The 72,089-nt window shown below is 38.2% G+C and overlaps 3 protein-coding genes across 3 annotated transcripts; 1 reads left to right on the top strand and 2 right to left on the bottom strand.

Moving 5' to 3' along the window:
• Nucleotides 1-17,124: 17,124 nt before the first annotated feature.
• On the bottom strand, nt 17,125-18,536 carry LOC111891111 (fe(2+) transport protein 1). Its single transcript, XM_023887195.3, has 3 exons — nt 17,883-18,536; nt 17,637-17,786; nt 17,125-17,557 (listed from the first exon to the last, which is right to left on the bottom strand). The coding sequence occupies exons 1-3, from the start codon at nt 18,471-18,473 to the stop codon at nt 17,252-17,254; spliced, it is 1,047 nt and encodes a 348-aa protein (XP_023742963.1). The 5' UTR covers nt 18,474-18,536; the 3' UTR covers nt 17,125-17,251.
• An 18,485-nt stretch (nt 18,537-37,021) lies between these two features.
• Nucleotides 37,022-39,060, top strand: LOC111891126 (uncharacterized). Its single transcript, XM_042900182.1, has 4 exons — nt 37,022-37,170; nt 37,263-37,705; nt 37,787-38,390; nt 38,475-39,060. Exons 1-4 carry the CDS (start codon nt 37,093-37,095, stop codon nt 38,928-38,930), a joined length of 1,581 nt encoding a protein of 526 aa, XP_042756116.1. The 5' UTR covers nt 37,022-37,092; the 3' UTR covers nt 38,931-39,060.
• A 118-nt stretch (nt 39,061-39,178) lies between these two features.
• On the bottom strand, nt 39,179-42,915 carry LOC111891110 (SNF1-related protein kinase regulatory subunit gamma-1-like). The gene is made up of 6 exons (XM_023887193.2): nt 42,514-42,915; nt 42,019-42,228; nt 40,824-41,266; nt 40,492-40,758; nt 40,233-40,405; nt 39,179-39,681 (listed from the first exon to the last, which is right to left on the bottom strand). Exons 2-6 carry the CDS (start codon nt 42,194-42,196, stop codon nt 39,381-39,383), a joined length of 1,362 nt encoding a protein of 453 aa, XP_023742961.1. The 5' UTR covers nt 42,197-42,228; nt 42,514-42,915; the 3' UTR covers nt 39,179-39,380.
• Nucleotides 42,916-72,089: the final 29,174 nt, after the last annotated feature.

Genomic DNA, 72,089 nt, shown 5'->3' with positions numbered 1-72,089 from the left:
ATACAAAACTCATATAATTTAGAAGGTATATCAAATAAAATAATTGTTTTATTTACTCATATGATCCCCTATATAATCATTAACGAGATTTTGTCTAAAATTTAGCAATTTCAAAATTCAAATGTTTAAACAAACACTCAAATTTCAAAAATCGAACCAAAATCATTTCTACCTTATTGTGTTTCCGCTATTAACGAATGTAAGTTTATTCTTTTGAACGGCTTAACTTTTCGCTTATATCTTCAGTTACAACATTTCTGGAACAAAGAAAAACAGGTAAATTTTCTTCAACATAATCTATTTTCTGTTAAAAAAAAACTAAGATTAACCATCAGTTGATCATCTCTTACCTTGAATCTTGCTTTCTTCAAACCCCAATGTTGCGTTCAACCAGTCTCTGAGTTCGAGTTCGACAGCGGGATTACTCAACGTAAGCTTTTCTTCACTTCACATTTCTAATCGGTGGTATATTAGTATCTTCCTTTATCGATATACATGGATAAACGTTCACAACCTTTAAGAAATCGAACGGTGGCTGTGGAAATGTGTATGTAATCAAAATTCTAGGGCTAGGTTTTTTGTTTGATCGTGTGTGTTACGGACAAAAGGGAAAGGGGAAAGTTTGGGGAATAGTGATAACTTTTAGGTGAGTTTTATTATAAATCAAAAATTATGAATAATCTTTAAAATGGTTAAAATTAAATTTATTTAATTTCTCATGTATTTTATTTACTTTATGCATAAATACGGTTTTAAATGTCAACCCGAATATCTTAAACATTTGAATACATTAGCTGTAGTGGAATTTTCAATATATATATATATATATATATATATATATATATATATATATATATATATGGGTAGTGGAATTTCCATTGTATTATCAAAATCGAGCATGAACAATGATAAAAATACGTTATCACTTTATCTAACATAAAAAAAACCATTTTTATGATCGATAAATATATTATGTTTCTCCAATTGTATTGGCATATAACATAAGTTTCGCAGTATGATTTATAACTATCTTTGTTTGTTATTATTATGCTAATGATAGGCTTTATAGAATGTTGGTTTCTTTCTCAAGTATACTTGAACACTTGTATATTGTTTTATCTAAAATTCAAATTAAAAAATCATTCAAAACTATTAATTTTAGATTCTGATAGAAAACAAACAAATAAACTATCCAATGTTATGTTAAATTAATTTTTACAAATATATAAAACCGCGTATACTTTTATTATGTATATCAATTTATCTTTCGGTTTTATTTAAATTTTATTACATTATACAAAATGATAATTTTCTAACATATCTACAAATACAAATTGCTAATTGGATATTTAAACATTTTTGAATTCTTAGTTTCAACCGAACATTATATTATTATGAAATTACTGACAAAACATCACTCAATAATTATGTTATTAATTAATTGAAATTATTTTTAAAATTTTCAATAATTAATTTATAAATAAATTAAAATTAATTTTAAAATTTTCACCCGTGGTGTCCACGGGTTATAACCTAGTATATATATATATATATATATATATATATATATATATATATATATATATATCGACTTAGGTTATTGTATTCAAAGTAATTATTGTGTTATTGTATGCATAAATATGGGCCAATCATTTTACTTATTTTAAAAGGTGATTAATACATATTATTGAATTAAAAATAATCGAAAAATACCGTTTAATTTAACTAGAATGATATTTTAGTCAATTAATATAGATTTAATAAATGAAATTTGCATATTTTAAGGGATCATTGATTCTATTAATTTTAAAAATCCGATTTTACAAATTATAAGATTTTTAATTCGGATATTCTGGCAGAATATGTTTGAGTATGTTCAAAAATAAAAATATTCTAGAACCATAAAATAATAAAAATATTCTTGAACATATTTCTTGTAGAATAACAAATTCTCGAACCAACAATTGAAGAATTAAAACAAAAATTATATTAATTCTTATAAAATACATATAACAATTGCTAAGGATTACATTTATTGTTAAAAAATAAAACTAAAAAACTTTCAATTCAGGAAAAAAAACATTAAAATCTAACAAATACACTAATTTATTCTAAAAGAATAATGTTGCTAAGAGGCGTCGTTCAAATTTCATGGTCCGTTCTTCAAGCATCAACTTCTGCGGAAACAAATCCAATGAATAAATTAGTGAGAAAATATCCATATTTCATTCCAGCATAATTGGAATTCGTGATTCCATTCTGATTGAATTGGAATTCATTTACCAATAATTATATTAATTCGGGGAATTCTAACAGAATATGTTCATGATTATCATAAAAAAACGTTCTTTTCTGATAGAATACTATAAACAAAGAAATACCATTCAGTTGAAGCATTTTAGCAAGCGCTTGGTGTGCATCAAAACAACTTACAATTTTCCTGTAAAAATTAGACAATCAGAACAAATTCCCAATAAACCTAAACACATCGAGTCTATCAGAAAACCATTGTACCTTACATTCGTTTCTATCAAGTTATCGTTAATCTATGCCTTGGAGCTTGTAAATGTAAGCAATTTTGCAAATGTTTCATTCAATGTCATCATTCAATACTGTATTTTTGAATCATCCAACAGAAGATTCCTAATTTCGTACATTTTTATTGGGGATTTTGTTTGGGATGGATCAATAAGAAATCAGAAAATAAGAAAATCAGTTTTCAACAGTGCATTTGAAGAGTGAAGAGTCAACTAGTGGCTTGTTATTTCACTCTAGATCAACAGGAACCTATGATCGGTTTCAAGAAACAAGAAGAGAAAGAAGGGTGTGATCGGTTAAAGAAGAGAAAAGATCCAATTTTGAGTTTAATATTGATACCTGCGATTTATTCTTGTGTGTGTGGCGTCGATAAAAGTTGGAGACAGAACAAGAGCCATATCGGTTTTTGGGGACATGATTGTTAAAACAAGAACATGAAGAACCGAAGAAGGTACACAAGGAGAGCTGCCGTTTTTTTCTTATTTCCTTGGCTCATGTCGATCAATTTTGCAAGAAGTGAAGGAAGGCATGCCTATTCTCGTTGATTTTGACCTGCACCTGCAAATATGCGATGGGCCAAACGGTGGTTGTTGCCTTGCTGGTCGCTGCTTGCTATTGATTATGGAGGTAATGAGTCAATGACGACTGGAAGAGTCAATGACGACTGGAAGAGAAGGGGCGTGATTTTAGTGTCGACAAGATCTGTCGGTGACAAGCAATTGATACACCTTCCCGCTTCTTGCTTCAGCACTTGGCGGACTTAGGTAGATGGTGGTTTTAAAAAGTCGATGGATAGAGAAACCCTAGGTAGCTGAAGTCAGTGGTTACCATAATTATAAGATATTATTTTTGGAAACTAATTATCAAATTACCTATTTACCCTTATTTATTTATTTATTTATTTTATTGGCCCATATTTATGCATACAATAACATAATAATTAGTTTAAATATTTTAACCTATCTCTCTCTCTCTCTCTCTCTCTCTCTCTCTCTATATATATATATATATATATATATATATATATATATATATATATATATATATATATATATATATATAAAAGCTTGTGACATCATGTGGTTGTACATATAGAAATACGGAATGTTTTTTTATAAGGTACGACTTTGAGATGTTAGTTGGTCAACTTCCTGCTGCATTGTTCATGGCACTCTAATGATACTTTTGTTAATATAATTGTTTAGTTTTAGGTTATATAGAGTATATTGCGGTATTCAATTAATTACATTAATTAAAATCACATGTAATAAAAGGGTTGTACGGTGTTGGAAGAGCGATGAAGAAATCGGGGTCTAGAGACATGATGATGAGGTCAAGGCGAAGTTACAACGGCGGATGTGTTTTTACGTTTAGGTACAAACGAACCACACAAATAAAAGGATTAAGTTAACAAAACATACCAGAAATGATTGAGTTAACCAAACGAACTAACAAATTTAAATAAATGTACTTTTTATGTAATAAATTAGGTGTAATCTTGGGTATTGTTACAAGAATGCAGTTATACGGTTATAATAATTATAGGTAAAAATTATAAATATGATGCAATTTTCGTTTTTACTCATGTTTTTTATATTAACAAAGTACATTGATATTTTGATATCTAATATATAGTCCAAACTTCTTTAAATTTTGTTTTTAGTTTTATACTGACCAATAAATATTATAAGATTAATATAATTGAAATACTATTTAATATTTATTTTCTAGTATCCGATAATATTTTTAGGATAAAAAAGAAATAAAATGTTTTGAATGAGTGATTAATAAATAATATCGATAAAATAGATTTTGTATTACACTATTTGTATTACACCAAATCATCCAAAGTTTTAGATATGAACTTTTAAATGTTAAACATTGAAAATAAGAATGAAGTGACAAAAATTTACAACTATTCATAAATCTCATCAAGAGTTTTAAAATAAGTCCATTAGTAAATATGATATCTGATTTTCAAATAAATATTTTAGAAGTCCTACATTTGAATTTATGTTGGTACGCCGATAACCCCTTTAAATACTAGTGAAGTTTGGTGGCCAAAACATGAATTACCCAAGTACTTTAGAATGATGTCTATTGGGACCAAGATCCTTACTATATCCATGATCCTCAAATATCCAGGATCCTTGGCTATATTAGGATCCCGGTTAATTGCCATTATTATTTTTATCAATATTTATAACGATCATATTTCGTCTATAACTAACACGTGTGCAGAAGTAGTCAAGAGAAGACGAATTCTTAACGAAGAATCATCTCAACTATGCTAAAGACCTAGAATACTTGGTCAAATAACGTTCGTGAAACTGGTCATAGAAGATCCCGTGAATAGCGGACATCTTGTTGGCTAAGTTAGAATATAAATTGACACTTGTAATCTGCACACGACACACTGTTCTTTAGCTCATGCTTACTCTATGAAATCTTTACTCATTCTTACTAAGAACTCAATGTAATCTTTACTTTATATCAATAAAATCATCAATGCAGGTGATTATTATCACCTCCCACGGTTTTATGCCGGAGATCCTAACAAGGATCAAGGGCTTTCCTTGTAAACCATCGTGTCACTTTTCATTTACTACTTGCTATTACACAATCTGAATGAAACACCCCAAAATTACAATCCAAAATTTTCATTATAAAATCATAGTAATCCAATCATCACATAAAAACATAAGTGGTAATATCTCAAAACATTGTATCCAAATCATATATCAAAACATTAGAGTAAATCCTTCCAGGCTAAACGTTGTGGTATGTCCAATGCAGTCATCCCGAGCTCTTCCCTTTGCTACCAGAAGCACCTGAAACCAAAACTGAAAACTATAAGCACGAAGCTTAGTGAGTCTCCCAAACTACAACATACCATACATATAATATAACATATAACATGTAGTTAGGAGATACGGGTCTCGCCCACACTCAAAGAGATACGGCCCCCCTGCCTATACTCGGCTGACTATGAGATATGGGCCTCGCCCACACTCAACTACCTATGGGATATGAGCCTCGCCCATACTCAACTGGCTAGGAGGTACGGGCCTTGCCCACGCTCCTCTATCTGGAGGATATGGACCCCCGCCCACACCCTGCTATCTAAACATACATACAAGTATCATGCAAATAACAAGTATAACATAATCTACTGATTCATAATCATACTCAGATAATGTGAAGATACGGGCCCTGCCTACACTTAGCTACTAATCAACCCTAAATACCTTGGATTTATGTTTTCTCTATTATACATGCAAATAAGAATATCCAAGGTATTATCCTAACTAGCATACCAAAACATTGATACATAGTAATATTACAAGTTAGAATACATACCTCTTTGTTGTAACTTGTCTTCATGAAGCTTAAGTGTCTAGTGCCCCAAGTGCGACACTTCAAATGGTTCACACAACACCATGAACACTTGGACTAACCTTGAGAATAAGGATACTTTTGTTCTCTCTAGTGAAATTGGACTTGCCCTTTTGTGTACACACAGTAGTGCCAATTTCACCAACCAAGGACATCTTTATATAGTGTGGAGATTAGGGTTAAACCCTAATACCCATGACCTTTCATTTCATATGATACATGGGTTAAACACTCCATGGACTATCCATGAAAGCTTAGCCCAACCTAAATGAACTTGGCCCATCACACATATATATCTAAGAGTCCATATTTAATTAGTTCCTTTTTTGATCACTTGATTAATTATAAATTAATTCTTGATCAATACTAATTAAATAATATGATTATATATTAATATATTAGAACTTATAATATATTAATATAAATCACTAGTTTTTTCCTCATCTTGTCAATCTAATTGTCCCGATGTCATGCAACCCAAATGGACCATGCCGGGTCGGGTTAGGACTTACCAATTATAGTTATAGACTTAGACATTAATCCAACGGTCTCCCACTTGGATAAGTCTAAAACTATTATTGCAAGTATGACTTCATAACCCGACTAGCAATCGTAGCTCTCAAAAGCTTCTGTTGAACTCTAACCTTGCCGATGAACTCTAACCTTTGTCAATGACTTGTCCATTAGATAAGAGATCATATATTCCTCCATTCTAGATACCGAGACATGGATTATAAATCATTCTCTCTGTCCATTTGTTGTTTCCCGATTTCCGATTTATGATGACTGACTGATTGAAAAAATCAAATCAGTCCTGGCTTGGCCAAACATTCACATGTATCATCATTAAATCATTGAGGGGCCCACATATATCACTTTTATCCCGAAGGTAAAAGGAATGGATAAACTTCGACTCATATGGCTTGTTCTGCTACTTGTTGAATCATACACAAAGGCACATTTTATACCATCGAGTTACCAATGCGTTTTCGTGCGATCAATGTATAACCAACTCATAGTAACAACTCATATCTCTAGGTTTGAAGAATATAAGATATTATCGTCTCATGATCACTCGTGATAAAATCCATGAAGTGATTCTAATGAGAGTGGGTTAAATCCAATACTCAGAACTTATGAGCATTCATGAGTGTTGTAGCACCACTTTGTCCAACATCTTAGACCTCTACAAGCCAACCCATGACAATCGTGATTCATATCTACTTCCAACATATGACCGACTGTGGATGGTTTGAATAACGTAGTCAATCTGGAAGAACATCCTAGTTATTCTGGAAGTCAAATCATGCAAAGTGAAGCACAAGAATAATCGAATCCAATATGGTCTCAAAACTTATGAATATAAATAAAACACCTTTTATTTATCACCATATTGATTACCCATCATTCATTGCATACTGTTTCAAACTATCAACTTTATACTTGAATTAAAACAATAGTTGTCCCATGCTCCAAGCATGTACACTATGTTTTCTAAACACTAGTCATGCCATACACCAAGTATGAACACTATGTTTATCTATGTTCTTTACTTTGTGAAATGGATCGACTGAACATAATTCCAATGTTTCTCATTTCACACTCCCAATTTCTTACTGTAAATGCAAGAATTCCAAATTCATGCTATTTACCGAAATCTGTTATATTCTAAACTTATATGTATTGATGCTCGTGTAATCATTATGCACAAAGTCACAAAGACTTGACAACAAACATTACAGAGCATTCCAAAGGAGATCAACTCCTTGGAAACATCCTTCTTGCATTAAGCTTCCTAATCTTACATAGATTTATTGACCAACTTCCACCTTCCCATATTCCCATTTTGACTATCACTTCTGAACAAGAGTTGCCTTTTTTCAGAATATGTCAATATGGTCCTTCCAACAATTAACACTATACTTCCAACTGTCCCTGAGCAACTAATCTTTGGTAAACCTTAGATTGTCCTCAACAATTGCTTAATCCGTTTAGTCATATCCAATTCTAGACCTTTTCCCGTCTTAATGACCCGGACATTTGGAAAAATTTAGAAAGGATGAATATTATAGCACATGCAATCGATCCTATATCCGAAGCATATGGGACACGATTCATGATGTCTCACATAAAGACATGATACTAGACCAGTCCTTTGCTACAATATTTCTATTTGCCAAGTTCTCATAATTCAGATTATGAAAAGGGATGTCGTAATCATAATCGAATTTTAGAACGCAAATAATGTACCCATATATAGAATTTCCTTATGTTGAGCCATTCTAACACAAACATATATATATATATATATATATATATATATATATATATATATATATATATATATATATATATATCCTTGACTAAATTTGATTAAAACCTCAATCTAAGCTTTTAGACTTGAAATGAAGTATAATTTTCGCTCCCTTAATTATAGCAAAACAACTTTTCCCAATGGAACTTTTGTTTTTCTATAATTAACATTACTAACTTGCAACATTTATCATAATTATAATGCTCCCACTAACATGATGATTATTAGCATAACACTTATGCTCCCACTAGCTTTGACATGTACTCAAAATCATACACCTTTCCTTAGATAGCACACATGTGTGTCTAAACAATTTCAGAACTATGAAAAGGGATGCCGTAATCATAGTCTCAATTGTTTAGACCTTTTGCCACCTGCTTCAAATCTACTTGGTGGAAGTGTTTCCTCGCGTTTTCATGAACCGGAGAGAAACCTTATGCCCCTTATATTTTATGGTGTATGTGTTCTTATCCATGTGAATTGTCAAAACAATAGTCACAAGACAAGGATAATGACAAATCCAAACACAAATAGACTGAACTCAATCTTAATTTCTCGCCACCTAGCAGCTCAAGGGTTTGTCATTGCTTCCAAGTTGTTATGCAACTAATTGAGAACTCTAAGAACTCATATGAAAAGCCAACTTTAACTGGAATGGGCATAAAAATAGAAATATGTCAACACGATAGGTTATAAAGCTCTCATCGTGTGCTAGTGCCAAACTACAGGTTTTTATTCTTGATTAGACCTTGAAATTCTTTTCAGGATCTTTAGGACTCCCACTGTCCTCTTGACATATAAGACTATCTTGCCAAATATTCAAGAGATAATGCGGATTCTTTATCAAGACAAAACTTCACACAATTGGCCTAAGTTGGTTTTTGTTTTATCCAAAACATCACAACTTACCAATTTCAAATGTACAAGATTAGGACACTTTTACTCTTACATTTAACAAGTGTTTTAAACCTTTCTTTAAGATATGTCACTCAACTCACAGTTTTGGAGTATGACTCTAAGAATTGTTTTTGGAACGAGGTATGAATCATCTTCTTGATTTGATCACTTCAACAATTCATAGCTCCTCTTCTTAGCTATCAGAATGCACTTAGAGGATGAATTGTGATAAGGTCTCTTAATCATTAAGATAATCATATAACATGATACTAAAGTACTCTCCCATCTTTTCAGATTTGAGAAAATTTTATCCTTCTGCTTAATTTGATTCTTCTCATTCGTTCTGCCATACATCAAATTTTTTCCAATGTATCAGAATTACACTTAAACTTGTAAGTGTAACCATATTTACTAAACTTTAGTAAATCATGACAAATAGTCTTATGGATCTTTTGTGGTGCACTTGATCAGTGCACAAGAATGTGTACTCGATTCCTTAGTCCTTCACTTGACTCACATATACATGTGAACAAGGAACTAGTCTTAATTTTCCAAAGCTAAAAGTTCTCCTTCGTCATACTGTACAACTTGTATGATTTCCAACTTTCTATTCAATTGAAACCTTGGGTTATGAGAATCTTTCCTTATTTGGTAAATTTAGACACTACCACAAACGAAAGAATCAAATTCTCATTTCCATTGTTGCTAGAAACATATAAAGATCAATTTTCAATAAAAGTCATTGCAAGGAGATATAAACTAAAATAAAATCAAAATTTTATTTATTTGTAAAATGCGGAAAAAACTTTTCCTTACATTGAAACTTTAAATGAGAACTATGCTATTACATGTTTCCTAGCAATCTACCATAACTCCTAAGAGTAGCTCAAGAATCCCATCTTCAATCAAACGATAGAAATCCATCTTCACGATCAGATTCATCATACTCTTTCTTTAAGTTTCCCTCACTTTTCTTTTGATTCTTAAAACATCAACATGTGACCCAGTCACATCATGTAATAAGAATCTTATAATAGAAACTTAATCGAGTTAGATAGTGGACTTTACCTGAAGTAGAGTCAAACTTATTGACTTTACCAGCCTTATGATCTTTCAGGTAAATTTGGCAGCTTTGTAACCAATGCCCCTTCCTCTAGAAAGAGAAACATATGGACTCTTTGGAAATGGTACATGAGATTATCGCAGACTTGCCTTTCTCTTTACCATTTGGTCAACCGAGTTGACTATGGTCAATCCTTTTCCTTGGGAAGAGAAGGTTTTTCTAGATATCCAATGTTTCCATTGTCAATGTGCATTGGGAAGTTGATCTCCTAATTGAATTCGCTTTACTAAAGCTCCATATCATTCTTGATTCAGCAGTACCAAGCAAATAGATAAGATCATTAAGGGTCATGTCATAGTCTATTTCATAGTAGTCCTAAAGGAAATCACTATGTGACTTAGAAAGTGATTGAACATACAACTTTCTCAAGACTTTGACACCCAACTCTCCTGGCTTGTCAATATGTGACTTCATCTCCAAGATGTGATCACACCTAGACCTTGCCTTGCCAATAGGGCTTGAGTGACCTTGAACTTGTGGGTTTGGGAGAATAATTAGAGGAGGTGGAGGAAGTGAAGTTCCAAGAGATTTGGAAGGATCATAGATGTCTGAACCAGACATCTTTTTGGGAGATATTCAAGATAGTTGATCTAAAGTCCTTAATATAACACCCAATATGACATATTAAGGCTAGGACCCAACAAACTATTTTATAACTTGGAAGAGGGATGCAGCAATCCAAGCTATAAAATATTTGAAGGTAGGTGAATGATGATTAAACAATTTCCACCAAGATAAACGAAATGTATTATTAGGTTTTAATTGGTTTTGAAACTCCTAGATTATTTTGAGATTCATTGAACTTTTCAATGGCATGCTACAATCTCGAGTGTGCCCTTCAGGTTTTGTGACTGGGATGCCGAGGATCACAAAACAAGGTGTGAATTAACCATGCAAATTACTTGGTACCGTTAATATATATACCCCTCAATTGATGTGACGGTTAACCACATGCGCTCCACCGATACTATGATAAATATTAAGCTACTCTTTGCCTATCTTGTTAAATCAAACTAGTGTGTCGGTTAACCACACACGCTCCACTAACCGACTTAAGCAAAGTGCAAGGTGTAATTTCATGGGTTAGTACCAAATTCACATTTTCCTAAGTAACGAAGATTGGGCATTAATAAGAGTTTAGTTACTTACTATTTATCATTAATACTTTTAATGAAGGGAGAATTATAGTCCTTTTCCTACCCGTTCGGCTAACGACCCTCCACCGATCAAGGAAGCGGTGGGTGAGAGTGGACACCCATTAAACTACCATTTTATAGGTAGTAACCTTATACCCCCCTTATAGACCGGCTTCATGAATGAGTCCTACTAATGGTAAGATGACTTGCTCTTATACATATATAAATATTATTAACTTATAATATTATAAAGTATAAGGGTTGGATTTTAACTTTTAAAATTCTAAGGGCTTAACTTGGAATTAAAGTATTCATAAGTGAAAACTTTTCAAATTCCAAAACTTGAGGGAAAGTTTTGAAACTATTCAATTTCCATAACTTATGTGTTTAAAGTAGTTTTAATCAAAAAACTCTTCAAGTTCCATAACTTGAGGACAAGTTATGGAAGACTTTAAACTATTAAAAGAATATGACTTTGTCCATAACCTATGGAAATATTTATGATTTTTATGAATCTTAAATGTGACTTTTCATATAACTTGAGGAAAAGTTACAAAAACACATTTTAGAATCAACTCTTAGATTAATTTGGATTGAAAACAACAATTTCACATAACTTTTCTATTAATCTAAGCAACTCATAAGAACAAGATAATTCAATCGAACTTTTTCATGTAATTACCCTAATCCTTAAACTAATACAAAACATGAATCTGTTGACAATTATCTTTGAAATTTGATTAGAATGAACATTACCACATCAAAAATAGGTTTATAGGTTCAAGAACAGCTTAAGGTAATTATTCTAGTCCAATTCTAGCCTTAAAAGTCGAAATTATGCTGTCTGGGGGTCCTACTCGTCGAGTGTATGAACCTACTCGACGAGTAGGATGAGTTTCTTCATGGACTCGGCGAGTCCAGTGCCCAGACAGCCCGAGAATCAATTTTTTCAGCATTTTTCAGCACTTTGCATCAAGTAATAATTGAAAAAAAAAACAGTCTCTGATACCACTATTGGGTTTTGAGCATTCTAACACTCCTAAGTGTACATGCAACCCTAAATAACTTGGATCTATGTTTTCTCTATTATACATGCAAATAAGAATATCCAAGGTATTATCCTAACTAGCATACCAAAACATTGATACATAGTAATATTACAAGTTAGAATACATACCTCTTTGGTGTAACTTGTCTTCATGAAGCTTAAGTGCCTAGTGCCCCAAGTGCGACACCTCAAATGGTTCACACAACACCGTGAACACTTGGACTAACCTTGAGAATAAGGATACTTTTGTTCTCTCTGGTGAAATTGGATTTGCCCTTTTGTGTACACACACTAGTGCCAATTTCACCAACCGATGACATCTTTATATAGTGTGGCGATTAGGGTTAAATACTAATACCCATGACCTTTCATTTCATATGATTCATGGGTTAAACACCCCATGGACTATCCATGAAAGCTTAGCCCAACCTAAATGAACTTGGCTCATCACACATATATATATATATAAGAGTCCATATTTAATTAGTTCCTTTTTTGATCACTTAATTAATTATAAATTAATTCTTGATCAATACTAATTAAATAATATGATTATATATTAATATATTAGAACTTATAATATATTAATATAAATCTGTAACGCCCGTAGATCAGAGCTAGTCAATTTAGAGACGATAAGCATCAAAAATGAATTTTTGATGGAAGATTATCTAGAAGGATTAATATTAACTAAGCTGTACATATAAAGAACGCCGAAATCCGAGTTATAACGAAGAAGTTATGACCTATCGAAGTTTCGCGACAGAACCGGCATGACATAACGCGACGTAAATAGTGAATTTATGTTAGAGCGATGTTTAGCCTTAGGGATCTAAATGAAAGTTGCAGAATGCGTTAAACTGAGAGCGTGTGTAAAAACAACGCCCAAATCTGACTTCGTATGAAGAAGTTATGATTTTCTGAAGTTTTGAATTATCAGTATGCAGCCCGAATACTCGATTTGAGATCGAGTGGTTTTTAGCCGAAACAATCTAAACGAGAATCGAAGATCTCGTCATTAGTAGTGCAACGATAAAAAGACAGACGAAAAGGGACGTCGGATGAAGAAGTTATGAATTTATAACGGAGTTTTTTTGTCTTGGCCTACTAAAAATAAATAATAAAAATAAATTCAAAATTAGCCGATAGAGTCTAAACGAAAGTTGTAGAGCGTAGTCTCGCCTACGCGTGGATATAAAGAACGTCGAAAACAGAGTTCGTATGAGGAAGATATGAATTTTTGAAGTTTATTAAATAATTAAAATATATATTTAATCTTTAATTCGGTTGTATATTAGAAGGAGTCATTGATCTTATCCGAAGTACGCCCAGCGTACAGCAGTACGCCTAGCGTACCCCGGTGCATGAACCCCTCGGACTCGAGTGCCTCGCATACATAAGCGATGACGTTTTTTGGCACTACGCCCCGCGTAGCAAAGCATTACGCTCAGCGTAATGCGAGCGTTCAACCCTATAAATACCTTGTGAGGGCAGCCGGCTTTCTTGCTCATTTTCTCTTCTCTCTCTCTCTCTCTCCCATTTTACCTCGTTTTTCATGTAAGAAATATCCCGAAGCCCCGGTATCATTCCCGAGACCCGAAGCAAGGCCCGAAGCCCCGAAGATCTCGAGAAGTGAAATTCCCGAGCCAAAGCTCTGCCCACGAGAAGCCAATTTTTGTGAAGATCTTCAAGATCTACCGAAGAATACTACTTCTACAAGCCTTAGTGTTGTCCGATCATCTTCTGATCAAGTGAGTGTGTAGTTACTTTCTTCTAACACATAAATATGAAGTATTTGCTATGAAATACGTGCTATGTGTTTATATGTTGTTGTTTATTTGAGATGAGTGTGGAATGGATGTTTTATATAGTTTTTAAATGAGTTAAACTGTATATGTATTTTATATCTACAAATATGTTGGGTAGAACATGGGTAGATGGAATAGTTGGTGACTATGGAGTTAGCGTCTATTGTATAAACCTTGGTGACTATGGAGTTAGCGCCTAATGTATAAACCTTGGTGACTATGGAGTTAGCGCCTATTGAGTAAACCCTGGCGACGATGTGACTTCGTGCCTATACCTCAGGTCAATCTTTAAGAATGAAGGATAAATGATTCTTAGGGTAGATCCTTAAGATAAATGGAGATAATGGGGGATGGGTAATTGGGTTGATTGTTTGATAATTGAATATAATAAATGTATTATTGTGGGTTGAAAACCATATATGCTCACCAAGCTCCCAAGCCTGACCCATTCAGTTTTCTTTGCATTACAGGTAATGACACGAGGGTGTAAGTTGGTGGACTTGACGAGAGATTTTGGATTATAGATCAGTAGTTATAAATAACTATTGTAAGGTCTATTTTATATTGTTTATGCTTTTGGTCTATATCGGAACATGGCATCCCGAGATTTCGTTATATAATGAAAATACATTCTCTTTGAGAAACGTTTTGATAAATTCTTATCATATTTTATTTTGGGAACAAATTCCACAACTGTTTTTTTTAAACAATTATTCTGATTTATAAAACAAAGCATAAACAAATCGGTCTTTTCTGACCGTGAAACTGGGGCTAAATACAAACTAATACATAGGGGTTGTTTGGTAGGATCTGAACTTTTAAGATCTGAATTTCTAAAAGGGTCTGAATTTTTAAGATTTGAATTTTTAACATCCTGTTTGGTTGCAACAAATGAATTGTAATCTGAATGATAAAAATGACCATTTTACCCTTTCTATAGTATTGTGTTGTGCTAAATTATAAATGCATAATTGATAAAAGTTACAAATAATCATAAATAACCAAATTAAACATAAATTCTTCTAAATTCACTTCTTTCAATCCATAGAAACATAAACATCATACAACCCAATTAAACATAAATTCTTCCAAATTCACTTCTTTCAATCCATAGAAACATAAACATCATACAACCAAATTAAACTTAAATTCTTCCAAATTCACTTCTTTTAATCCATAGAAACATAAATATCATATTCTTTCAATCATGGAAACATAAGTATCATACAATAGCCAAATAACAGTAAAAAAATCACATGAACTAATGATTCAATAAACAGTAAAAGTTTAACTTCAACAGCTACTGATTTGAATGTGCTTCAAAATGTGTTGGTGCCTTTGATCTCAGCTTCTCTGCTTGGTTATACAAATTGTAATTGAAATAATTGCAAAGTAGTAGGTTCGGGAGCGTCTCCTGTGCATCATACATTTCAAAGTCATAAATCACACCACCAATAATGATCACAACAACAATTATAATAAACAAATCTGAGAGTCAATTTCACGATATGATTAAACAAACAATGGTAGAGATCAAAATTTGAGAGATTATTACGCTGTAAAATGGAAGGAGTCGTTGATGAAATCAATTTAGAAGGAGCTGTTGCAACCCAATTCAGGGCAAGAACCAACTTTTCATGATTTTTAAGGGAAATCTCGATGAGATTTCACGGAAGTGGATGGCGTCGTTGGCGGCGGGGCTGGCAGACTCGATGGCAGAGACGGAGGCGTCGACGATGGTAGAGGGTTGCAGGTCCGACCAACAGTGGAAGGGAGAAGGTCTGCAGAGCCGTCGCTGGTGATGGCATATGGTGGATGTCGGAGGAGGGTCTCACAGGAATAGAATGGAAGCATATTAGGGCAAAGGGGCAAGAACGACGTTTTGTTGGAGAGGGGAGGGAGGGAAATCGTGAGAAAGAGTAGGAGCAGAGCCATGGGTAAAAAAGGAAGAAGCGTCCCTTATTTCTTTTCAGACTCTCCTCCCTATCTGAAATAATAAGAGGCTTTTAAAAAATTAAGAGACAAAAAATAAGAGGCCATCAAACAAGTTATATCTGAATTTTTAAGAGGTTACCTCTTAATTTTTCAATTAAGAGGTAAACAAACAGGGCCATAGTGGACAATATACAAGGGCGGAGTTAGTAGGGGGGCTGCCGGATGCAGCGCCCCCTCCAACCATTTTAATTGAAGTGTAAATGTACCAATGTAATTATAAATTATATAACAAGTCCTTATAGGTTGTGAGAAAAGCCCATTAAGCCCCTTGTGTTTTAATAAGCTTAAAATAATATGACGTGAAAGATCATAAAAGCTTTGTGTTACGGTGCTTTCTTTTAAGTTTTTATTAATAAGATAAGATATATTTTAAATTTAATTGTATTCTTAACGGTTTTTGTAATATTTAATTATTATATTATTATGATTGGTAATTTGGATTTTTATAATCATAAGGCAATCATAATAAAAAAAACCATAAATTTAATGTCTTTTATAAAATTTTAGACTATATTTTTATTGGGATATAACACTATAGTTTAATATATTATAAGGATGTTAGACCATCAGCCCCGTTATTCTTAGATCCTGGCTTCGCCCCTGACAATATATACATGAGTCCGCTAACAAGCAGTCTTTATAGTCATTTTATTGAATAACTCTACTACATACCATTTAATATGTGTAAAATCTTGCATATATTGTGACAGACTAGATAAAGATAAATCCATCTGTTGCTATTCGTCAATTATTGACTTTCGAGGGAGATTTGTCGTCATTCCGTAATAGGGACAGATACTTTTGTTTTGTCATGAAAATCTTTTCTCTTATTATGATTGTATTTTTATATAAGAGAGGACTCAACAATATTTACTTGAATATATATTCTAGGTTGATCGTCAACAATTACAAAAGACATAATTAGGAGAATCAGGACATTGGCAAAGTGATCAGACTTATTTCTATTTCACAATCAGTTAAAATGATATATGGGCTTTAAGCCCATTTAGCCATAAGAGACATCCCTCCGGCGCCAAGCAAGACGGCGGCGAAAGATTTGATTTGAAGCTTAATGCTTCCTTGTAGCTTCGGACCCATGAAATCAGCGGCAAGAAGATCGACCAACGCCATGTAGATAAGTAGTCCAGCAGACGAAGCATTGAGTAATCCCACAGTTATCAGGGCGCTCGGGCTATTCTCTTTGTAAGTCTTTGCCAACCCGATCCCAAGAGCAATACCAAATGGAGTCGTTATCGAAAAGAAGAAAACCATTAATGCTTTCTTTAACGGCTTGTACTCCGCCTGTTATCATTTATGAAGTTATAGATATCTTGTTTAATAAAAGATACAAATTTTATTACATGATGAACAAATAATATACCTGAAGAATGCAACCACCAAGTCCCATGCCTTCAAACATTTGATGGAAACAAAGAGCTGCCACCAGTGGCTTAATTGTGCATACGTCATTTGAGGCCCCAACTCCAAGTCCAATCACTATCGAGTGAACAACTATTCCAAGTTCCAGTACCTAAAGTTACATAAAAAACGATGATTTCATTAGATTGTTAAAGAATATAATACAATAAGACAAGTATGGTATTCCCGGTTTTTATTTAAAACTCACCATGGCGACCACACGATAACGAAGAAGTTGTTCTCCTATTGGGCTCTTTGGGCCATGATGGTGTCCATGTAAATGCGTCACACCACCACCTGCCACGGCCATCTCGTGGTCTCCAGTGACCGACTCACCACCTTCAGCTGATATTGCGTTGTTCTTGGTGGTATACATGCTTGTAGCCATGGAATCGACCATGAGTGTGAAAATGGCAGATAACATAGCAAGAAAGCCTGTAAACGGAAACTTATGCCATGGGTTATTAGACAAGCAAGTAGACCTTAACATGTCAAAAGAATCCGGCAAGACATGCATAAATCCGGTGGCCAAAATGATGCCCGAAGCAAAAGCTTTAACAATAACAAAAAGGCTACGATCTGGGCTAAGGGCAGGGATGGAACGAGTGATCAGAGGTAGACATACTCCGATGATGCTAGTGACAAGGATTGCAGCGATGCCAATGATCTTCAAGGGCAAAGCCTTGGATTTATTATTACAAGGGTTATTGGTTTCCTCTTCACATTGTGACAAGGCTTTGGTGCATAGAAATACCATGAAGATGATGACAGTTGAGACCATTTTGGAAGTGGAAGCCATGGTTATTCAAGATATCTAGTCAACTGTTTGGGATAAGTATGAGTGAAGCTTATGACTTATGAGGTTGCTGTATATAGATATATATAGAAACATATAGTTCGGTGTCTACATAATATATACAAACATTTGTGACATCATGTGTTTGTATCGACCCTAACAGGGAATAATAGAGAATATTTTGATGAGATACGACTTTGGGGTGTTATTGGGTCAACTTATTGGTGCATTGTTCATGGCACTCTAGCTAATGTACTTTTGTCAAAATAAAAATTAATTTTAACTCAAGTAAAAAGTAATTTTAACTTAAGTTACGTTGTATGACAGAGAAATTAAATAACTTTTTATTTTATTTTATTTTTTTAATTATCTTCCGATCCATTTAAAATTATAACAAGTGTCCTCAAATGTAATTAATTTTATAATAGAAAGAAAAAGATAGAAGGATATTTGATTTATCTGTATGATAATATTAGGCGAATTGAGCATGTATGAAATTACCTGGTTAAAATAGAAAAAAAATGTAAATTAAAAATAACTAAATCATTCTTATTGACAATCAAATAATAACTTATAATATATATATATATATATATATATATATATATAATTAAAAAGAATTAAATCATTGTTATTTATAAATAAATAATAATTTTATAATAAATCTAAAAATGATTTTAAATATTATCATTACGTTGAACTATATCAGAAATATAAGATTGAAACTTGGAGTTATACATATACAAGGTTATTAGTTATAATAGAAAGAAATATAAGTTGTTAAAAATAACTAAATCATTATTGATATCTATTAAATAATAATTTCTTATTAAGCTAAAAAGTTTATTTTAAATATTATCATTAGATTGAACATATGATAAAAGATACATCTATTATAAGATTAACACTTAAAATTGAATAAGTTAGGTGGTTGTAAAAGTCAACCAATTCAACCAAATAAATGGCAAGTTACTCGGACTCAACCTCCAACCAAGACGAGTTTGGCCAGCTCGTCCAAAAGAATCAGATATTAATCAAATTCAGTCCAACTTTGTCAATCTTAGACATGTTCAATTCAAGATGCCCAGATGCATAATTTTGTTTTAATAAAAACCTTGTTTGAACCATTAAAATTTTGTTTAGAAACCATTTTCTAAAATCTAAAACTTAACCGAACATTTGCCAACAAAGACGATCTCATCAAAAGTATACATTTGACATCCTATAAACTATAAAGATAGGTGTAAAAAAGTTCTTTTTTAGAATATTTCACAACAATTCCTATTTATAAAGGATGAGACATTATTATCACCATAATGTGACGAAAACATTTTAAATAAACTCCTCTTTATTTGTTATTATTTTCATTTTGTTAAATAACATATTAAGTAGATAAAATAACTAAATTATGTTATCCAAAAATTTTATTGTTCAATAATTATATTCTTCAATAGTATCGTAACTTTTTATCCAAAAAAATAAACATTTATTGAATAAGTTTTTGTTAAATCCCAATATCATAAATCCATTAAAGCTACATAATATACAAAGTTCTCTTATATATATTTTCATGATACAAAATTTCATTATAAAATGAATTCAATTATAAAATATAATCGAATATATTTTATGATTATAAATCAAATGGATTTTCTAAACAATTATAATTTTATATTTAGGTAATGTTTTTTTTTTGTATTTATTTAATATTATTTAACAAATTTATAATATTATTAAAAAAAATTGAAAAGTCATGAGAGTTTAAAGTGAATGTGAGGAAAAGAAAAATGTTTCCTTTAGGTCAACCGATATACCATCGACGAACCCGGTCGTGGTCTACCTGACAATGGAAAACGGGCATGCACACCAGCCCGGTTGTTCATGGTCACCCGTTTTCATGGTGGGGAGGATGAAGGGCAACGCCCAATCGTATTCCTCTTCTCTCTTAGTCTTTTCATGTTTCTCTCTTCGATCTCAGTGAAGAGTATTCAAGTGGTGGTGGGGTGGTTTATGGTTGCTCAAATGACTGATTTGGAAGCTCTCCACCACCGTTGTCGTGGAGAGTATAGTAGATGGTCTTATAATATAGAATTATAAAGTATATATAAAGTATTTATTTAATGACTAAATAATTATATTAATTAAAATCAGATTTATTAATTAAAAGGATTGTATGGTGTTTGAAAATGGATGAAGAGATCGGGATGTACAATGATTTGGTGAAGATCGGTCTTTTTTGGGTATTTAGACAAAACGACGACATGTGGCTAACTCTTCTTGTCCTATACTAGTTTCTCTATTCCATGTGTGGCATCTGCTCGATTTCCACGTTGCTATCACATAACAACACCCACTAATTATTATTTTGTTCAGTATTGTAACAGCTGTTATGTATGGACTATGGAGACATCGCATTGAAAGGCTGACCTTGCTAACTTCAATGGTGTGGAGCAACACTCAAACACCACTACATACAAACGACTCGGTTGTTTCTCGTGGACTACTCGATGCGGCTCAACGAAATAAAATGGGAAACGGTCATGAGACCGTTTGTATTTACACAATTTTTTTCTCTTTATTTTATACATTTGAAAATCTATTCAATCAAAAATATAACAACACCAAAAACACCTTTCCATCAACACCCACACCCGAGCACAATTGTTTAATTCTAGAGTTATATTAACCTACTAAACATCAAAAGGTCGCCGAGAATACCATGCAAAGGAAGCGAAACATATGATGGAAGTTGAAGCAAAATTCTAAGAACACATAATATTACAAAAAGAGAAAAAAAAATGTTTTTTTGATGTGAACACTTGAAAATACTATGAGAACAAGAAAAGGTTGAGCGGGAGCAATAAGAGCGAGAATCACTCATAAATGACATGACAATTCTTAGGACAAACACCGTAGGTTTGGCACCCGAAGATCTTGAAGTATTGCAAGCATTGAAAGGGAAGACTCGCAAAAAAAATTAAGGGCAAAATTTAAATTGTTAGGATCAGTATGATATAAGTTTATCGTATTTTCTTTTTGTAATCTTGTAATGTTTTCAATTTTAGTTTAAATGTTATGTTTTTATTTAAACATAAAAGTAGAGAAGAACGATGGTGCACGACGAGTAGAGTGGTTGCTTCACTGGTAGCCCATGTCGTCGCACCACCACCACGAGCATCGCCGACATATGTTGCTGCTGCTTCTTGTTTCCCACTCCGTCTCCTCCCGAACCTAAATTCGTATATGGGGAGGCCTAAACGTAGAGGAAGGCATATGAGGAAACGAAAGCGAATCGAGTATAAAGCAAGAAACAAAGGTGATTGGAGGATTGAGACGGCAAACCGATGTTTAAGCCTGAGTCGATGAACAATACTCGACTGAGCCTTGTAATCTTCATAAACCGCTTTGTGCTTTAAGCCTTTAATCTATATATAAATTATATATCTTATTTAAATGATGGAGCATTTTATAAAATTATATTATATATTTTTGTAATTATTGAAAAAATTAAAAATGAGAGAAAAAATGACTTGGAAATTAAAATGGTTCCCTTGTGTGGTGTGTATTTCCATAAAAAGAATGGTGTTATGTGGAGAGTGATGTGACAAAATTTTGGTGTGGAGAGTGAATCATACTACCCACCTACCTTAGGATCAGTGGCGGCCTCAGAGGGTGTGCGAGTGGTGCGGTCGTACAGGGCCTTCGATTTTAAGGAGCCTCCGAATTTTGGAAAAATATATAGTAACGGTATTGGTATTTTCATAAAATACATTTTTATGTGTTTTTATTAAAGAAAATTAGTAGGTAACTATATAAATAATGTAACATTTGGTTGCAATCTTAAAGTAATTTTAATTGTGAAAAGAAATCAAAGAAAATAAAAAAAAAATCAAAATCTTATCAGAAAAGCTTCGATTTTTATGGTCTTTGGGGTCAAGGAAGACACTCTAGACTGCTCAATGTTAAGGCTTAATGGATTCGGAGCTTAATCCTCATTTTTGGTCAGATTTGGTCTCATGAAATGAGGAATAAGACCTCACGACGTGAGAACATGTTCGAGGAAGTTTTTGGGAAGAAATCATGACCTCACGACATGTGCATAAGGTGCTCACGATGTAAGCATCTCCTGTGCAAGTTTTGGGCTCTTTGAATGTTGGCTATCTTGTTCTTGGACTTATCCTTTAGTTTGGGATCATAATGGACTAAGGATTTTAGAGTAATGGACTTCTGGTTGGGCTTGCCTTGCTGGGCCTGCCCTAATAGGACTTGGATGGTGAATTGGGCCTTAGTGGGCCCAATGGAGTTGGACCATGTTTGGGCCCAATAGGCTTGGGCCAATTGTGGGCTAGGTTAGTTGGACCATTTATGGGATTAGTACTTGGTGGTTTTGCCATGGTTAATTATTAAAGAATGTTTGGTTGTTTGATTCAGTTCGTGGAAGTCGATTTGCAACAATTATGGGATTTATCTACCATTCGAGGTGAGTCTTCTCACTGTTTGTATGGGTCGAAGGCACCAATTCCGGCCCATTTGGTTTATGTATGGTAGGAATACCCGGGGGTTAGCCCTAGGAATTATGTATGAAAGACCAGGAGGCGGCTCCTGGCACACTATATGGTATTATGTATTATAGGAAGACTAGGGGTTAGCCATATGCATTATGTATGATAGACCAGGAGGTGGCTCCTGGCACACTGTATGTTGATTAGCTATGTAGAGTACTATGTATGCTAGTTGCCTTTGTGATGCTTGCATGGAAAACCAGGAGTTGGCTCTTGGCACTTGTCTGTAAGACCCATGGGGTGGCCTCCGACTTGACAAGAAAGACCACGAGGCGACCCGTGGCATAATAGCAAGACTATGTGCGGCACATAGCAGCTTTATTGATTATGATATATGAATGATATGTATGGCTCACAGTTATCTATGGCATGTACGGATCAGTTGATATGTATGGTATGTGGTATTTGGTGAACTCACTAAGTTTCGTGCTTACGGTTTTCAATTTTGGTTTCAGGTAACCTCCAATTTTCAAATAAAGGAGCTCAGAACGATCGTAACTCATACACCCGCGTTTTCCATAATATGTGATTTCTGGGAATGAACTTGATAAATGTTTTATTTGAAATGCTTTTCAATGAGTGAACAAAGTTACAAATGTGTTTTAGTTATATTAAAAATGAAATTTTTACCTTGGATTTTTGGGATGTTACAAGTTGGTATCAGAGCCTTGGTTTGAAGGATTCGGGCATACTCTCGGGTGTGCCTGAACTCAAACTGAGGGATTGATAAAAATTTTATAAAATAAACATTTAATTACAAAAGAATTTCTAAGCAAAGAAAGGGGTGTGATGCATGCAATCAACCGAGCTCAAGTAAGTGGTTCCCAAAATACCAATACATGTGTGTTATGTGATATGATAAGATTATGTGATTCGCATGCTAGATTAGAGCTAAGGATCTAGGAGAGATGCCTTTGTATGCTTATATGATCTTGTAGATTTGCATAGTAGAACTGATCAACCAGTGGTAGGATGGCCTGTTTAGGTTATGCTTGATTGTGTGAGCCTTCGAATTGCATGCTAGTGCAGATTCCTGATTAGAGGATAAAATGGTTTTATTGGAGTATGTTGATTAGATTTTCCATTGTCTGAATGTTGCTTTCTTTGTGCTTTGTGGGATTCTTAGCAATGTGAGCTAGCTACTAAGTGAATATGTAAGTCACATGTGGCACGTGTGAGATAATCTCAGAGTGATGGACTTGGCCCTATTGCACAACTCTCGTTTGAGTCCAACTGTTTTGAGATTGAGTGTTTTACTCGAATGAGTATCTGATCTCTATTGCATGTGGCTATATTCATGAGGTAGCTAGTTGACACTAATGGGAATCCTTCAGCAGTTGAGGACTGGGTGGGTTTAGGAACCTAGGATATGCTGCAGTGAGTTAGTAGTACGGTTAGTGAGTTTTGGGTGCATCAGTTTGACGAAGTGACTTAGAGGATTTGGTAGGATTGCTGAGGAAAGTATGGATATGTGTGGAAGGTATTATTAGGCTCGTACTACTAAAAGCACATGATCCATACTCGAATCGGTGAGAGTCTTGGAGAATCTAAGAAGCTTATGGGAGGTGGATTCTTGGATATGTTTTGATTGTTGGCATGTTGTATTTCAGTTTGGTGATGAGCACTCAGGGAGGTGGTTCAGGTTATGGTTCTGGTACGGTTTCTGGCTTAGGTTCGGGTACTGAGCCGATCAGTAAGCAGATGAGGGAGTTCATCTCGTTGGAGATTACCCGCAGTATTTTAGAGCAGACTCCTATGATATTTGATTCAGCCAAGGAGGGGATTTTAGAGGTATTGAATAGTCATCTCGAGACCTTCCGGACCGATATTTTAGTAGGGCAGGTGAGGGCTCATCTGGAGCGTGAAGCTTGTGGAACCCTGGGATCCTTTAGGGAGGAGGGTCCTATTGTTAACCATTGTCCTTTGGGATCGGAGGTGAGTTGTGCACCAAGCCTTCAGCAGAGTCAACTACATAATTGGATTGCCGTAGAGGTTTCGTAGTCCCTCCGCAAGGAGTTACCCGACACCAATGGGTGTGTCACCGATAGAGTGGTCGTCGGTATTAAGAGGCGGTCCTCAGCTATTCGGGGGGTTGATGAGGTGGTCGGGGTGACCCGGGAGCAGGAGATTCGTTTAGATAGTCAGCTGAGGAAGAAGAAGCGGACTTCTAGTCTAGCTCGCTAATTTGGGTAGTTGGATGTTGCCGTAGGCGGTGTTAGAGACCTAAGGGGTCGAGTGGTTGCTCGAGGGATGAGAAACACGGGAGGATGTGTGTAGCAAGTCTAAGTGCGGCAGGTGTGGATGGAAGGGTCATAAACGCCAATAATGCACATTAGAAGTAGAGTTATGCCATTGATGTCATCAGCCGAGTCATGTCAGGGCGAATTGCCCCCGCTCAGCGGTTGGGACAGCTCCGGTTTCATGCAGGCTTCGGAAGGAAGGGGGATATGAGGTTTCTTCAGATGATGTTGTGGGTATGTATCTTTCGCTCTTTTCGGTTCTATCTGTATTTTGTGGTTGTGATTTTGCATCGGTTGGGTAAGTGTATCTCTGGTTTATTTCTCTGATCATGTCTGAGTTATACCTTCAGCTATTGTTATATGTCATTTGCATACCGTGAAGTACTAAGTGGTTAGTGAAAGGTCATTTCCCTTTAGTTGGTTGGGTGTGGTCAGTGTTATCTTGGGATAGGGTCAAGATCGGTTTAGGGGCATTGTGTGAAGGTCAGCGGTCAGGGTCCGTAGGATGGTTATTCGACATCGTCAGGATTCGGTGGTTTTACTAGTAGTCCTTGGAGTGGCTGTTGGAAACGCTAAGGGAAGTGACTTTTGCTAAGGCATTGGTTGGAGCATCTGTCGTATGGTCTTTTAAGTTCAGCTAGTAATGGATCACTAGCATTAGTAAGCATCGGTTGCCATCAGATCGATCATTGGAAGGTAGGAAGGATCGGAAATCCTTCCATTTCTCGTATGCTGTGGAGACTTAGTCGAATCGAAGTGGGTTGAACCGTTCTAGTACCCAAGACAGAAGCAAGTGCGAAATTGGGATGAGCTCGTATCCCCATCAGGAAAGGAATTGTGACACATGTGCCTGCTTGAATGTAGGATAGTGTGAATTGAAAGTTCGGGGATGTTAGAACATGTGTGTGCTCGACTTTGGGTGTGTTCGGATTGGTAATCAGCGGTAAGACCATCGTCAACGTTTGAGTTAGCGTGGGAAGTGATGTAAGACTATGGGATCGTCTTAGCATTCACCAGTAGCCAGACACCATGGAAGGTGTTGTACGACTGCGGGATAGCTGTAACATTCACCAGCGGCCAGATAGCGTGGGCAATATGGTAAGACTACGGGGTAGCCTATAGCATTCACAAGTTATTAGATAGTGTAGAAGTGTTTAAGACTGCGGGGTGACCCGTAACATTCACTAGTTGGCTGACAGAGTAGAAGTGTTGTAAGACTGTGGGGTGGCCCGTACCATTCACTAGTTGGCAAATAGTGTAGCAGCGTTGTAAGAATAAGGGGGTGGCTCATAGAATTCGTTAGTTAGCAATTAGTATAGTGGTATAGTAAGACTGCGGGGGTGGTCTATAGCATTCACTAGTGGTCAGTTAGTGTGGGAGTGTTGTAAGACTGCGGGGTGGCCCGTAGCATTCAACGGTCCCTATTCGACAGTGAGAATGTGACAAATCGTTGATTCACTCACAGATTCCTTCAGATGATTTAGGCCAAGGCGGGTCAGCCGCACGAATGTGAGTAGGCCACAATATGATCAGATTCGGGAAACGGTAGATCATTGGAGAACAGGCGTGATGTAAGACTACAGTGGTTCTGGTAGCATTCACAATTCGTATTAGATTCGATGGCAACAGGTATTCGGACTGTTATGATCAGGGGAATCAGAAGGAATAATGGATCCATGAGTGGCAATATGGTTAGGGCAGATTTCGATAACTTAATTTCTCTTCGGAAGTCGAGGGGAGCGACCGTGAGGTTGCTCTTTGGCTCAACAACCAAGTGAGAATCCGGTATTCCATATAGTTGGCAGATAAGTTGGGACCAGGGAGGTCTCGGTTCATTCAAAAAGTGGATAAAAGGCATCATTATGTTCAGGCAGAAGTAGTGATGTGAGGATTCGTGTGTGTGGAGTAGCTTGACGATCGAAAGTGCTAAGTCACTTGCAGTAGGATTAAATAATCTCAGAGTAATTGATTTGACCCTATTGCATAGCACTCTCGTTTGAATCTAACCGTTGCAGGGATGAATCTTCTACTCGAAGGATTATCTGAGCCTTCTATCAAGTATAAGTGCTCTACAATTGATTATGGTCAGTGATGTTGTTTCTAATGGTAGCATCAAGATAATCAGGGTTGGAAGTGTGCATTTGGTCGGTAATTCGAGGAGGATTAATGTGACATCCCCTTTTTCTCGGCCAGAAAGGACCGATTTTGTTTATGCTTTATAAAAATCAGAGTACCTTTTAAAGAAATACGTTGCGGATTTGTTCCAAAAAAAACATGATAAATATGTTATCAAATCATTTCTGAGGAAATGTATTTTATTCATTTTAAAACTTTGGGATGTCATCGTCAATACATAAACATAACCATAAACAAAACTTACATTCATTTACACTAATGATCTACATCCCCTTTAATCTCTCAGTGTAAAGTAGCTTCGTATTGATACCTGTGATACAAATAAGATGAGTGGGTCAGGTAAGGAAACCTGGTGAGCACATAGGGTTTTCAATCCACAATAATATAATTATTATGTTTAAACATTAAACAATCAACCCAATTACCCATCCCCATTATCTTCTTTAATCTTAAGGATGTACCCTAAGAATCAACTATTTCTTGCTCATTCATTCCTAAGGATTAGGAACGAAGTCACATCGTCACCAGGGTTTATACAACTTAAGGAATAGGAACGAAGTCACATCGTCGCCAGGGTTTATCCAACTTAAGGAATAGGCACGAAGTCACATTGTCACCAGGGTTTATCCAACTTAAGGAATAGGCGCGAAGTCACATCGTCGCCAGGGTTTATCTAACGAGTGCTAAGTCCATAACTCATTTATCGACAATATTATTTTTGGCAAACCACCTGAAATACATGTCAATGAGTTTTTAGAGTACACAGGGTGAACACGTCGTTCACAACACCTACAGGTTGCGAGCCTGCTAGTGTTCCACTAGAATGTCTAGAATAGTCAGTGGTTATCATCCATACTCTGCTAGATGACGGGGCCAACGTTTGGGTAAAGGTTTTTCTCACTTTTCACCTCTCACCCTCATCTCATGATCTATATCGCCTTTCATCTCACCTTCCAACTCATTTTTCATCACATAACAACTATTTTAGCTACCCATGTTTTACCCCAACATATTTGTAGATACAAAATACATATACAATTTAAATCATTTAAAATGTATATAAAATCGATCATCCAGCCTAGACAAAAAGTATTCAGATAATATGCACACATAGCACGTAATTTTATATAAAATACTTCATATCTACGTGTAAGATGAAAGTAATATGCACTCACTTTAGTAGTGTGATTGGATAGAATCTAACTAGAAACGGTCAGCGGTTCATCGTTGTCAAGCTCAGGAAGGGAAACGGCCTTCGGAAACGAGAGAGAGCGAAAAGAAATGGTGTAAGGAATGAAAGGGCTGAACTTGCTATTTATAGGGTGTTATGTGGACATTCACGTCATGAACATGACAGGTTCACGTCATGAACTTTCATGGGTCATCCCGTAGCTTTAACACGTGTTTTCTATCCCTGATTAGTGTCCCTGACATGTTTCACGTCGTGAACTTCATGTTCACGTCGTGACTTAGGGCGGCTAGGGTTTCTGCCACGTGTTATGCCCTTAGACAGTTGCATCTTCGGAATGTCATTACTTTTGCATACAAGCTCCATTTTTGACGTTCTTTATATCCACGCATAGGCGGAGATGTACTATAAAATTTTCTTTTAGGTCACAAAGGCTAAAAATTATTATCATAAATTCACTTTTTATGATTCCCGTTGTCGTGTTGGTTTTGTCGCGAAACTTCGACAGGTCATAACTTCTTCGTTATAACTCGAATTTCAGCGTTCTTTATATGTACGGAAACCTTGTGACATATACTACAACTTAGTTGAGAATATTTATTCTAAATAATACTCTATCAAAAAGTTATTTTTGACGCTTATCGTCTCTAAATTGACTAGCCCGAATCTGCGGGCGTTACAATTATCTCCCCCTTAGGATAATTACGTCCCGAAATCATCAACATAACAGGGCTTGTATCATGACTCCATACGTTATCTCTTCAACCTAGGTAAATCGTAACTTCTATGTTCCTTCGAATGAGTATCTAACTCTTGGACTTTTTTAATACATTCGGTGCGCAATCTTGCATTTACTCCTCGTACTATGTTGGAATTTCAATTGTAACCTTCGAGTTACAAAATAAATCTTTTTAAGACTCGTTATTCTTCTTAAAATACTTAAGATAAGTTCTTTCCTTCATCTATTGTAACAGACTGATGGGTCATGTTCTAATGACCTCTCATCGTATGATGCAACGCTTAGACTTAGGTCTCTTAGAGTCGAATTCCATAATGGAATATCCCTTCCTTCATGTTTTAATGTGATATAATCACATTTTAGCATGTAGCATTTCTAGCTATAGACTTCTTACTTAAAAAATGGTCGCGAAACTTCTATTGATCGCTTCGATTATCTTCCACTTCAATCTTATGGCTTAAGTCGAATGCTACATCGATCTTGGTTCTCTGAACCACGTAACATACTCCTCTTAGTCGGACTCGATTTGATATGACCACTAGGGTCGGAATAATAATCATTTTCTTAGTCATTACCGAAACGATGGTAACGACAGACATAAACAAAACAGAATCAATTACTAGCTTCTTGGTAACCTTGTGACTTTCCCTGATCCCAGTGCGAGTCATGTGCTTTCGGTAGTATAAGCCTCTACCACCATTCACACCTACTCATACTTGTCCCAAGTATTGTCTCGCAGTTTTCCAAGTCACCATTCAAACATTTCAAATAACCACTTAACACGCCAGATAACAAAACAAAGGTTTATATTATTTCTTGAAACGGTTACAAAGATGTTATAGTTTAACCTACACTCTGCCTATTATAATAGGCTACACTACATGATTCTATTCATATGGCTACTTTTTTTTTTATCCTGGTGATAAGACATATAGATCCTCACTCCTGATCTCCTGCACTGTCACCTGCTTCATCGAGGATCATCTGGAATGCTATTTCCTTTGGCCTTGGTGGAACATTGGGCCTTGTCGTATCCTTCTTCTTCGGGCAGTCCCTCAAGATGTGCCCTTCTTCATTGCACCCATAACATACATTCTTGTTGAAGGTGCACTCATTGGCATAGTGCCCAGGCTTCCCATATTTAAAACAAGTGACCTCTCTGTCACATTTTCCAGACTGCTTCTTCTTGCACTTCTCACACCACTTCGTTTCGGCCTCTCCTCCAAATTTCCTCGAACCATACTTCGAGAACTTTCTATTCTTGTTGGAACCTGAAATACATGTGTATTTATAGTCTTGTCTAAGTAACGATGCGTCCGATATTCCCAGGATCCTTTCACTAGTAGCATGTGTATACCATGAAGGTAACCAATTTTACTTTCTAAAGTTTGTAGATGGTCATAGTCGCTGGTACGGTAATGGGATACAAATAATGTGTTATATATATATATATATATATATATATATATATATATATATATATATATATATATATATATAGAGAGAGAGAGAGAGAGTTAAGTTCAAATGAGAACACTATTTAATGTGAGAACGTGAGAACACTACTTTATGTTACTATTCTACTATGAATTTAATAGATATTGTATTGTAGTAATTATAATATGAATATATTCAATTTTATATTGCTATTCTACTATAAAATTTATAAATAATATGTAGTAATTTAGTATATTCTAATGTGAATGTTAAATATGTGATTGTTCATATATTCGGTGATGAATAATATTATAAAGTTATACATACAAAATTTTAATGTGAATATTAATGTGTGATTTTTCATATATTTGTTGATGAATAATGTCATATCGTTCTATATACAAAATTCATAGTAGAATAGTAACATAAAGTAGTGTTCTCACGTTCTCACGTTAAAAAGTGTTTTCATTTGAACTTAACCCTATATATATATATATATATATATATATATATATATATATATATATATATATATATATATATATATATAAGTTTTGAGTGAATATTAGATATATGATTATGAGGATTTATGTCATTTGACTTGAGAATATTTCCGGATTTTCGAATGAACCTAATGTCATAACTTGAGATATGTCAAATGTTGATATGAAACATGACAATCATAAAGATTATTTGCATATATTACATAAAATTTAAAAGGATCGCAAATATGTCAATTAAAAGGACAAAATGTTTCTATTACTATGTCTATGTCGATTAAAAGAACAAGAAATATCGATATCAAAATGATTCTCCCTTCGGTAGTTACACAATCCAAACGTTAAGTCATTCCAGTAAATCTAAATCACCCATAAAAACATCAAAATAATCGCATTCAAAACTAACCTTTTGGGGAAGAAAAGGCATAAAATCTGTGAACAAAATTCAATAACATCATCAAACATATGAACATAATATTGCCACCAACATCCAACATGAGACCAAAGTTGTGCTGCTTCATCACATTTACAAAACAAAGTATTCATAATGTCAGGATGATTGAAACACGCTAGGAATTGGCATGACATGGTGTAACAAACTAGTTCCCAAGGAGATTAATGTCCTTGTGTGAGAATTTTGTTTGGATTGGTTACCTATTAGGATAACTTTGGAGAAAAAAAGATATTGAGACATTTTTACGGTAATTTTAAATTTAGAAGTTGAGAATTGAGACTACAGATCAATAAGATCATTTATTTATTCATTGTTTTCTTGCTAATGATTTGTGGAACAAAATTCTTCGATGGTTTGATATTTCATGTTAAGTTCTTCCTCAGTGACTGTATGAAGATCTCGAAAATTTTGTACGGCCTAAAGAATGTCAAGCTTTGTTCTGTTGTGGTTAGTGTTGCATTTTTTAGATTATTTGGAGATTCTCGAACAAAATGATTTTCTCTTAGACTACAATTAGTAAGAATGTTATGTTCCATGCTCAGGGCTGACCTTACTGTAATAAAAAATAAGCCCTTGCTTAGGGCCCCCAATTCTAAGGGGCCCCCTTAACCAGCCCCCCTTAACCCAAAATTAAATTAGGGGATTATTTATTTAGATTCTTCATTCACACACATCAGTAGAAACCATTCGGCAGAAACTGTGCAACTGTTCTTCACTTCTTCTTTCTCTAACTAATTATTGATTCCATTCTTGATTCTACTCAGAACCGTAGAAACCATTACTTCTCTGATTCTTTATTCTTCTTCTAATCTTCTTCCTAGCGATTTTTGATAAGTTGATTGATTTTTCTTTTTGAAAAGGATGTCAAGTATCAAGATTAACTCAACCGATTTGGTGATTCATATCCTGAATCCTGAAACTTGAAAGGCTGATTCTGAAAAGGTATGTTATATTTTTCTTCTTCGGTTCTTCCTCGATTCTCTATTTCACCATAACTAATAATCTATTTCACCATAACTCTATCAGTCCATTCTCCATTGTTGATTATCTATGATTGTGAATTTGTTATAATCTAATAATCTATTATCTATGATAATCAATAAATTTTGTTATTTTGATATAGAAAATAGAAATTTGTTTGATGTAGTATTTTCTACATAAAAGAAGGAAGAAATATGTTTTTTGAACTTTGATGTAGATTGTAGAATAGCCTTAATTTATTCTTTTTTATGATTAGATTATCTATTAAGGTTAATAGGGCTTATTTATTTATTTATTTATTTATTTTTAATATTCATTGTGTCAAGTTGGATTTTGGAAAGAGAAGGGTTTAATTTATAACATTAAGTATAGTAATGACAAAGGGCTTCAAATTTTTAGTTCGTTTAGAGCCCTCAAATTCGTTAAGCCGCTCATATCCATACTATTTTATTGTTTTTGTTTTCTTCCACTTCCAGCAAACTCATTTTTGATTAAGAACTATGTATTATTTTAGACTAGTTTACAATCAATCTCTTTTCTAATAAAACATTTTAACGTCGTTAAAAAAAATTTGTATTTTAATAGTTTCCATACTCTTATAAAATAAATAATATACAAAAGACGTCGAATATATTAATGCGGCAAAACTCATGCCGGTTCAAAGAATTTATTTCGGAATTTATTATTCTTACGTATTTCTTTTATATATCGTACTTCTTTGTAAGGTAAATCCATAAACTCTAATAATTTATGAGAACTCTATATCTTATTAACTAATTAATCATTATTTAATAACGTGACATACTGATAGCGACATAGCGATTTTTTATAACACCATGCTATAAAGTCGTAACGGTTGACTAATGGCAAGGTCCGTGGTGGGTACATGTACGGTTAAAACCACAAATTTATATATTATCATTGGAATAATTATGGATTAATTAAGAAAGAATGTAACTCTCTACCATTCAATTAATAAAATAGCATTAAGACTAATACCTATCCAATTCCAACAACAAGGCATGATTCTACGACTATTGTTATATACCACTATGATGCCTATTTTTTTATAAGAACGTAAACAATGTATAGTTTAACAAACTGATTGAATGAATAATTGAATGAGATGGATTGTTTAATTGACGATTCAATATATTAAAATATTTTTATTTAGAATGATTAACAAATAAATGTTTTTATAAGATAAATATATGTTTTATTAAACTTTTATAGATTTAAGGAAAATTTTATAAAGTTGTATGAAAATGGAATTATGATGTCTTGACAATGGATTGACCACAAACAATATAGGATAATGATATATGCTAAGATGTATGGATTTTATATAATAGTTTTGTGTTAAATGTGTGAGTTATCTTGATTTTAGGTCTGATTAAGCACTAATTTGGTTTATTTTTCGGTTTTTAGGCGTTATGGATGACTACCAAATAAAACAAAAGAGAGATGCATAAGTCAAAAAGGAAACCCATCATATTTTAATGGGGTTTACATCACAAAACTAACATATCAAGAAACCCATAATCAGAATTGAAATTAGCAAGTGATTAGCCTACTTTTCATCAATTTGGCAGCCCATTTTATCAAACCTAAGCCCTATTGGCAGGTCTTTTAGTAAGGAAGCTGATTTTTCCACGGCCTTTATTTATCTTTCCACTGAAAAATTAATATATTGGACAATTATGCCATCCTTTAATTATCGAAAATAGAGAAAGATCTTTTCAAAGGAAATGCATGGCTCTCCTTCCTGAAATCTTCTCCAAGAATCCCCCTTCACTCCCATTACTAATGCATCTCGCCTTCATCAAATTTGAAATTGAATCCCGTCCTCACGTGCTTCCTTCAATGATATCGTTCTAAGTTCTTGATCTTTAACCGTTAATGATCTCTTATCTTCTCATTACCCAAATAAAATTCAAGTAAATTCATCTCCATTTTAATTTCGTTTTCCACATCTATCCAAAACCTTTATTGCAATTTACAGAGAAAAAAGTGGAATCAGAGGTAAAATCGACAAAAATGAGAACTTGAACAAGTTAAATGGAACTAAAGTTTGTTTTTCAAATGTTACAAAGTTGTGTGGTTTCAATTGACATTATTGTATATTGTCTCGCTATTCGATCGGGAGGTGTTAAAGATTCATGGAAAAATGATTGTCCGACCACTAAGAACAACCTTTTAGTTGGTAGGAATTTTGGGGTTAAACATTTTGTTGTATTATCTGCAATCTGTGTGCAAAAAACCCTTCCCAACCTGGCAAGCAATTAACGAGCCAGATTTTGCCTTCAGTAGTGAAAGATTCCTACCCATGTCGCAACTTGATGAGCTGTGGTTGAAGTTCGTCGTCTTTGACCTTCTCAATTCGTTTTCGATATGGATTTGCATATCCTTGTTTTCTGGAGTACAAATTGTTGACTTTTTCTTCAATTCTAAGCTTGTTGCTACATTTTCACCATTTAATTGGGAAGATTTTTCAATCATATAGCTTCTTAATACCATTAACAGCCTAAAAATGTTGAAATCATCGATAATAACTTAAAAACGCAAAAGATTAAGGTTTTATGATTCAACGATCTGTTATCATATCTTAACTTCATCGTAAAGTTTTTTCTCCCAGGCGTATAACCTCCCTAACGTTGATAAATGGCTGCCGGATTCCATTCCTCCGGTCTCCTCGAAGATATCACTGCTACTTGCTACTATTGATTCTCGTCCATGTCGATACATTAGTTCTTTGACTTTTTTCTGGTTCTTGCCTTTCTTCAATATTTCTGAATTAAAAAGAGGGACATAATTGTCATTACATTAATTACTAGGTGTAAAATCCGTGTAATACACGGGCTGATTTAAAAAAAAAGATTAAACATTAAAATGTAAATAAAAAATATTTTTAAATGTACAAGTTTAAAATAAGAAAAAAAAACATATTTATTGCAATTTAATATCATATATATGATATTTAATATTTTACATATATAAGTATATATGACTTTAATTTTAAAAAATTGAAATAAATAAAAAATTAACAAGTGGATAATATTTATTTCAAAAATACCATAAAATGACAAGTGTCAAAATTCATGAAAAATTGACATGTGGCAAAAAAAATCTTTCATGAGAATTTAGTGGATGGATAAAAAACTTATGTGGAAGAATCAGTTCCATTCTAGTAACCCTACAGCTTGTCTTAACTCTTAAAGCAGGCCATCAAGTCTTGATTCAAGACCAATAGGGCTGACCAAATTTAGCTTACAAATCTAGCAAAAAAAACTGCCCGGAAAATCAGCAATATTATCCTAAACTCCGCGTCTTGTTGTCAGCCTTTTTGTGATGATATACGCAATAAAAATAGCAAATAGCATTTTCAATTGGAAAATAAGCAGAAAGTTAAGAATTGTTACACTCAATAACAACTTATTTTATTGATCTTTTCGTACTTTTAAAAGATGGATAACGTAATTCTTTTTTTTTTTTAATTCAATATTTTACAATATTTTTTATTTTAAACAATATCTTGTTTCGTCAGTTTTACAGTCTCCTTTTTCATCCATTTCATGAATTTATATATAGAAATTTTTTGCAGTTTAATATACAAAGTGACCAAATATAGGAGAAGCGCCATGGTCCAAGATTGCCAACATTAAAATTATCGAGATATGAAAAATAGAATAATAAAGTGTTAATTTCTTGAACTCTTCTATTTATTTTCAAAAGCATAGTCCAAATAGTAAAGGAAACAACGTTATGCTCGTGAATAAATCATCATGAATGTATAAAATGGCATAATCAAGTGCACAATGTAACACATGAAAAACCAAATACCATGATTTTAAAAGTTAGATAACTCGCTTAAAGATTTTCACTTCGATACACGAAACATATATATATATATATATATATATATATATATATATATATATATATATATATATATATATATATATATATATATATATATATATATATATATATATATATAGGGAAGAGTTATATGGAAAATGAATGATTAAGGCAATACATATTTGAACCAATGAAAACATGACAACACATCACTTCCACAATACATTACTTGTGAAGAAAGAAATGGACACGTGTCATTTGATTATTGGTTCCGGTAAATGTTGCCCTAGTTATTTTTTTTTCCATAGAACTCATTCCTATATATATATATATATATATATATATATATATATATATATATATATATATATATATATATATATATATATATATATATATATATATATATATATATATATATATGTTGTACAGTCGATATTTCATGACTCAAATCCGTAACCCTCCATTATTAAATACCTATGGTTATATTAATCTTGCTCATAACTAATTCATAAAAAGTTAGAACATGTCATTTTCACAAAATTATGTTACTTTTATCACCCAAATCTGCCTGCTCATACTTGTACATCATGCATCAACAGATGTAACTTTTAAGATGTTGATCTTTTTCATCTTAAGGTTTTAAGGCTCATTAGTTTAATCTTTAAAGTTTATCATTCTTTCTTTGATTTTCAGTGGGTGAATCATGGAGGAGGTATAGACAACCGGAGATTTGCCACCGACGAGTTTCAGATCAACCCTTCCACTGTACACAAACTCAGGCTACGATGGAAGTTTTTCACCGGGAAAGACATATCGGCGACGCCAGCCATCGCCGGCGGAGTCGTCTACTTTCCGTCGTGGAACGGGTTCTTGTATGCAGTGAATGCCTTCACTGGGGCTCTTATATGGCAGCAGAATCTCGGTCAACTGACCGGCCTGCCCGGAACTGGAACTTATGTGAATGTATCGGTCTCGAGAGCTACTCCGGTTGTTACCCGTGATCTTTTGATCGTCGGAATCTATGGACCTGCGGTCGTGATTGCTGTCAATCTTGCCTCCGGCAGGCTCGTTTGGTCAACAACAATCGATCCTCGTCCTCTCGCTCTCATCACTGCATCAGGCACCGTTTATTCCAGGTCGATCAATCAACTCAAAACTGGTGAACCAATAATCGTTAATTAACACAATCTACTGATTTTTTTCAATTTAATTTGTAGGGGATTCTATGTCGGAGTATCTTCTTTGGAAGAAACACTACCTGCAGACAAATGTTGTACATTTCGAGGAAGCCTTGTGAAGCTTGATACTCGAACAGGTGCGATCCAATGGCAGACATACACAGTTCCTGACAATGCCGGTCGACTCGGTGGTTATTCCGGTGGCGCCATATGGGGAAGCAGCCCCGCCGTCGATATTTCCAGGAGAATCGTGTATGTAGCCACCGGAAACCTCTACACTGCCCCGCCGGAGGTATTGGAATGCCAAGAGAAGCAGAATAATCAAACTACAAAACCCACACAACCCGATCAATGTACAGGTCCCGATGTTATGTTCAATTCGATAATTGCTTTCAATATCAAATCGGGAAATGTTATATGGTCTCGACAACTAGGAGGTTACGACATTTTCTACTTCGCCTGTTTGATTCCTAATAACCCCGATTGTCCTCCGGGACCTAACGTCGATGCTGACTTCGGAGAGGCGCCGATGTTGCTCACGATCAAATCAAACGGAACTTTACGTGACATCGTCGTTGCTGTACAAAAGAGCGGCTTTGCTTGGGCTCTTGATCGTGACAATGGTGATATCGTCTGGTTCAAAGTAATTACATAACGTTTTCCGTTCGCCGGAGTATCTGTTGTTAAAAGTACTGATCGGCGTTTTCCGGTTGGTTTTTGTATGAAGCTTGCAGGTCCGGGGAGTAATGAGGGAGGAGGGATATGGGGAGCAGCCACAGACGGAAAAAGGGTGTACACCAACATAGCTAACGGCGATCGTGTGAAGTTCACCCTTGCTCCGACTAACCAGACCACCACGGTGGGCGCATGGGTGGCGTTGGATGCAACAACCGGCCAGATCTTGTGGACGACAGCTAACCCAAGTAATGACTCATGTGAAGGACCGGTGTCGTTAACCAGAGGGGTTGTGTTTGCGGGATCAGTGGCTCCGAATGGTCCAGTGTATGCAATGGATGCTAAAACAGGGAGGGTTTTGTGGTCGTACGACACCGGAGCCACCGTATACGGTGGTGTGTCAGCGAGTTATGGGTGTATATATGTTGGGCATGGGTATACCGTTGGGTTGGGTGTATTTCATGCTTGGACCCCCGGCAACTCACTCTTTGCCTTCTGCCTTTTCTAAAGAATAGCACCAACAATAATTATCAAAATTATCAAACCAACACATTTTTTTACTATATATTTTAACTAACCTTTAGGAACTATTTACTAATAATTTATGTCAAATTCTTTAATTAACCATCCTTTTATAATTTCACGAATTAAGTACTGAACGAAAATTTTCGTATACCTCATATTGTAGTGGCATATAACTATAGAAAAACATCATCAAATAACTCCAAAAACATTTTGTACATGTCCTATAAACAGTAACAAAAATATAAAGAACATATCATTTGCAAGTGAAACAGATATGTAACACCATCCCATACTCATGATGTGCATAAGAAAATCAAACAGACCAAATTAACGAAATGCAAATACTTAACTCTCTGTTTTCTGTTACTACCAAACACTCTAGAGGAGAAGAATGAAAAGAAATTGCAAAAAGAAAACGTTAATTACATTCCACCTAACCTTGCTTTCTATTCTTCTCCTTGTTCAACATTTCTTGGATCCCAGGCCCATGAAACTCCGTCAAGTAATTAGGAGGTTCAGTGATGAAGCAAGAAATGACATCTCTGAGTGTAATAATCCCAATCACTTCATTCCCATCACCAACAACATAAATCCTATGAACAGATTTTGAAGACAGAGTGCTTATCACATCGCCAAGTGTCGCATTAAGTGTGCATGTTATCGGTGAAATAACCTTCATCGTCTCCTCTGATGTTGCAGCAATTGTATTCATAAAATCTCTTGTAGTCAGCCGCCTAAAACCACAAAATCCATAATCATAATAATAAAATAATGAAATGACCCATGATCGTATTGTTGAGCATTGTTGGCTAATCCGAAATAACGAATTTGTCTCATATTTGTAAGAGTGTAAAACTGCCAGTTTTATATATTTTTAAGTGTTTGGTTCTTTCTTTCTTCTCTTTTTGAAAGTACGAGTAAAAACTTTGGAGATTGTGGGTGTGATTGGATAGTCGATTTTCTTGTTCGGAGGCCTGTGGTTTTTCTCTGGTTTTGGAGATTCAATTCCATGTATCTGGTGTTTAATTCTCTATTATATTTGAATTGAATGATGCCACCAATCAAATATATTTTTAAGTATTTGTTTCTTTCTTTCTTCTATTCAAATAGTAGAAAGGTGAGTCAAAACTTTGGAGAGTGTGGGTGTGATTAGTTGGTGTTTTTTTACGGGTTTTGGAGTTTCCACATATATTCTTGTGTTTAATTTTCGTTACTATTTTTAATTGGACCGATAATTTGGAATCTTGGAGACAATTTTCCCAACACATATCATGATAGACCATACCTAAAGTTGGTGAAAAGTTTCTGCTTGAGCAACAAAAATCTGATATCTTTTATGCTCACATTACCCACAATTTTCTTTGTGGGGCCTTCGACAACCGGGAGACCACCGATTTGGTTATCTTTCATTTTCTTGAACGCTTCAAGAATAAGCTCATCGCTATCACTGCTAATAACCTGAGAACATTAAAAAAAACACGAGGGTAGAAATTGACATATGATAGAAAACCGAGGTTAAAATTGTAAAATCAGAATTTTCTCACCTTATCTTTGGCAACGAATGGAAGTCCTAATTCAGTTATAGGGTGCATAGAAATGGAATCAAACCAATCTCTTCCTTTGCATTGTTCAAGACCTTGAACAACTGCAGACTGAGTTATAAAGTTCTTAATCAATGGATTCCCGGGTTCTATGATAGGCACATTCCTTAATCTATACTTTGAAAGCAGCAATAAGACACTCAACATAGTGCTTTCTGTTGACACAGGAATAAATGGGGCCCAGCGGTAGCTTTTCACAATGGCCTTCACCTGAAATTTTTTAAAGGACTAAATAACCATATTCAACAAAATGCAAAATTTAGAGGTAAACTGACCTGAGTAGACTTAAAAGGCTCTTCTTGAAGAATAACTTTATAAAAATCCTCCCCCAATTCATCAGCTGCAGTGGGAGCATCTTTTCCCATTCCTTTTTCAGCCGCCACACCACCAGCAACAGCTGCACCAATGGCAGCAACTGTCAGTCCAGTTGCTGCCACTGGACCAGTAGCACCCAATGCTATAGCTCCAAGAGTTCCTGCAGCACCAGCACTTACTCCTGCAGCCGCTGCTGACGTGGCAGTCAAGGCGGCAGCTGCTAAATCAGCTGTTTCCAACACCCATAAAACTATGGTGGAGTAATCAAGGATTCCCAGGTATCTCTCTTTCCAATCCATACTATCTCCGGCATCAGGGTTTCTTACAGGTGCTGATACTATATTGGATTCTGACAGAATCTTCACTGCATCACCGATTGATGTGTCTGCTAGAATCTCAATCACTGCCAAAAAAAATGCCAGCTAATTAATACTCACTATAATTTTCACAACATCGATTAAACTGTTAAATATGTTTTTTTCTTTTTTTTTTAATATATGTAGTAATGTAGGTGTCTACAGTATAAGTGGATGTATGTATATATAATTGTTATTAGTTAATATTTGTATGTATGTATGTATGTATAATGTATCTACTCATATGTGTATGAATGTATCTATAGTAGATGTTTATGTATGTATCTACAGCATGTGTGTATTGATTAAATTGTTAAAATCTTAGTTAGGCCTTTGAGTTAATAAAGAACAAGAATAACATGCTTGTGAAAGCAGTTATGTAAATTCTCAAATCTAGTAGTGTTCATTTATAAAAAGAATTTGTAGTTTTGTGACAAATCTTTGAGGGATTATAATGCTACTAAGAAGTTTCCATGAAAGTTGCAAGAGTAACCTTACTAGTTGTCAAGGGTCATAAGGAATTCAAACAAAGAGATTAAAAACTCATTTTTCATACTACTTTAGAAACCTCATTACTTACAAAAACAAGTAAATAAGTAAGTTAATTAAAAATTAGATGCAATAACAAACAATTGGCTATTTGAAGTTTTTAACTCACGTATATATGTTAATTATTACTTGGACTTTCTCAACAACATAAAACTGAAATTGAAGATGACCTCATAAACATAGGCTTAAAATTAGTTTAAAACAACGTGAATGCATGAAAATTCACAGCTATTTATGAATATTAATTTACCTTTGCCTCTAGGTACTTGTGGAAAAGTTGAAACTGGAATTTTTGTGAAGGCAGCAGTTAATTTCTCCTGCAGTGAAGATGACAATGTCTTCCTGCTTTGAATCATATCAAAGTACGCATCATAATCTGAAACATCTGATTTTCCTTTTCCTTTTTCTTCTGTTTTTGGTGCTGCCATGTTCCCCTCTTACTATTTTTGCAACGTATTACCTATTACAACGATAAAATCCAAATAAAACTCCATAATTTACCCCAAAAAAATCTAAAAATCCCAAAAAATGGCAAGAACACATGATTCTACGTCACAATCGCTACTAATTGTTAGGATTTCTACTATTTGGAAGGACGTTATCGTATCAATAACAGATCATTTCATAAAAAGTTGTGCATTTGATTATTACGATACCATATTTCAACAGAATTCGTATCAATTGATCGATTTTGTTTAGCTGTTTATGATTTAAATTCGAAAAACGAATAGAACGATCGACGTACCTTGTCCTCTACGCGTCTTGAAGATCTGATTAAAAGGATCTGAAACAGAGAGGATGAAGAAATCAGGAATCATGTAGAGGTTCGTTTTGGTGGTTTTGTTCATATGCCACGTGTAAATGGTGTATGAAGTGGCGGGGATGGCTGATCGAAATGTGGCGAAGAATTGGTAAAATATAAATTGTTTCAATTGGCCCCTGGGGTTATGTATATTTGTATGTACAGTCCTTGTAGTTCATTTAAATGGATCGGATAAGTAGCATAGATAGTCGGCTTTAGAGAATAAAGTGAAAAGTTTCTTCCACCAAATAACGTCAGAACGAACGATAAACGCTGGTGAGCTATCTTGCATCATGAATAAATTAATTTATTATCTTGGATATTAAATATCTTTAAGAGGTTAGGAACAGCAAAAAAAAAAAAAAAAAAAAAAAAAAAAAAAAAAAAAAAAAAAAAAAAAAAAAAAAAGCTTTTATCTTTTTATAACTTTTTCTTGTTATATATATATATATATATATATATATATATATATATATATATATATATATATATATATATATATATATATATATATATATATAAGGTTAGGATTAAATGTAAACTACAAATATAATGCGAATGTATAACTAGTTTTGACCCATTAGATTAAAAGAATAAATGATTATCATCTTATGGTACATATTATTAATATGGGATAACATGTATTATATAAATACATTTAATTAATTGAAAAAGTTAATTAGTTATATTTATTAACAATAGTTGTGGAAAGTAAATATTATAATTGACTCCATTTAAACTAGATTAGAAAAAAAAAATTATATTTTTTACATTTTAAATTCACATCCTTCATATGATTAGTAAACCGTACCCATATTTTTTATTTAAAAGTTGGTTATTTTTGGTGCATTATTTAAGAATATGAGATTTTTGCATACTATAAATTCTTTAAAATTTTTTTCATTCTTTTGGTTTGATTGTGTTGATTATTATGTTTGTATTCTTTAAGAATACGATATAGTACAACATATTAGAAATTCGTTAGGAAATACATCATTCTTTTGGTTTGATTTTGTTGATTGAAAGTCTGTAACATGATTAATTTATTATAATCGAAGAATTCTTTGAGAATTCAAAAATTCTTGAAGAATACAATGTCTAAAACTCTTTCTGTTTCAACTTTTTTCGATCGATAGCCATTAACAGTGTCTACAAGTTTGAAGAATTCTTGAAGAATTGAAAATATATATACATATACTATATATATATATATATATATATATATATATATATATATATATATATATATATATATATATATATATTTACAGGTCTGTACCATAACAATTTTTTAATACATGTGAAGAATTTTTAAAGAATTCAAACATTCTTGAATAATGCTTGAAGAATACGATGTTTAAAACTCTCTATGTTTCCACTTTCTCCGATCGATAACTGTTGACTAAATTCAAATATTTTCTCATAACATCCTACAAAATTAACAAACACATTCACATCTTTTTCATATACAAATCTTTATTTGCTTTTTCATAGTCTTAACATCCTACGCTTGACCTTGAAATCTTGTAATGTGGGTGTCAAAACAACTAATATTACTATTTTAAATTAATAGTAAAGAATTCAATCAAATATAAATATAATTTCAAAATAAAAATGGGTGCCAAAACAAAAAAAATGCAAAAATATGATAATTAAAATTTGACTGATACACACATTGAATGTGTTATCAAATTATAAATTTAATCTAAAATCAAAATTAAATAAAAATAGGTATCAAACATTCTAAGCTAAGTAAATTTAACTTATACATCGTTACTATATTTTCTCAAATGATGATTTAGGAGCATAGTCTTTTCGTTGAATGTTAAAAGAAAAAACTCAAAACAAAATTGTTAATCATGAAAACCAAGAAAGTCTAAACGTTAAGAATCAATTGACTTGATTATCAACATATTATAATAAATTATAGACAAAAAAAGGGAAATCTTCAGAAAAGTCTCAATATTTACGGAAAAGTTACACTTTAGTCCCAAGATATTTTTTTGAACGAAAAAGTCCCGAAAACCGGCAAAAATTTGCAGTTTGACCCTTTTTGACCGGTTGAAACCGGTACCAAATTAATATCTCCTCCACATTCACCGTTAAACAATGTTATTAATATTATTTTTTTTCACTTAAATTCATTTATATGTATTAGTAATAATATTAATACTAACAAGTTCAAAAAATAGTATTCTTATTTATATTTCTTTAATAATAATAATAATAATAATAATAATAATAATAATAATAATAATAATAATAATAATAATAATAATAATGGTTCTGTTTGTAGAAAAATCCTAATATTTTTGTTTACAGAAAAGTCCTAATATTTTTTGTTTACAGAAAAGTCCCAATATTTTGGATTAGTTTACGAAATAGTCCCAAATTAATTTGGTACCGGTTTCAACCGGTCAAAAAGGGTCAAACTGTAAATTTTTGCCGGTTTTCAGGACTTTTTCGTTCAAAAAAAAAATCTTAAGACTAAAGTGTAACTTTTCCGTAAATATTGGGACTTTTATGAAGATTTCCCACAAAAAAAAAAATGTGAACTACAAATAAAATAACAAACGACAAACAATTTTATTTTTGAACAGTTGGCAATTCATTAGTAAACAAACTAAATTTTAAGTGAGGAACTCAAGACTAAGTACATGATATTACTACCGTTAAACATAATTACTTTTCATCACCACAAGGTAGTTTTTTTGGAACGCAAAAGCACCCAAGGTAGGTTTTATGTCTCTTTTTAATCCATCACTTTTTTTCATTACCACAACATAATTGAGGGAGTTTTTTGTGCAAATATTGAGGCATCTTCGTAGAACATTAGAAAAAAAGAAGATAGAAAAGAAGACATATTGTTGCAAGTGCATTTAGTTGGGGTCTTATGGAGACCATAATTATAGGCAATCACTTATTAGTTACCATACCTCTAGGAAGTTTGTAATAAATAACAATTATTTAATTAATAAAGTTACAAAATTATATTTCCTAAATGATTAGTCTAGAATTAGTCATATATTCACACAATAATTAAAGGTTTTATATGATCCTAACTCTCTCTCTCTCTCTCTCTCTCTATATATATATATATATATATATATATATATATATATATATATATATATATATATATATATATATATATATTGAGGTTCAATAGATAACCATAATTAACCAAATAACCAAGGAACCAATCTTTTTTTCAACTTTTAGAATTTATTTTTTATCAAAAAAAACTAAAAATACAAAAATTCATAATTTTTTTATCCTTTTTCCAATGATATCAAATTCGAAATTTTTTTTACGTCAAGTTCACAATGTGAATCTTTGAAAATTCACAATGTGAATCCGGATTCACACGGTGAATCCGAAAAATATTTTTCACATTCACAATGTTAATATATGAATTTAGATATTTTTAGATTTTTTTTTCGATAAAGAATAAGCTCTAGAAATTGAAAAAAAAATTGGTTCTTTGAAGAACAATAATTATTGTTTTCTATCGAACTATTATATATATATATATATATATATATATATATATATATATATATATATATATATATATATATATATATATAATTAGGCTATGTGCAGTTGTCCATTTTCTCTCCTCCCCCCAACGCCCCCATGGCATCATGAATATATTAATTTATATGATAACTTTTTGATGACATGGATTGTTACAATTTCAAGATCGAAATAAAGATTGTTATCGGTGACCGATCTAAAAATGATCGGAAGCGAAAGCTTATATACATATAATGTTTGTTTTAGTTGCATACTTTTTAATCACATATTACCCCATCTACTTTCCTTTGTCTTTTTATTAAATTTTAGTGTTTATTTTTAGTAAATCTTAATATATCGTTTTCGTATTAATCACATAATTGTTAATGAAAAACTCGAAACTAAACCAAAAAAGGCGTGCATAAAAATCACGAGACATAACCGAAAAAGAACGAGACCCTTACCAAAAAGACCATACCAAAAAATGATCGGTCTGAAAATATATCGTTCCAAAAAACGATTTGTAACGTCCCAAAATACGAGCAAAAAATTTCATTTTTAAAACATATACTTAGTAAAACATTAGAAATAAAACATTCACTGATCATAACATTTCATAAAACATAATAAATGTCAGAGTACAAATCCCCATGAAGATCTCATAGTGCGGAATACGAGGCATGTGTGTGATGGGCCGCTACCGCGCCAACTCCTTCCCCTTCGAAGAAGAGGTACCTGAAACCAAAACTGAAAAGTGTAAGCACGAAGCTTAGTGAGTTCCCCCCATAATACCTCATACCATACAAACATATAATGAACATCTAGGAGATACGGGCCTCGCCCACACTCATGAAGATACGGGCCTCGCCCACACTCCGCTAGCTGGGAGATACGGGCCTCGCCCACACTCCACTATCTGGGAGATACGGGCCTCGCCCACACTCCACTATCTGGGAGATACGGGCCTCGACCACACTCCACTCTCAGAGAGATACGGGCCTCGCCCACACTCAGCTGCTAACCCATAATATACAAGTATCACACAGACAACGAGTATAGACAATTCTATCATACTGGCATATATCATAATCAACTCAACCAAGAGATACGGGCTCGACCCACACTCTAATACTAACATCTCGTCTATACGGGCCGGCCTTGGTGCCTTAGACCCGTTATTACTGGAAGGAAACTCACCTCGAAGAGTAGCTACCGAAGGTCTGACCGCTAGACGTTTGGCTGCTACACCAGTAATCCTCCGGCTACAAACCCATAAACATAAATTAGCCACTCATAAATACCCTTAGGTCAATTGACTGACCCATCCCTGGTCCAAGGTCAACTCTTGGTCAAAGTCAACTTCCAGTTGACTGGACTCGCCGAGTCGTGGCATAGACTCGCCGAGTCCTTCTCCTACTAACCCGGTCATACTCGCCAAGTCCCTCTTTCCACTCACTGCATCACCCTTGACTCACTACTCGGGACTATGGAACCGACTCGTGGTCTAACTCGCCGAGTCCGAGAGCAACTCGCCGAGTTCCACGAGCAGGTCCCCCACTCGCTTCCAATCCTCACCAGAACATCCGCAAGAGGATTTGGGATTTTGGGACTACGTTACCCTGTTGACCCCTCGTGTAGATATGAAGGGTTGGACCTTCAACACTTAAATCCCTTCTTACTTAGTGAAAGTTCATATGACTCGCCGAGTTTGAAGAACAACTCGGCGAGTTCCAGGCAATCTTCATAGGACTCGCCGAGTTGTTCTTCCAACTCGCCGAGTCTAAGACCATCTTCATAGAACTCGCCGAGTTCCACTTTGGGACTCGCCGAGTCCCTACGACCCACTCCCCATACAGACCAAAACTAAGACATGCAATGCATCTAACCCATAGATCCAAGCTCTTAGGGCATGCTTATCACATAAAGTTGCAAACTTTACGTGCATGCATGGCCCTATGAGCTCAAGAAGGAATATCCAAGCTTCTCAAGGGGTCATACACTCAATAGGGACCTCAATAACCCCAACCACATAGACTTTATACTTCTAGGATGTCCATAAGGTCCCAATCTGAAGGCCTTTCAGAACTTCAAGCATAAATACATGGAAGTTAAAGGTGTAGGGCTTGAAACCACTAATTTGGGACAAAAAGGGGATCTAATGAACTAATGATCAAGGTAAGAACTTTTCTACCTGAATGGAATCTTCTCACAGTGTAGATCCCGGATCTACCTCCTCTCCTTGCACACTTCAACCTCTTATTCCTTTCTCTAAGCTCCAATCCTTCTCCACAAGGCCAAAATCACTCTTAAGAACAATATGGGGGCTAGGGTTTCTCTCTACAACTCTCTGGAAGTGTTAGGGACTGAGGAGGCCAAGTTAGAGCGTTTAAATAGGGTGCAAACGCCCAGATTAGGGTTTTTGTCCAAACAGGGTCTACTCGCCGAGCCCGGGGACCGACTCGCCGAGTACAAAGTTCAAACCTCGTGCCTTATCCCGCTCCTACTCGGCGAGTTGGTTCTTCAACTCGCCGAGTCCAAGGCAAAAAAGCATAAAATTAAAATATTAGCCACAAGAAATACGTACCAGCAACCAGGTGCTACAAATCTCCCCCACTTATTTCAGACTTCGTCCTCGAAGTATGCTGCTCGATCCTGAAACAGCTCGGGGTAATGCTCCATCATCTCCTCCACCGGCTCCCAAGTCCACTCCGATCCCTTTCGGTGCTGCCATTGCACCTTTACGAGTTCCACCCTCTTGTTCCTTAGATCCTTCGACTTCCTGTCGAGGATCGCCACAGGCCGCTCGATGTAATTCAGGCTGTCATCGACCTGAATATCTTCCAAAGGCACCACTGCCGAGTCATCTACCAAACACTTCCGCAATTGAGAGACGTGGAAAGTGTTGTGGATCTGGCTGAGTTCGGCTGGCAGATCCAACCTATACGCCACCTTGCCCACCCGGGCTACAACCCTGAATGGCCCGATGAACCTTGGGCCCAACTTGCCTCGCTTCCTTAATCGGATGATGCCTTTCCACGGCGACACCTTCAGGAGAACCATATCCCCGACTTGGAACTCCAAGTCTGAACGGCGCTTGTCGACATAACTTTTCTGCCGACTCGGGGCAGTCTGGAGCCTACTCCGGACCTGCTGGATCTTCTCTGTCGCCTGGAGCACCACTTCGGTGCTTCCCATGACTCTCTGGCCAACCTCTCCCCAACATATCGGGGTCCTGCACCTCCTTCCATACAACATATCGAAGGGAGGACGATCGATGCTTGCATGATAGCTATTATTATATGAGAACTCCGCCAACGGGAGGTAGGTATCCCAACTACCTTCGAAATCCAGAACACATGCCCACAACATATCCTCCAACGTTTGGATGGTCTGCTCGCTCTGACCATCCTTCTGCGGGTGAAAAGCTGTGCTGAAATGCAGACGAGTACCTAACTCGTCATGGAATTTCTTCCAAAACCTGGAAGTAAATCGCACATCTCTGTCTGAAATCACTGATACAGGCACATCGTGCCGCGCCACTACCTCCCTGATATAAATGTCGGCCAACTTCTCGGCCGAGATGCTCTCCTGAATTGGGATAAAATGGGCGCTCTTGGTCAACCGGTCCACGATGACCCGTATAGAATCCACTCCCCGCGCAGTCCTGGGTAGCTTTGTGATAAACTCCATCGTAATATCTTCCCATTTCCACAACGGGATATCCAACGGCTGCATCTTGCCGTGCGGTCTCTGATGCTCGACCTTGACCTTCCTGCAGGTCAAGCACCGCTCGACGTACCAAGCCACATCCCGCTTCATGCAGGGCCACCAATAGTCCAGACGAAGATCCCTATACATCTTCGTCGCCCCGGGATGAATGGAGAATCGAGATTTGTGCGCCTCCTCCATCAAGACCTGGCGCACGCCTCCGAGGTACGGCACCCACACCCTGCGGTGTAATGACAATAATCCCCTGCTATCATAATCGAAGGAGGAAACCTGACCCACTATGCGCTCACTCTTCCGATGTTCCTCCTTCATGGCCTCCTGTTGGGCCTCCTGAATCCGCTCCAAAAGCGGGTTCACCACTGTCATCCGCAGGCAAATATCCCTGATCGGCGCCGCCTTACGGCTAAGCGCATCGGCCACCACATTGGCCTTCCCCGGATCGTAAAGGATCTCACAATCATAATCCTTCACCACATCGAGCCACCGACGCTGCCTCATGTTCAGATTCGGATGATCCATGAGGTACCTCAAACTCTTGTGGTCCGTGTAAATGGTACACCGAACCCCATAAAGGTAATGTCGCCAAATCTTGAGGGCGAAGACCACCGCCCCCAACTCTAAATCGTGCATCGGGTAGTTCGCCTCGTGAGGCTTCAGCTGCCTCGAAGCGTAGGCAATGACATGACCCCTCTGCATCAGCACCGCGCCCAACCCCGAAATGGACACGTCACAATATACCACAAAATCCTCTACGCCCTATGGCAGGGCTAAGATTGGCGCCTCGCACAATCTCTGTCTCAAAACCTCAAATGCTGCCTGCTGCTCAGGCCCCCATCGAAAGACCACGACTTTCTTAGTCAGCTGCGTCAGGGGTACGACTATCTTGGAGAAGTCCTGAATGAATCTCCGATAGTAGCCCGCTAATCCCAGGAAACTCTAAATCTCGGATGGAGACTTCGGAACCTCCCATCTCATCACGGCCTCCACCTTGGCCGGGTCTACTGAAAAATCCCGTTCTGGTTGACGAGGTGCCCAAGAAACTGCACCTCGCGCAACCAAAACTCACATTTGGAGAACTTGGCGTACAAGCTCTCCCTCCTCAAGGTCTCCAAAACCTCTCTCAGATGCTCCTCGTGCTCCTCCTGCGTCTTGGAATAAACCAAGATGTCATCAATGAAAACTATCACAGACCGATCCAGCATCGGTCTACATACGCGGTTCATGAGGTCCATGAACACGGTAGGAGCATTGGTGAGCCCCGAACGGCATCACCACGAACTCATAGTGGCCGTAACACGTTCGAAACGCGGTTTTCTGTACATCCTCCTCTCTGACCCTCATCTGATGATAACCTGAACGCAAATCAATCTTGGAGAACCAAGATGCTCCTTGCAACTGATTAAAGAGGTCATCAATCCTCGGGAGTGGGTAACGGTTCTTCACTGTTACCTTATTCAGCTCCCTATAATCAATACACATCCGATGCGACCCGTCCTTCTTCTTCACAAACAGGATCAGAGCTCCCCAAGGTGAACTTCTTGGTCGAATAAATCCCTTGTCTAGCAGCTCCTGCAGCTGCGTAGACAACTCCTGCATCTCGGGAGGAGCCAACCGATAGGGCGCCTTGGCTATCGGAGCCGCACCAGGAACTAGGTCGATTCTGAACTCTACCTGAAGCTCCGGAGGTATTCCAGGAAGCTCCTCCAGGAACACATCAGCGTAGTCTCACACCACTGGAACCTCGCTCACCGTCGCCTTACCCGCCTCCCTGGTATCCATAACGTACGCGACATATCCCGCGCAACCCTGCTGAAGGTAGCACCTAGCCCTTGCTGCTGAACATATTGTGGGTCCACGCTGTGGCCTTTCGCCGTGGATCACCAACTCTCCCCTATTCGGGGTCCTGAGCCGCACCAGCTGCTGTGCGCAATCTATCACCGCCCTATTAGGGCTCAACCAATCCATGCCTATAATCACCTTGTTCCCACGCAACAGAATGGGAACCAAATCCACCAAGTAGCGCTCCTCAAACAACCTTCGAACACAATCCCTGAACACTACTGATGCACGTACTGACCGATCATCGGCAATCTCCACCTCTAAAGGGCAATCCAACATGCCCGAAGACTCAGTAAACCTCTTGCTAAGCGCAAGGAAAACAAATGACCGGGTGGCACCCGAGTCAAACAATACCTGGAAAGGAATACCGTTCACATGGAACGATTTTAATGCATATATATATACAGAGCACATATCAATATCATAACATCATAAAAAAAAGATAAAGGGAAATAATCATACCTGTCACCACATCGGGTGCGGCGCGTGCCTCCTCTGTCGCCAGCTGAAACGCCCGACTCCTCACCACTAGAGCCTCTGCCTTGCCCTGCCGGCCATCTGTAATCCGCAGGGTAGCTGGAGCCGGCGCCTTAACCGGCGCTGATGTTGACAACTGGGGGCAATTGGCCCTCTTGTGGCCCCTCTGGTTGCAGTGGAAACACAGCAAATCAGATGTCTGAACAACCGAGAAAGGAGCAGTACAATCCCTGCTAAAGTGCCTCGTCTTGCCGCACTTGTAGCAGCCTGATGATCCCAATCTACAAGCTCCCTCATGCGACCTGTCGCATTTCCCGCAGCGGCCCGACCCTCCTTGGCCTTTCGGCCTCCCATCTGATCCTTTGGGCTTCTTCCCCGAAGCCCCAACCACCTGCCCCGCCTTTGCCTTTCTCTTCCGAATGTGCTCTAAATCAATCTCCCTTTCCCTCGCCCTGGCAATCATGGACTCCAGGGTAGGCTAAGCTGAAAAGCTAACATGCTCCCGGATGTCAGCCCGTAGCATGTCATGATAGCGGGTCCTCCTCATATCCTCATCTCCCATATACGGGGGCACCAGCAATGCCCTCTCCCGGAACTTGGCAATGATCTCTGCCATAGTCTCCATCGTCTATCGCATATCCAAGAACTCCCTGGCCAGCGGCTGAAGCTCGACAGCCGGCGCGAATTCTGCCCTGAACCTAGTCGCGAAGTCCGACCAGGTCATAGCCTCGACAGCCGAGGCTCCCAACGACTTACCCACGGACTCCCACCAATCCCTAGCTCAATCTCGTAAACACCCCGCTGCAAACCTCACCTTCAACCCCTTAGGGTAGAAGCTAATCATCTGTGCAGACTCAATGTTTGCAATCCATCATCTGGCAGCTATGGGGACCTTCGCCCCATGAAAATCCGGCGCACCACTGCCCCGAAAGCCCTTGAAGGACAGTGTGCGAGATCCTAACTGGCCAGATGCCAAGTCGCTCCTGAATGCCCAGAGGCGATCCTCCATCAACTCCAATATCCCTTCCTTGATTGACCCGAAAATAATGGGGGTCGACTCAAGGATGCCGCTGGTGATCTTTGACGCGATGAACTCGTGTAGCCCCTCATCTACTGGCTCGGATCCTGATCCCGAACCCGATCCCTCTCCTATACTGTCAACTGCTGGCCTCGAACGTAGTACCACCATTCTGCAATACATAAATAATAACCGTTAGCGATATTGATACCTCTAGAGGGATCACTCCTACTACAAGTTTCCTGGTCTTATCTTGGCCCTCCTCGGTTTGGGTACGGATCCTCTGCTTTCAGTAGTATGGGCCCATACTACCTTCCACATCTATCTGTACCTTCTCCAAGGACTGCCTTGACCCCACCAGGTCCCTTTCACTACTGTTGATCACTGCTATACTCATCCTAGGCTTGCCGTACGAAAATCTCTAACTCTACTCTACCCGGTCCTCAGCTGCTGAAGGCCTCCTTGTAATGCCAGTTAGCCATTACTTGAATACCATCACAAGTGGTGAGGCTCAGATAATCATTTGAGTAACAGACTCGGCTCTACAACGGTTAGACTCAAACAAGAGTTGCGCAATAGAGCCAAGTCTAGCACTCTAAGATTATCCAACCCTGAGCACATGTGACACGACGTATTCACCTAATGTCTAACTCTCATCACTCAGAGTCCCACGAAGCACAAAGAAAGCAGCATTCAGACCACAGGAAACAATCTCAAGCAAATTCGTCCTTATAAAGAGAAACCAACTAGCATACAATGCTAAACTCATACTATCAGGTATAACCTAAACATGTTATCCTACTACTGTCTACTCAATTCTAGCATGCAGTTTTCATTCAATGAAGCACATAAAGCAGGCACATAAGGCATCACTCCTAGATCCTCAGTCCTAGTCTAGCATGCTGTTCTACTGAAACAGATAAACATAATATAAGGTTGTATGGGTACTTTGGGTAATACTTACTTGAGCTCGGCCGGTCGCGCACATCACACACTTCCTTCCTTCTTAGAACTCTTTACTTAGCTTTTAGAAAATATTTTCTTCTTTAAAATCTTTTAATCCCTCAATTTGAGTTCAGTCACCCCCGAAGGTATGTCCGAATCCCTCAAACCAGGGCTCTGATACCAACTTGTAACGTCCCAAAATACGAGCCAAAATTTCATTTTTAAAACATATACTTAGTAAAACATTAGAAATAAAACGCTCACCGATCATAAAATTTCATAAAACATAATATATGTCAGAGTACAAATCCCCAAAAAGATCTCATAGTGCGGAATACGAGGCATGTGTGTGATGGGCCACTACCGCGCCAACTCCTTCCCCTTCGAAGAAGAGGTACCTGAAACCAAAACTGAAAAGTGTAAGCACGAAGCTTAGTGAGTTCCCCCCATAATACCTCATACCATACAAACATACAATGAACAGCTAGGAGATACGGGCCTTGACCACACTCATGAAGATACGGGCCTCGCCCACACTCCCCTAGCTGGGAGATACGGGCCTCGCCCACACTCCACTCTCAGAGAGATACGGGCCTCGCCCACACTCAGCTGCTAACCCATAATATACAAGTATCACACAGACAACGAGTATAGACAATTCTATCATACTGGCATATATCATAATCAACTCAACCAAGAGATACGGGCTCGGCCCACACTCTAATACTAACATCTCGTCTATACGGGCCGACCTTGGTGCCTTAGACCCGTTACTACTGGAAGGAAACTCACCTCGAAGAGTAGCTACCGAAGGTCTGACCGCTAGACGTCTGGCTGCTGCACCGGTAATCCTCCGGCTACAAACCCATAAACATAGATTAGCCACTCATAAATACCCTTAGGTCAATTGACTGACCCATCCCTGGTCCAAGGTCAACTCTTGGTCAAAGTCAACTTCCAGTTGACTGGACTCGCCGAGTCGTGGCACATACTCGCCGAGTCCTTCTCCTACTAACCCGGCCATACTCACCAAGTCCCTCTTTCCACTCACTGAGTCACCCTTGACTCACTACTCGGGACTATGGAACTGACTCGTGGTCCGACTCGCCAAGTCCGAAAGCAACTCGCCGAGTTCCACGAGCAGGTCCCCCACTCGCTTCCAATCCTCACCAGAACATCCGCAAGAGGATTTAGGGTTTTGGGACTACGTTACCCTGTTGTCCCCTCGTGCAGATACGAAGGGTTGGACCTTCAACACTTAAATCCCTTCTTACTTAGTGAAAGTTCATATGACTCGCCGAGTTTGAAGAACAACTCGGCGAGTTCCAGGTAATCTTCATAGGACTCGCCGAGTCTAAGACCATCTTCATAGAACTCGCCGAGTCCCTACGACCCACTCCCCATACAGACCAAAACTGAGACATGCAACGCTTCTAACCCATAGATCCAAGCTCTTAGGACATGCTTATCACGTAAAGTTGCAAACTTTACGTGCATGCATGGCCCTATGAGCTCAAGAAGGAAAACCCAAGCTTCTCAATGGGTCATACACTCAATAGGGACCTCAATAACCTCAACCACAAAGACTTTATACTTCTAGGATGTCCATAAGGTCCCAATCTGAAGTCCTTTCAGAACTTAAAGCATAAATACATGGAATTTAAAGTTTTAGGGCTTGAAACCACTAATTTGGGACAAAAAGGGGATCTAATGAACTAATGATCAAGGTAAGAACTTTTCTACCTGAATGGAAGCTTCTCACAGTGTAGATCCCAGATCTATCTCCCCTCCTTGCACACTTCAACCTCTTCTTCCTTTCTCTAAGCTCCAATCCTTCTCCACAAGGCCAAAATCACTCTTAAGAACAATATGGGGGCTAGGGTTTCTCTCTACAACTCTCTGGAAGTGTTAGGGACTGAAGAGGCCAAGTTAGAGCGTTTAAATAGGGTGCAAGCGCCCAGATTAGGGTTTTTGTCCAAACAGGGTCTACTCACCGAGTCCGGGGACCGACTCGCCGAGTACAAAGTTCAAACCCCGCGCCTTATCCCGCTCCTACTCGGTGAGTTGGTCCTTCAACTCGCCGAGTCCAAGGCAAAAAAGCATAAAATTAAATTATTAGCCACAAGAAATACGTACCAGGAACCAGGTGCTACACGATTGATCCTGAAAAAACTGGATCGTTCTAAGATCGGTCATAAAAAGATTGGAATGTTTTGAGAGCAACTTAAAACTGGTCTAGAACCACCACTATGCATCTCTATATAAGACTCTAGGAGTAAACAGCCATATGAAACTATAAATAGTAAACCACAAATCAAACTAAATTTAAAAAGATATAATAATAATAATAATAATAATAATAATAATAATAATAATAATAATAATAGTACAAAACTACAATGTTTTGTGGTTAGCTGAAAATTGTCACTTTGATCAAAAAAATGTTTGGACTAGCACATGAGGTCCAAACTTTTCATTTTGTTACGAGTTTGGTCTAACTTGCTTTGAATTTTTTTATAATGATGATTTTGCCCTTATTGTTTTTTTTTCTTTTTTTAGTTTTTTTATTTATTCAAAATCTTTTTTGATTAAAAAAAGGAAGAAAATACATCTCTCTATCTATCTATCTATCTCTCTCTCTCTCTCTCTCTCTCTCTCGGCAATCATAACACACATATTTACCAATTATACATTGTAGAGCTCTACCCGTATAGCAAGATCAAACACCATACTATCGAGATAACAAAATGGAATTTTTTTATTGTTATTGAGATAGAAAAAACATATTGTGCCTTCATTTTGATACTAAGAGAATTTTTGAGTTTCTTGGCTTTACTGAGTGTATTAGCATTAGAACCAGTTGTATTAAAAGTTGATGCATCAACTATGGTAACAGCTTCACGAGCTCTCTTGTCAGTTGGATTAAGCTTTGAGAATTTAGAATCACTTGAGGAACTAAATTATGTGAAGCTCTAGCATACAAACACCATATAGTTATAGATGTTGAATCTTTCACATCATTTGAATTGAATGGATCGAGTAAAGTGTCCCAGGATCCTTAAAATTGGTTGTAGGAGCTCCCATAGAAGAAGAATGATTGTCCCTCTAGCAACGACTATGCATGAATTCCCATACTGAATCTCTAAATTCATCATCTTTTCCACGACATTCCCTTCAATTTCGATTCCATCTTCAACGATTCCATCAAAAAGTTTGTAACTTCAGAGGATTGGTTGAATTCGGACTTGCAAGCGCAATCAAGTCCAACCCAATCAACAGCGAACCTACATAATCGAGCTTTGACCAGCTAGGCATTTGAGAGATCTTCTTATAGTAACAATTAAGGGCAACTCCAACAATGGTAGCACGTTTCGCTGACTTTATAGCGGTTTGGGGCTCTAGAGGAGGAGATAGGGTTCCGAATGTAGGTCTCGAAGGATGCGATCCATAATTAGGATTTCTGGTTGTTCTTTGTTTCAATATAATCAAGAGTTCATTTTAAACTCTGAAGAAAGCTTCTAGATTTTGTGTCTCTCTATATTTGGTTTTCATTTGAAGAATAGTAAAACAAAACCATAGTTTACAAGGGAGACACAAAACCTCCATTGCGTGTAACATTTATCGATGCTAAAAAGTTAATCAAAACTTCAAGCCCGGTAAGGTAACTAGTTCAAATTCTTTAGGTTTTCTTAATGGTCTTTGCATGCAAGTTATATTTATTTTTGGTGGTCGATTTCACGAAAAGGTGGTTCAATTTGATGTCATATGGATTGAGGAGTTTTGGTTCATCATGTAACGCTTTTTTGAGCAAGTAATTATAGATTTTGTATAGAGAGTTATTTATATAAAAAGCGGTCAAGAATAAAAATTTGTTATTTGTTGCAGATATTTTTTCAGTAATACCTTGTACCTTGTTCCTGAGTTTTTCGTAAATTCGAAAGGAAAATTTCTTTATTTCATGTTCCCGAATTTAAAGGAAATGAAATGTAACGACCCGTTTCCGGTATGTTAATTAATTTGTTTTGGGCTAAGTTTTCAAGAGGGACTCGGCGAGTTCTAGCCTGACTCGCCGAGTCGGGTCGCGCATCTTGGGCACGCGGGAGCCGGAGACTCGACGAGTCCATATCTTGGACTCGGCGAGTCCATCCGTCTGGGTGAAACCCTAACTCCCCGGGTTTGCTCACTATTTAAACCCCATTATAGCCTCCATCTCGTCACTTTCCCCTGTTAACACTGTGAGAAACCCTAAACCTTTCCTCTTGTGAGCTTATAGTGATTTTATTCCATTTTGGTGAAGGAGTGAAGAAGAAGAAGAAGAAGGAAGCAAGGAAACGAGTTCTAGTGCCAAGATCCAAGGTCAAGGGTGAACTTATTCAGGTATTTTCGGAGTCCCCTTCTGGTTTCATGCTTAAACTTCCATTAGAGCTCTTTTAAGGGCTATTTGATGCTTGTTCCAAGCTTTATGCTTGCTTGATTGTATTGTTAAGCCGAAACACCTATGGATCTGAGTGTTGGGGTGTTGAAGAGTCCAGATCCACTGTCTTTTTGGGGTTACATTGCTTATTAGCCATGGATCTACCCTTATTGTGCATATTTTAGCCTTATTTCCCTCATTCATGTAGTTGTGCACGTAAAGTTGGAAACTTTACGTGGTAAAACAGCTTAATGGACCTAGATCTATCATTTGCATGTGTTGGATTCAAGAGAAATCGAGTAAAAATATGTTGCATGGCGGCGACTCGGCGAGTCGGAAGAACGACTCGACGAGTCACGTCGCGGGTCCCGAGTTCTCCAGTTTCTTCAGTGTCGAGTGGACTAGGTGAGTTAGGGAGTGGACTCAGCGAGTTAAGAGTAGACTCAGTAATGGAGGGACTCGGCGAGTTGTTCATACAACTCGGCGAGTCCAAGGCAATCTCCTTAAGGATTAAGAACAACTCGTCGAGTCTGTTCATCTGACTCGGCGAGTCGGATGAAGATCATCTGAGTTCTTGGATCCAGAGGGTACCCGTCGAGTCGATGCCACACTCGACGAGTAACAGCATGTAAGAGTTGAGCGGAGAATCTAGGACTCGGCGAGTCGGGTATCCCGACTCGGCGAGTCAGCCCTGAGTAAGTCAACTTTGACCAAGGGTAAAAGGGTCATTTTACCCTGAGTATAGTGCTAGTGATTGATTGATGTGTTTATGGATTTGTAGCCGAGGAGATTCAGGAGCAGCAGCCGTTAGCTTTCCGAGCCGCACACTCATCCGTTAGCTTACGAGGTGAGTCTCCTTTCCGTAGGGACGGGTCTAAGGCCACAATTCCGGCCCGTCCAGTTAATAGTAGTTTCCGGACTTCGGTCCGATGTAGTAGTTCGTATGTTTGATGCCTTCGTGGTTCAGACATGTTTTGTGCGCTATGTGTATGTGTTTATGTTCCGGGCCACGGCCCGATGCAGTATGCAATATAAATGGTTATGATATGCTATGCTATGTGCAGTCAGTCCCGGACCTCGGTCCGATGCAGGGGACACGGTCCCAGTCAGTTCCGGACTCGGTCCGATGCAGTCAGTTCCGGACTCGGTCCGATGCAGTCAGTTCCGGACTTCGGTCCGATGCAGTTAGTTCCGGACTTCGGTCCGATGCAGGGGACAAAGTCCCAGCCAGTTCCGGACTTTGGTCCGATGCAGTTTCCGGGTTTCGGCCCGATGCAGTGGGCAAGGCCCAATATGTGTTTATGTGTTATTGTATGGTATGTGGTAGTTTGGGGGAGCTCACTAAGCTTCGTGCTTACAGTTTCAGTTTTGGTTTCAGGTACTTCCGCAAGCAAAGGGAAGAGCTCTGGATGACGGCATCGCACACACCACCGCTTCAGCTTTAGCCTGGGATTGATTTAGATGTTTCACCTGATGTAGCATGATACAGTTTTTCCGCACAATGTTTTACTATGTTTTGGAATGCAACCCGTATGGTTTTATTACATGATGCTCTGATTGCAGTTTCGATTATATTAAAAACAAAAATTTTTGGGTCGTATTTTTGGGTTGTTTCAAGTTGGTATCAGAGCCCTGGTTTGAGGGATTCGGATACACTCTCGGGTGTATCTGAACTCAAACTAAGGGGAAATAAAAGATTTTTAAAATGTTTTTACAAAAGAATTTTGAAAACACTTAGGAGGAAAAAGAATTGTTTTAAGATAGAGGTGTGTGCATGCGGTCAACCGAGCTCAAGTAAGTACTCCCAAATTACCCATACAAGTTATTTGTTCAATTTCAGTTTAGTAGAACAGCATGCTAGAATAGGACTAAGGGTGTAGGAGGATGCCTTATGTGCCTGCTTATGTGTTACAGCTCTATGAATATTGCATGCTAGAATTGAGTAGACAGCAGTAGGATAGCCTGTTTAGGTTATGCCTGATAGCGTGAGCTTAGCATCCTATGATAGTGCAATTTCTTGTTATAAGAATAGCTTGCGTGAGTCTGTTTCCCTTGTCCGAATGCTGCTTGCTTTGTGCTTAGTGGGATTCGAGTAATGGGAGTTAGCCATTAGGTGGACACGTCACACCACATGTAATCAGGTTTGAATAATCCCAGAGTGCTGGAACTGGCCCTACTGCGCAGCTCTTGTTTGAGTCCAACCGTTGTAGGGACGGATCTTTTACTTGAAGGATTATCCGACCCTCATCACATGTGATGGTGTTCAGGTGATGGCTAACTGGCAGTGCAAGGAGACCTACAGCAGCTGAGGACCAGTCGTATTGAGCTCGAGTTTTCTCTAGGGCAAGCCTAGGGTGAGGGTAGCAGAAAATAGCAGCGGTAGAAGCGACTTGGGGAAGTCGAGGCAGTTCTTGAGGAAAGTACGGATAGATGTGGAAGGTAGTAGGGGCCCATACTACTGGAAACAGAGGATCCGTACTCGAATCAAGGAAGGCCAAGATTAGACCAGGAAGCTAGTAGTCGTATTATGATCCCTTGAAATATTTCAATGTTCTGATGTTGTTATGATATGTTTCAGAATGGTAGTATTGCGTCCGAGGCCAGCAGCCGGCAGTTCAGATGCCGAAGGAGGATCAGGATCGGGATCCGACCCGGAGGTCGGACGGATGGATGAGCAGACCAGAGAGTTCCTTTCTTCTGAGATTACTCGCATCATACTTGAGCAGACTCCTGTGATCTTCGGTTCGATCAAGGAGGGCATTTTGGAGATGATGGATGAGAGACTGAGTACCTTCCGTACTGAGATGGCGGCCATGATGGGGTCGCGCACACTCACTTTCAGGGAGTTCAGGGCGTGCGGGGCTCCTGACTACCACGGGGCACGGGACCCCATAGCGAGTACCAGGTGGTTGGCGGATGTGGCCAACGCATTCCGCACTAGCAGATGTCCCGAGGGGGACAAGGTCAGATTGGCGTCCTGTCTCCTGAAGGACAGGGCACGTGACTGGTGGGAGGAGGTAGGACATACCATCGGGGATGATGCGGCATTGGATGCCATGACCTGGGCTGATTTTTCTACCAGGTTCAGAGCGGAGTTCGCACCGGTCATTGAGGTGCAACAGTTAGCCAGGGAGTTCCAGGATCTTACCCAGACTACCGAGTCAGTGGCGGAGATCACCGCCAAGTTCAGGGAGCGGGCCCTTCTTGTTCCTCAGTATGCAGCAGACGAGGAGATGAAGAAGGCCCGTTATCACGAGATGTTGCGGAGCGACATTCGTATGTTTGTGAGCCGGTCCAGTTGCAAAACACTGGACGACATGATTGCTAGAGCCAGAGAGAGGGAGATTGATCCCGAGATGGAGAGGAAGAGGAAACCGGAGGCGGTTTCGGGTGCAGGCAGTGTGGGCAAAAAGCCCAAGGTTTCAGATCACAGACCTAGGAGTCAGCAGAGCCACGGTCGATGTGGCAAGTGTGGGAGATTGCACGAGGGAGCGTGCAAGGCAGGGAGTTCCGGCTGCTACAAGTGCGGTCGGATTGGGCATTTGAGTAGGGATTGTACGGCCCCTGCCACTACGGTTACAGCATCGGATCTGATTTGCTTTCAGTGCAATCAGAGGGGACACAAAAGGTCCCAGTGTCCCAGTTTAGCTGCAGCAGGGAAGGTGCATGCACCCGCCCCTGCTACCTTGAGGATCACGGATGGCCGTCAGGGCCGAGCTGATGCGCCGGTGGCGAAGAGCAGGGCATTTCAGATGACAGCAGAGGAGGCGCGAGCGACTCCTGATGTGGTGACGGGTATGTATCTTCCCTTTTATCTCTTTATTATTATTGATTAAATGTTGCTTATGGTTGTATGTTTTATTCAGGGTCGTTCTCTGTGAACGGCATTTCTGCTTTGGTATTATTCGATTCGGGGGCTACCCGATCATTCGTATCTCTTGCGCTTAGCAAGAGATTCAGTAGAGCTCCAGGGAAACTGGATTGTCCGTTAGAGGTGGAGATAGCAGATGATAGGACCGTGAGGGTCGACAAAGTATTTAGAGGGTGTTCCCTTCAGATATTTGAGGAGCAGTTTTCAGTGGATTTGGTTCCGATTCCCCTGCGCGGGAATAAAGTTATTGTGGGAATGGATTGGCTAAGCCCCAACGGGGCGGTGATTGACTGTGAGCTTCAGCTAGTGAGGGTTCGCACTCCCAGTGGGGGGGAGATAGTGGTTCAGGGCGAGAGGCCCCAGCGAGGATTGACCTTCTGCTCGGCCGCTAGGGCGAGGCGCTACGTTCAGCAGGGTTGCGCCGGTTATGTAGCCTACGTCTTGGATGCCCGGGATAAGGGCAAGACGACGATCGATGATGTTCCTATTGTTCGAGATTACCCGGATGTGTTTCCCGAGGATTTGCCGGGGATACCTCCTGAGAGGCAGGTTGAGTTCAGGATCGACCTGGTTCCTGGTGCGGCTCCGATAGCCAAGGCACCATATCGACTTGCTCCCCCTGAGATGCAGGAGTTGTCTACGCAGCTTCAGGAGCTGTTAGACAAGGGTTTCATTCGACCGAGCAGTTCGCCTTGGGGAGCGCCGATCTTATTTGTGAGGAAGAAAGACGGGTCGCATCGGATGTGTATTGACTACCGGGAGTTGAACAAGGTAACGGTGAAGAACCGTTACCCACTTCCGAGGATAGATGACTTGTTCGATCAGCTCCAGGGAGCGTCTTGGTTCTCCAAGATCGACCTACGCTCCGGTTACCACCAGATGAGGGTCAGGGATGAGGATGTACAGAAGACTGCTTTCAGGACCCGGTATGGTCATTATGAGTTTGTGGTGATGCCATTTGGGCTCACCAATGCCCCAGCCGCGTTCATGGATCTCATGAACCGCGTGTGTAGACCGATGCTGGATCGGTCAGTGATAGTGTTCATCGATGACATCTTGGTGTATTCCAAGACGCAGGAACAGCACGAGGAGCACCTGCGGGAGGTATTGGAGACTTTGAGGAGGGAGAGACTGTTTGCTAAGTTCTCCAAGTGCGAGTTCTGGTTACGCGAGGTGCAATTTCTTGGGCATCTCGTTAATCAGAAGGGTATTTTGGTTGACCCGGCCAAGATTGAGGCCGTGATGCAGTGGGAGGTCCCGAGGTCTCCATCTGAGATTCGGAGCTTCCTAGGATTGGCAGGGTATTATCGGAGATTTATTCAGGATTTCTCCAAGATAGCAGTGCCGCTCACCCGACTAACCAAGAAGTCGGTAGTTTTTCGTTGGGGGCCTGAGCAGCAGGCGGCGTTCGAGACTCTCAGGCAGAGATTGTGCGAGGCTCCGATCCTTACCTTGCCAGAGGGTGTTGAGGATTTCGTGGTCTATTGTGATGCTTCGATCACCGGTATGGGAGCAGTGTTGATGCAGCGAGGCCATGAGGTGGCTTATGCTTCGAGACAGTTGAAGCCTCACGAGGCTAATTATCCTACCCATGATTTGGAGCTGGGGGCAGTTGTATTTGCCCTCAAGATATGGAGGCATTACCTGTATGGGGTCCGCTGTACTATCTACACGGACCACAAGAGTTTACGATACCTTATGGACCAGCCGAGTTTGAATATGAGACAGAGGAGATGGTTGGACGTGCTGAAGGACTATGACTGTGAGATCCTGTATCATCCAGGGAAGGCCAACGTGGTGGCCGATGCCCTGAGCCGCAAGGTGTCGGCGGCCCCTATCAGGGATTTGTGCATGAGGATGACGGTAATCACTCCTCTGTTGGAGCGGATCAAGGAGGCTCAGATGGAGGGTCTCAAGGAGGAAAGGCAGAAGTGCGAGAGGATAGTGGGTCGAGTAGCTTCGTTCGACTACGACAGCCGGGGTTTGATGACGCTTCATGGTAGGGTGTGGGTACCGTACTGGGGTGGGGTACGGCAGATATTGATGGACGAGGCTCATAAGTCTCGATTTTCTATCCATCCAGGGGCGACGAAGATGTATCGAGATCTTCGACCTGATTATTGGTGGCCCTGCATGAAGCGGGACGTCGCTTGGTACGTTGAGAGGTGCTTGACCTGCCGGAAGGTCAAGGCGGAGCACCAGAGACCTCACGGCAAGATGCAGCCGTTGGATATTCCCGTGTGGAAGTGGGAGGACATCACCATGGATTTTATCACCAAACTTCCCAGGACCGCACGCGGAGTAGATTCGATATGGGTAGTGGTGGATCGGTTGACGAAGAGTGCCCATTTTATTCCGATCCAGGAGAGTATATCGGCGGAAAAGTTAGCCGATATCTATGTGCGAGAGATTGTGGCACGTCACGGAGTGCCGGTATCGGTGGTGTCAGACCGAGATGTTCGCTTCACGTCCAGATTTTGGAAGCGGTTTCATGACGAGATGGGTACTCGTCTCCATTTCAGCACCGCTTTCCATCCTCAGACTGACGGGCAGAGTGAGAGGACGATTCAGACTCTCGAGGACATGCTTAGGGCATGTGTTCTGGACTTTGGGGGCTGTTGGGATACGTATCTTCCCTTAGCGGAATTCTCGTATAACAACAGTTATCATGCGAGCATTGATCGACCTCCTTTTGAGATGTTATATGGCAGGAAGTGCAGGACCCCGATTTGTTGGGGCGAGGTCGGTCAGCGGGTCATGGGGAGCACCGAAGTGGTGCTCAAGACGACGGAGCTGATCCAGCAGGTCCGTAGTAGACTGCAGACTGCGCAGAGTCGGCAGAAGAGCTACGCCGACAGGAGGCGTTCAGACTTGGAGTTCCAGGTGGGAGATATGGTTCTCCTGAAAGTCTCACCTTGGAAAGGTGTCATCAGGTTCCGGAAGAGGGGCAAATTGGGCCCCAGATTTATTGGTCCTTTCAGGGTTTCGGCCCGGGTGGGTCGGGTTGCTTATCGGTTAGATCTTCCGGAGGAGCTCAGTTTGATACACAACACCTTCCACGTGTCGCAGTTGAGGAAGTGTTTAGTGGACGAGTCAGCGGTCGTTCCCTTGGACGATATCCAGGTCGATAGCGGCTTGAATTATATCGAGAAACCAATAGCAATTTTGGAGCGAAAGACCAAGACCTTGAGGAACAAGGTAATTCAGCTGGTAAAAGTGCAGTGGCAACATCGGAAGGGGTCTGAATGGACATGGGAGGCTGAAGAAGAAATGAGAACGCACTACCCGGAGTTATTCGCAGATCCAGCCGTAGCAGACTTCGAGGACGAAGTCTGAAACAAGTGGGGGAGAATTGTAACGACCCGTTTCCGGTATGTTAATTAATTTGTTTTGGGCTAAGTTTTCAAGAGGGACTCGGCGAGTTCTAGCCTGACTCGCCGAGTCGGGTCGCGCATCTTGGGCATGCGGGAGCCGGAGACTCGACGAGTCCATATCTTGGACTCGGCGAGTCCATCCGTCTGGGTGAAACCCTAACTCCCCGGGTTTGCTCACTATTTAAACCCCATTATAGCCTCCATCTCGTCACTTTCCCCTGTTAACACTGTGAGAAACCCTAAACCTTTCCTCTTGTGAGCTTATAGTGATTTTATTCCATTTTGGTGAAGGAGTGAAGAAGAAGAAGAAGAAGGAAGCAAGGAAACGAGTTCTAGTGCCAAGATCCAAGGTCAAGGGTGAACTTATTCAGGTATTTTCGGAGTCCCCTTCTGGTTTCATGCTTAAACTTCCATTAGAGCTCTTTTAAGGGCTATTTGATGCTTGTTCCAAGCTTTATGCTTGCTTGATTGTATTGTTAAGCCGAAACACCTATGGATCTGAGTGTTGGGGTGTTGAAGAGTCCAGATCCACTGTCTTTTTGGGGTTACATTGCTTATTAGCCATGGATCTACCCTTATTGTGCATATTTTAGCCTTATTTCCCTCATTCATGTAGTTGTGCACGTAAAGTTGGAAACTTTACGTGGTAAAACAGCTTAATGGACCTAGATCTATCATTTGCATGTGTTGGATTCAAGAGAAATCGAGTAAAAATATGTTGCATGGCGGCGACTCGGCGAGTCGGAAGAACGACTCGACGAGTCACGTCGCGGGTCCCGAGTTCTCCAGTTTCTTCAGTGTCGAGTGGACTAGGTGAGTTAGGGAGTGGACTCAGCGAGTTAAGAGTAGACTCAGTAATGGAGGGACTCGGCGAGTTGTTCATACAACTCGGCGAGTCCAAGGCAATCTCCTTAAGGATTAAGAACAACTCGTCGAGTCTGTTCATCTGACTCGGCGAGTCGGATGAAGATCATCTGAGTTCTTGGATCCAGAGGGTACCCGTCGAGTCGATGCCACACTCGACGAGTAACAGCATGTAAGAGTTGAGCGGAGAATCTAGGACTCGGCGAGTCGGGTATCCCGACTCGGCGAGTCAGCCCTGAGTAAGTCAACTTTGACCAAGGGTAAAAGGGTCATTTTACCCTGAGTATAGTGCTAGTGATTGATTGATGTGTTTATGGATTTGTAGCCGAGGAGATTCAGGAGCAGCAGCCGTTAGCTTTCCGAGCCGCACACTCATCCGTTAGCTTACGAGGTGAGTCTCCTTTCCGTAGGGACGGGTCTAAGGCCACAATGCCGGCCCGTCCAGTTAATAGTAGTTTCCGGACTTCGGTCCGATGTAGTAGTTCGTATGTTTGATGCCTTCGTGGTTCAGACATGTTTTGTGCGCTATGTGTATGTGTTTATGTTCCGGGCCACGGCCCGATGCAGTATGCAATATAAATGGTTATGATATGCTATGCTATGTGCAGTCAGTCCCGGACCTCGGTCCGATGCAGGGGACACGGTTCCAGTCAGTTCCGGACTCGGTCCGATGCAGTCAGTTCCGGACTTCGGTCCGATGCAGTTAGTTCCGGACTTCGGTCCGATGCAGGGGACAAAGTCCCAGCCAGTTCCGGACTTTGGTCCGATGCAGTTTCCGGGTTTCGGCCCGATGCAGTGGGCAAGGCCCAATATGTGTTTATGTGTTATTGTATGGTATGTGGTAGTTTGGGGGAGCTCACTAAGCTTCGTGCTTACAGTTTCAGTTTTGGTTTCAGGTACTTCCGCAAGCAAAGGGAAGAGCTCTGGATGACGGCATCGCACACACCACCGCTTCAGCTTTAGCCTGGGATTGATTTAGATGTTTCACCTGATGTAGCATGATACAGTTTTTCCGCACAATGTTTTACTATGTTTTGGAATGCAACCCGTATGGTTTTATTACATGATGCTCTGATTGCAGTTTCGATTATATTAAAAACAAAAATTTTTGGGTCGTATTTTTGGGTTGTTTCATGAAAGGAAAATTTAAAGTTTATGTGTTTCCATCGAGTTTTCTTATAATAATAAGAATAAAAAATGTTTACATATTCAACAGTCTTGTTATCTGGTCTTCATGTAGGTACATGCACGGTGAAGACAATCGTACTAACACATCCTACACATAAAAAGTCAAATGCTATATTACTTTATGGTTGGTTGTAAAATACAATAGAGTTAAGGCCTAAGGGTAATTCAATTTTCTACTAAAAAATGTACATGTAAATGATGTACAAATAAGGTCCATGGCATGTGATTAAATGTATTTTCAAGGTGATTAGGCCATCTCTAATGAAAGTTTAATGGGGAGTTTAATCTCATTAAACTCAAAATCCCCATTATAAAGTCCTGTAACGACCCAAAAATCAAGGGTAAAAATTTCATTTTTAATATAGCTAAAACATTGATATCATTTATTTCAAACATTTCAAATCATCATTAAGTAAAACATTTATTAGATTTCATCCCAAAACCATTCATTGCGGAAATCATAGGTGTGTGCATTGCGATCAATCCGAGCCCTTCTTTTCCAAATCGATGATACTTGAAACCAAAACTATAAACCGTAAGCACAAAGCTTATTGAGTTTCCCAGAGCATACCCCACACACAATCCAAATAACACATATCATATTAGCTATAAAAGTTATCTGTAACACATACCACATATCATATTAGCTATACAAGCTATCTCTACCACATACCACATGTCATATTAGCTATAAAAGCTATCTCTACCACATAAGCCATGCATATCAACATATAAGGATGTCGTGGGCTCCCCCCAGGGTCTTATACCTTCATGCCATGGGCTCTTCTCATGGTCTTTACCTAGGAATGCCATGGGCTCCCCCACATATTCTTATATCCAACTGCCACGGGCTCCCCCAGGGTCTTCTATGCAATAACACACATAAACAACTAGCATATCATATATCACAGAAGTATCTATCATACTACATAACACATACATAAACATATAAGGATGTCGTGGGCTCCCCCAGGGTCTTATACCATCATGCCATGGGCTCCCTCACATGATCTTTACCTAGGAATGCCATGGGCTCCCTCACATGATCTTTACCTAGGAATGCCATGGGTTCCCCCACATGGTCTTATATCGAACCGCCACGGGCTCCCCCTGTGTCTTCCATGCAAATATCACATAATCACTAGCATACCACTTAGCATAAAGCTAACTATCATACCATACATCTCTATTACATCTAGTGTACCACATATCATAAAATGGCCCGACCTTGGTGACTGAGGCCCCGTTTGATAGTTGCTGATTGAGAAAGTGCTGACTGGGAAAGGTCTGTCTGGGTAAGAAATTCTGACTGAGTTAGAAATCTTGTTGTTTGATTGTACATCTGATTGAATGTGCTGAGTGATGAAAAATGACCATTTTACCCTGTTGTTATATATAATGATGGATGAAATTGCTGAATAATTATAAAAACATACAGATTGTCATAGAATATGTAAATTACACACAAGTCAATATCGCCAAGATAGCTTATACAAAAAAAAAAAGATTTGAAATTTCATAGCTTATACACAAAAAAAAAGATTACCTTCAATGGATTCTAATTTCTAACAACAAAAAATTATGTACATTTGTTGTGTATCAATCATAGTGTTTCATTCTATATATTCCATTGTTTGCACATCATATTCATATAAAGGTTGATAACATAATACCAAGAGAATATTTAACTATGGATGCAATACTTAAATTGTCATTTAACAACATAAAAAAATTGTAAATCAAAACTAAAATTAGTAATTTCATGTCATCATTGAATATATAATATATATACATATATATATATATATATATATATATATATATATATATATATATATATTAATAAGAAACACTTTTTTGGTTCAATATTTCTTAATGATATCGAACTATTTCACTCCACATTAACTGGCCAAGTACAATTTTTGATTACTAAACCAATTTCTTATTTCAGATTTCACAAATCATATACAATTTTTTTTTGAAGTACCTGTTTTGATAGAAAAAACGATGGAGAAGGAAAAACAATTTTCTGATTTCACAGAAAAAAAACGAGGAAGGTACCTGTTTTGACGTCTTTCTCGCCGGAGCTCGAATCAGAGGGAAGATCTTTCGGCCGGACTGAGGGAGGGAGGGACGACAACAATGGAAGGAGTTGTCGATGGCGGCCAATTTCTTTGTTGTTTCTCTTTTAGGTCACGATTGGAAGAAAGAAAAGAGAGGGTATGAAAGTCTTTTTTTTTTTTCAGTCAGCAGCGTCTTCAAATTTGAGCGAGAAATCATATGGGCCAGACGTTTCTAATTGAGAAAGCCGCTTATCAAACATATGTCGTCTGACCGAGTCAGCCCAAATCGCTGACTCGGTCCCAGTCAGATAATAACAAACAGACCCTTAGACCCATTGGTATGGTGAGAAGATTCACCTGACACTGTTGAAGTCCCACAGATAAAACTCTAGCTACTGGTTGATAGATTCCCGAACTGTCAATCATCAAAGCGACACCCAATTAATAATTGGGTTCCAATACATAACCGTAAGTCTACACTTGGGGTAAATGGACCATGTTACCCCTAACCTAGCTTGGTTTAAAACCAAGGCTCAAACTCACACTTTGAAGGCCCAAAAGCCTAATAATCAACCAAGGCCCAACATATGGCCCACTTTTCCAAATTGGGCCCAAACCTCTACATGGACTTATTTTAAGGCCCAACTAATTATTCTAAACCAAACAATTGGCATTCTGATGGCCCAATAGCTAACAATCCTCAAGGCCCAATTATAGCCTACCTATCGTCCAATTTTCCAAAGTGGGCCCAAGCCTCTCTAATAGGTCTTATCCTAAGGCCCAATAATTTCCTTAGTCCATAAATATGTTCCCAATTTGCCCACAAAGGCCCACAGCAGCTTAGCCCAATAAGAACCCACTCCCAATTAGGGTTTTTCACATAAATTGACAATTAGGATTAAGTGTTCCTACTTAACCCATTAATGACTTAATCAATTAAGTCCATAAATCTACTAGGCCAATCATATAGTGTGGTCGGGATTAATTCATAATCCCAAATCCAACGGTCTAAACGTGGGTCCCGACGAATCCAAAATACACGTTTCCAAAATTAGGGTTTCCAACCCATCACAACCCAATTAGGCCCAAAAGCTAAGTTCTTAGGCCCATTAGGGTTTCATTAGGTCAATTAGGGTTTTTCCTAGGTCGGGCACCACCCACTACCACCTCGGGTAATGGTGGTCAACGACGGCACACGGTGGCTCACGGCGGCGGCTACCACCTCACGGTGGTGGTTACGGTTCTAGTCCAATTATGTCCAAGCATGCAAAGGCAAGTTAACGCAAACAAAGTACACCGCCACCCAACATGGCGGCAGGTGGCAGCAGCCACCACCTCACGGTGGTGGTTATGAGTTTTTCTTTTGATTATTCCGATACGATTACAATAATACAACACACTATCCCAAAAATAACACAACTAAATATAATACACATGCACAACCACCTTGTGGCGGCAAGAAGTGGTAGAGAGTGGCAGCTACCACCTCACGGTGGTGGCGGGGGGGTCTTTTTACGGATCTCTGGCCAAGAAACGCTACTGTAGCCCTAAACCATCGCAACACAACACCATAACACACACACAGCCACCCCCTACAGTGGCTGGTGGCGGCAAACGAAGTGATAGAAACGACAGCCACCATGGCTAGCGGCCATGGTGGTTATTCGCAATTATCAGCCAACAAACATACACAATGCACGATACGCAACATCAGAAGAAGCACACACACAAACCTGCCTTTTTCTCGTGAAATAAACCCAATCATACCGATGGCGCACGACGAATCGACAACAAAAGTTGCACCTACAGTCGGTGCTGTTGGCGGCAATGAAACTTCTCCCCATAATAACAACAATGACCCCTCCATCTATTAATCTTGTCAAAATGAATCCGAAATTTATGATTTAGCCCCTGCCTTCTGAAATCTCTTTCAAATCTAGCCCAATACTTAACCAAACACACCCTAACTTCTAAAATTTTTTACAAAATACAAATACTGAAATTACACTTTAACCCCCGAAAGTCTAAAATATATCATTTGGTTCCTCGAAACCACTCTCCGCTAAATATTATTGGTTTTAGGACCATTGTAAAATAATATAAATTATAATTTACATCTTAGGGTTCCAGGTTTATTATTTAATTACTTTATTTCAAATAGGATGTTACAAGTCCCCATTGTGGGGTAATGAAAATGATTCAATAGAATGGAGAATTC

Source organism: Lactuca sativa, chromosome 3 (genome assembly GCF_002870075.4).
Source record: "Lactuca sativa cultivar Salinas chromosome 3, Lsat_Salinas_v11, whole genome shotgun sequence".
In the NCBI taxonomy this organism is placed as follows: Eukaryota; Viridiplantae; Streptophyta; class Magnoliopsida; order Asterales; family Asteraceae; genus Lactuca; species Lactuca sativa.
The sequence above is the reverse complement of the archived record's forward strand: the minus strand, read 5'-3'. Positions and strand labels throughout refer to the sequence as shown.

Bases quoted from the DNA above. Each gene is read 5' to 3' on its own strand.
- LOC111891111 (XM_023887195.3), bottom strand. From the start codon at position 18,473: ATGGCTTCCACTTCCAAAATGGTCTCAACTGTCATCATCTTCATGGTA. The intron at 17,787-17,882 runs GTGAGTTTTAAA...ATGTAACTTTAG, and splicing joins GTTATCGTGTGGTCGCCATG to GTACTGGAACTTGGAATAGT. The intron at 17,558-17,636 runs GTATATTATTTG...AAATGATAACAG, and splicing joins TTGGTGGTTGCATTCTTCAG to GCGGAGTACAAGCCGTTAAA.
- LOC111891126 (XM_042900182.1), top strand. From the start codon at position 37,093: ATGTCATTTTCACAAAATTATGTTACTTTTATCACCCAAATCTGCCTG. The intron at 37,171-37,262 runs GTAACTTTTAAG...TTTGATTTTCAG, and splicing joins TACATCATGCATCAACAGAT to TGGGTGAATCATGGAGGAGG. The intron at 38,391-38,474 runs GTAATTACATAA...TTTTGTATGAAG, and splicing joins GTGATATCGTCTGGTTCAAA to CTTGCAGGTCCGGGGAGTAA.
- LOC111891110 (XM_023887193.2), bottom strand. From the start codon at position 42,196: ATGGCAGCACCAAAAACAGAAGAAAAAGGAAAAGGAAAATCAGATGTT. The intron at 41,267-42,018 runs GTAAATTAATAT...TTTTTTTGGCAG, and splicing joins ACAAGTACCTAGAGGCAAAG to TGATTGAGATTCTAGCAGAC. The intron at 40,759-40,823 runs GTCAGTTTACCT...AAAAAATTTCAG, and splicing joins AGCCTTTTAAGTCTACTCAG to GTGAAGGCCATTGTGAAAAG.